Genomic DNA, 61,272 nt, shown 5'->3' with positions numbered 1-61,272 from the left:
AATGAATTCTTACTCAGAAGTTTAATATATAATAACAGATAGCAGTGGAGCTTCATTGGTCGAATTGGAGGTGAGGGAGGCCTGCTTGCTTGGCTTTTCTACAGTGATAACCTCTTCTCTCTAACTCCTAAGATCATGAAAATTATGACTTGAAAACCACTGCTTTCTATATCTTCATTCTAATAATGATAATTATTTATCAGATTATTAAGCTTACCAAAATAAAATAATTTGCATTGGTTTAGGTAAGCAAGTCTATTTTTGCCTTCTGGACAACCTTGCCGACAGAGCTGTTAAAACTTTCCATCTGCAAACTCTGTCACCCCTAGTTTCAAGACTACAGCTTATGAAGGAATAAGGTTTATGATTAGCCTGAGAGGCCAGCTGTTATAGTCTGGTATTAATCTTATTATTATAGATCAAAGACCTGATATACTTGGTTGTATGCCTTTGGAACCTGTATACTATTTGATTTGCATTGGTTTAACCTCTCTCTCTTCCTTGAGACCAACATCCTGCCCCAGTTGGTTCCCTCCATAATTGTTAGGCATCTGCCTCAGTTTACTGACTAGCACATTGTTTATGTACAGTTATGCTACTAGGAATGAACTCTGTGTTTGACTTCAACCTACCCAAGTGGGGACTTATTACCCTACTTAGCTCTTGCCAGATGGCATCTCTGGGGGATAACTTCTTATCTCTGTCCCCTAGCCAGCAGCTGTGATCTTTTTTAGATCACGTCAATAAAGATATTCCTACCTCAAAGAACAGTGCTGCCTTCCTTACCACTAGGCTGACTTGGACTTTCACCTGACTAGATTTCACTTTGTTGAAGGGGTATTTGTCTGATGGGGCTGATTTTCTTGTCCTTTTTAACCTCTCGGTTCTGGCTTCCTTTCCCTATCTTCATGAGGCCACACTGCTAAAGTTTTAGCATGTTTTAAATCTGAGCCTTAGAAGTTAGGACGAAACTGAACATTATGTAGAGCAGCAGTTCTTAAAGTCTAATCTGCAGATCTCTGCAGGTCTCAGAGAAGCTTTCAGAAAGTCTGTGAGGAGGAAACTATTTTTATGATAATATCCTCTTTATTTGCTTTTTTCACTGTGCTGACATTTGCACTGATGATGCAAAAGCAATGGTGGGTGCCTCAAGACAAATCAAAGCAGTGGCACCACACCATTTAGTAGTCGTTTAATTCCTCATCTATGCATTTGCGTTAAAAAAGTCAGTTTCACCTAAGTGCCCTTGATGAATTATTAATTAAATCTTGACCCTTGAGTCTTAACATTCTGTGTAATAGAAAGAGAAGTGTGCATACAGCACTCTGATACATTCTGAAATATGATGTCTATCTCCAGGAAAAAGCACTTATGCAATTGTTTAAGTTATAAACTGAACTAGTGGCTTTTCTCATGGAACACCATTTTTTACTGGAAAAAAATGACTCTTACACAAACTCTGGTTATTCTGATTCGGGTATTTGGCAGACATTTTCTGAAAAACGAATGAAGTCAGCCTGTCAATTCAAGGAAAGCAACTGACAGCATTTGTCGTCAATAATAAAATTAGAGCATTCAAGCAAAAATTAGAATGTAGAAAAACTTGTGTCTGCTACTCCAAGCTTGATAGCTTCCCAATACATAAAGGCTTTACTGCTGAGCAATGTGATCCTTTGATATTGTATAATATTATAGTGTCAACATTTGGAAAATCTTCATAACTCAGGAAACTAATGTTTTCTAAATGACCAATGCATGATGTTGCAGAATTATGAATGGTGAAAATGTATGTTCAAAGTGCAAGATAGATCAATCAATTTTAATGTAGTAGATTATAAATACAATTCCAGGTTCCATGCTGTAGCTAACATTTAAGAAACTACCACTTGCTGACTTTTGTTTTATTGTCAAAGATAAATATCTATGATTATCTGTAAAGGCTACTAAAACATGATTCCCTTTTCCAACTACATCTGAGTGAGGCTGTATTTCCTTCATAAACGTCAATCAAAATAACATATTTAAACAGATTAAATGTGGAAGCAGATATTAGAATCTAGCTGTCTTCTATCAAGCCAGGTTTTAAAGAGATTTGCAAAATACAAAACAATGCCACTTTTTTCATTAAAATTTCTTTGTTATGAAAATATAGATTTTTTCATAAATAGGTTATGTTAATATATGTTGGGTTTATTACTATTATTTTAAAATGAACAGTAAATAAATATTTTTAAAATATCTTAGTTTTAATTTCTAATATGGTAAATAGCAACAGACGTAACTCACATAAAGGAGAGTTTTTTTGGGGGGTCTTCAATAATTTTAAGAGTATTATGGGGGTTGAGAACCACTGATATTTAAAATAAGGGGAGAAGTGTTGCCATTTACTAGATGGCTAAAGTTTTAGTTTTAAAATATCATTCCAGATAATTTATATAATTTGTACCTTTTCTACATGCAATAAATAGCCAAGAGGTAATTTGTTTTGTGAAAAGTGCTACTCATTAGGGATAACCTCTTAAGAATAGGTTTAAATATTAATAGCAAATCACTACACAACAAAACAAATCAAGGCTAGAAAGGAAATAAGTAATCTTCTAAATTTAAAGAGAAAATGCCAAATAGACACAGAACGCCATTACCAAATTCCCAAAGGCAGAAACTTGGATTTAGATGATTATAAAAAGGAAGAAAATTCTAAGATGGAATGTGTCTTATATAAAAATGAGCCTCAATTCTTATCTAGTAGGAATCTGAGATCATTAACAAAAATGCTTTTACTGATCATAATTTTTGCAGTGAGGGAAATTGAGAAGGAATTAAACAATTTTTCATTATAGATATTCATCCTGTAGGGTATTGCAATCAGCTTGAATTTGTCAAACTATTCCCATTTGAAGTGTAAAACTCTGAAGTTGAAGTTGTAGAGTTATTAAAGTGAGTAGCACCTAGAATTGGAGCTCAAAAGAACCCTTTTCTGGATGGAGGAAGATCTACCAAGCAAATGGAAAACAAAAAAAAGCAGGGGTTGCAATCCTAGTCTCTGATAAAACAGACTTTAAACCAACAAAGATCAGAAGAGACAAAGAAGGCCATTACATAATGGTAAAGGCATCAATTCAACAAAAAGAGCTAACTATCCTAAATATATATGCACCCAATACAGGAGCACCCACATTCATAAAGCAAGTCCTTAGAGACCTACAAAGAGACTTAGACTCCCACACAATAATAATGGGAGACCTTAACACCCCACTGTCAACATTAGACAGATCAACGAGACAGAAAATTAACAAGGATATCCAGGAATTGAACTCAGCTCTGCACCAAGTGGACCTAATAGACATCTACAGAACTCTCCACCGCAAATCAACAGAATATGCATTCTTCTCAGCACCACATTGCACTTATTCCAAAATTGACCACATAGTTGGAAGTAAAGCACTCCTCAGCAAATGTAACAGAACAGAAATTATAACAAACTGTCTCTCAGACCACAGTGCAATCAAACTAGAACTCAGGATTAAGAAACTCACTCAAAACCGCTCAACTACATGGAAACTGAACAATCTGCTCCTGAATGACTACTGGGTATGTAATGAAATGAAGGCAGAAATAAAGATGTTCTTTGAAACCAACGAGAACAAAGACACAACATACCAGAATCTCTGGGACACATTTAAAGCGGTGTGTAGAGGGAAATTTATAGCACTAAATGCCCACAAGAGAAAGCAGCAAAGATCTAAAATTGACACCCTAACATCACAATTAGAAGAACTAGAGAAGCAAGAGCTAATACATTCAAAAGCTAGCAGAAGGCAAGAAATAACTAAGATCAGAGCAGAACTGAAGGAAATAGAGACACAAAACACCCTTCAAAGAATCAATGAATCCAGGAGCTGGTTTTTTGAAAAGATCAACAAAACTGATAGACCACTAAAAAGACTAATAAAGAAGAAAAGGGAGAAGAATCAAATAGACGCAATAAAAAATGATAAAGAGGATATCACCACTGATCCCACAGAGATACAAACTACCATCAGAGAATAGTATAATCACCTCTACGCAAATAAACTAGAAAAGCTAGAAGAAATGGATAAATTCCTGGGCACATACACCCTCCCAAGACTAAACCAGGAAGAAGTTGAATCCCTGAATAGATCAATAACAGGTTCTGAAATTGACACAATAAGTAAGAGCCTACCAACCAAAAAAAGTCAAGGACCAGGTGGATTCACAGCTGAATTCTACCAGAGGTACATAGAGGAGCTGGTACCATTTCTTCTGAAACTATTCCAATCAATAGAAAAAGAGGGAATCCTCCCTAACTCATTTTATGAGGCCAGTATCATCCTGATACCAAAGCCTGGCAGAGACACAACAAAAAAAGAGAATTTTAGACCAATATCCCTGATGAACATCGATGCAAAAATCCTCAATAAAATACTGGCAAACCGAATCCAGCAGCACATCAAAAAGCTTATCCACCATGATCAAGTGAGCTTCATCCCTGGGATGCAAGGCCGATTCAACATATGCAAATCAATAAAAGTAATCCAGCATATAAACAGAACCAAAGACAAAAACCACATGATTATCTCAATAGATGCAGAAAAGGCCTTCGACAAAATTCAACAGCCTTCATGCTAAAAACTCTCAATAAATTAGGTATTGATGGGACATATCTCAGAATAATAAGAGCTATTTATGAGAAACCCACAGCCAATATCAAACTGAATGGGCAAAAACTGGAAGCATTCCCTTTGAAAACTGGCACAAGACAAGGGTGCCCTCTCCCACCACTCCTATTCAACACAGTGTTGGAAGTTCTGGCCAGGGAAATCAGGCAGGAGAAAGAAATAAAGGGTATTCAATTAGGAAAAGAGGAAGTCAAATTGTCCCCGTTTGCAGATGACATGATTGTATATTTAGAAAACCCCATCGTCTCAGCCCAAAATCTCCTTAAGCTGATAAGCAACTTCAGCAAAGTCTCAGGATACAAAACCAATGTGCAAAAATCACAGGCATTCCTATACGCCAATAACAGACTAACAGAGAGCCAAATCATGAGTGAACTCCCATTCACAATTGCTTCAAAGAGAATAAAATACCTAGGAATCCAACTTACAAGGGAAGTGAAGGACCTCTTCAAGGAGAACTACAAACCAATGCTCAATGAAATAAATGAGGACAGAAACAAATGGATTAACATTCCATGCTCATGGATAGGAAGAATCAATATCGTGAAAATGGCCATACTGCCCAAGGTAATTTATAGATCAAATGCCATCCCCATCAAGCTACCACTGCCTTTCTTCACAGAATTGGAAAAAACTACTTTAAAGTTCATATGGAACCAAAAAAGAGCCCACATTGCCAAGACAATCCTAAGCCAAAAGAACAAAGCTGAAGGCATCATGCTACCTGACTTCAAACTATACTACAAGGCTACAGTAACCAAAACAGCCTGGTACTGGTACCAAAACAGAGATATAGACCAATTGAACATAACAGAGCCCTCAGAAATAGTACCACACATCTACAGCCATCTGATCTTTGACAAACCTGACAAAAACAAGAAATGGGGAAAGGATTCCCTATTTAATAAGTGGTGCTGGGAAAACTGGCTAGCCATGTGTAGAAAGCTGAAACCGGATCCTTTCCTTACGCCTTATACAAAAATTAATTCAAGATGGATAAAGACTTAAATGTTAGATCTAAAACCATAAAAACCCTAGAAGAAAACCTAGGCAATACCATTCAGGACATAGGCATGGGCAAGGACTTCATGTCTAAAACACCAAAAGCAATGGCAACAAAAGCCAAAATTGACAAATGGGATCTAATTAAACTAAAGAGCTTCTGCACAGCAAAAGAAACTACCATCAGAGTGAACAGGCAACCTACAGAATGGGAGAAAATTTTTGCAATCTATCCATCTGACAAAGGGCTAATATCCAGAATCTACAAAGAATTTAAACAAATTGACAAGAAAAAATCAAACAACCCCATTAAAAAGTGGGCAAAGGATATCAACAGAAACTTCTCAAAAGAAGACGTTTATGCAGCCAACAGACACATGAAAAAATGTTCATCATCACTGGCCATCAGAGAAATGTAAATCAAAACCACAATGAGATACCATCTCACACCAGTTAGGATGGTGATCATTAAAAAGTCAGAAAACAACAGGTGCTGCAGAGGATGTGGAGAAATAGGAACACTTTTACACTGTTGGTGGGACTGTAAACTAGTTTAACCATTGTGGAAGTCAGTGTGGTGATTCCTCAAGGATCTAGAACTAGAAATACCATTTGACCCAGCCATCCCATTACTGGGTATATACCCAAAGGATTATAAATGATGCTGCTATAAAGACACATGCACACGTATGTTTATTGTGGCACTATTCACAATAGCAAAGACTTGGAATCAACTCATGAAACACTTGAGCCAGAGCTTCCCACAAAAATCATGAGAGAATACAATTATTGTTACTGTTTTAAGTCACTAAATTTTGGGATGATTTAGTATGCAATAATAACTACTAATCACAACAAACATCTACTCATTTTTAAATTTTCAATTATTTGTTCCATCTTTTCCTTTGAGAAATCCAGCTCTTGGATCTTCTCCCCCTCCTTTAATTTTCACAGTGCCTACAGAAAGAGCTCTCTATATTGGGGAGACGTGGTGTCCAAATATAAGTTGTTCATTGACTTGACTTGCCATTTACTTATATGGACCAACTGATTGGCTTTCACTCCTGAGTGGAAGCTGACATGGTAATTTTCTGTTATTGTAAGAACAGAATCTAAAGCAGGGAGTTCCTGGGCTTAACCCTACACACAGCTATGTGTCAGTGTGGTGCCTGAGGTCAGACAACTCGACATATCTGTCTCATTGTTTTTAAGATAATGAAGAGATATTACAATTTCCTGGCATCTGAGGGCTCTTCTACAGGACAATCACTTGGTATTCACAATAGTCTTATGTATATAAAAATTGAATTTTGAAACAGATTCATTGGCAGAGATAGAAAAACCACATTCCTAAATGAAAACCAAACAAAGGGTTGGTTCCTTTAGGCACAATTAAGTCCAGGTAGGACCTTTTTTGAGCTCACAACATTGGGGTGGAGGAGCTTGGTAGTCACCATTGTGTGTATAAAAGGGCCCACAAGTTCTGAGTGGTTAGCTCATAGAGTGATGGATAGCAAACTTTTGATTAAATAATAATCATGGTGAGGGAGTCTTATTCCTATAACTTCCTGATGAAAACCAATCACTTCCTCCCCCTCAGCTTCTTTATAGAAGAGTCCATGTCTTCAGATGCTTCTCTAGAAGATTTAGGTTTGTCCTAGAATGCAGAGACAGCATGCAGGAACCTCCGAAAATTGTGTAACTAAAAGGAATTCTGAATTGTCATTTTTATTATTAGCAATCTCAGTCCTATGGTTACAGGAGATAAAAGTTTTCTTCAGGAAACACATAGGAGATTTCAGGTCATTTACGAGGTACTTGAGGAATTACAATTCCTGAGTGTCTCTTTTTTTGTGACCACTTTGTCCACAGACATTAGGAGCAACCAACCAACTTCATATATTTATTAGTTTTGCAAACATGTTTGAAAGTTTTACATACACAGTCACCTAACTCCTTGCTTTTTGTAAGTGGTCGATTAGGAGTATCCGATGGAGATATTTTGCAAATTTCTATTGCTAGATCATACCATGGATTATCAGTGTTCTCTTTACTCCTAGAAATAGAGTCATTGGCATTTTTGTTTTTATTTATTTATTAATAATAGTTACTATTCTTATTTCTTCCTAAAAACAGAGGTTTCTATTGCATTTGGTCCACAGTTGGTATTTCACATTATTTAAGGGTGCAGGGCTCTTGGCTGGGGCCCCTGAGCAGTACTTGGCAGGGCTTGTGGTGGGGGGAGACGGAGCCTTGCAGTTGGTTAGTCCCAGAAGGGGAGAAGGAGGGCTGGGGGCTCCTTAAAATCTGATGAGGGACACAAATGGGGGGGTTGGTGAGCATGGGGAGGGGTCAGGCTTAGCCCCAATTGACTCACTACCCCATTGTCTTGCATAAGCCTGTTTCCCCACCCGGCCCCTGTGCAGGTCTGAGGGTCCTAGGGAAATCCAGTCACTCATGAGCCTAAGATATTTTAGCATCCTGGCCTTGGCCTTCTCCCAGGGCACCCATTTCCCAGCACCCTCTCCACTGTCCCCGCCCCATTCCCTAGGAAAAAAGAAATATTTTTCTTTTGTTAATACTTCTGAAACTTCTGTAGGTACAGAAACCACAAACTGATAGGTGGACAAAAGGGAAAAGGAGAAGCAACCGGAAACCTCCTGCTGCCGGCTCCCCTCGCTGCCCAGACCTCTTCTCCCCTGCACCGCTCAGCCCACAGCCTGAATGTGCCCTGGCAACGACCCCCACTTCACATTCATCCAGATACAGCCTTGACCCCTTCCTCCCAAGCCCGGTGTCTCAGTCCTGTGAAGGAATTAAGGCAGGAGGGAAAAAAAAATTAAAACAAACAAACAAAAATAACCCTGCTGCTTGACCCCACGCAGCTACTCACAGACCCTCGGTTGGCAGCACTGAACAGGTTAAAAAAAAAAAAGAAAGACGAAAATACAGGAAAATCCCCCAAACCCAGACAGGGCGATGATGTAGGGAGCCAGCATGTTCGGGGGCCTCAGTAGTGGCCTCCTCCTGGGAGCAGGGGGGATCCTCGGGGGCCTCCCCTGGTCCTGGGCAGTTGCCGGCATCCAAGGGAGCCCCACTGGCTGCAGGCCTTGAGGGCAGTACTTGGGATAGTATATCTGCTGGCCCAGGCCAAAGCCCTGGACGCTGTGGTTGGCACTCTGCGTGTCACCCATATGCAGGGACATGGAGGAGTTGTCACACTTGTGGGCTCCCAGTTTGGTGTTGTAGATGTGCTGCGGGGTCCCGGGAGCCGTCATGCCCCCTGGCTGGAGCGTTTGTTTGCACCCATCTGGAGGCTGATGGTCGAGTGGTCCAGAGGGCAGGATACGGTTCTTGGGGTGGTAGAGATGCCTCATCGTGCCCTAAGTTGTCGCGCCCGACTGGCAGGCACATATGTTGGTGCCCATCTGCAGCTCAGTGAGGCACTGGCTGGCCTTCAAGGTGGCGTCGTCGAAGTTCCGCTCCTGCTTCTCCGAGTATTTGACCCCGACGTCCACCCCATTCTGCAGCAGCTTTGTCTTGACCTTCCCTGCCAGGGCTAGAAGAGACAGCTGCACCTGCGTCATGTTCCTACTCTCAAACAGGTCGTTGGCCTCGAACAGGTCCATGGGGTTCATGTCGTATCCAACCATGGCCTTGATGAAGTTGGAGAGATTTTCTAGCTGGTGCCAGTTCTGCATGAGCCGTTGATCTTGGGGACTGAGCCCAGCTTGTTCATGAGTGTGCATAAGACAATCCCTTCCTTCAGACTCTTCTGGAAGTCGGGGCTGAAAGAGAGGCGGGTGAGTCCCTCGATCCAGCTGCAGAGCGCCGCCTGCTTCTGAGGGTCGCATTTGAACAGGAGCTGGTTCTTGATCTCGGCAAAAAGCTGGTAAGAAGGCCCCTTGTTGAACTGCGTGGAACTCATGGCTGATGGGAAGGGACAGGGTAAGATGGACCCATTAGCATTTTAAAATCTAATTGAATTACAGCGCCAATTCCAGAAACTCTAGAACCAATTCAGAAAACATATTCTCAGAAAAAACATTCTTAAATTTCTTCCTCTGGAATCATTCTTAGTACCAAAATCTATACTGGTTTGAGTTCTCCAGAGAAATAGAACTAAAGGAAATATCTACATATCTATATATTTATTGATATATAAAGTTGTTTCTTTCATGGGCCTGGAGTACGTGGGTCCAATCATTAGATATATAGATGGAGGGAGGAAGAGAGAGAGAGAGAGATTATAAGTAATTGGCTCATGAAGTTATGGAGACTGAGAAGTCCCACAATCTGTAGCTAGTAAACTGGAGACCCAGAAGAACCTATGGTATAGTTCTAGTTTGAGTTTGAAGGCCAGAGCACCAGGAGTGCCAGTGGTGTTTCTAAGTTTTGGTCTGAGTCTGATGACAGGAGAACACCAATGTCCCAGCTCAAAGACAACCAGAGAGATGAGAGTAAATTCTCCCTTACTACACTTTTTTGTTCTATTTGGTCCTTCAGTGGATTGGATGAAGGTCATCCACACTGGGGGTGGGAGTGGAGGGCAGGCAATAGAATGTGGCAGAAGTGATGTTCTGGGACTTTCAAACCCAGACAACTGGCAGTATCAGTTTTTTTCTTTGGAGGAAGATAGCATATTATAAGGAAGATTGGACTATTGAATAATGAGAAACTATGTGGAGAAAGAGAGTGAGATAAATTATGTGGAGAAACACCAAGGAATCAGACATGTGAGTAAAACCTTCTTGGATATTCCAGCCCAGCTAGCCACCAGGTGAATGCAGCTGAGTTATCCCACCTGTTGCCATATGAAGAAAGAATGCTTCAGCTGAGGCCTGCCTGAATTCCTATCCTATAGACTTGTAAGAAATAATAAACCATGGTGGTTTAAGCTACTAAGTTTTGGGGGTGATTTGTTACACAGTATAGATAGTTAGAAGGATACAGCAATGGTCCCATAACAATTGAACATCCAACATCAAACAATTTGGGGTTCTTATGCCACTAAACCAACAAGCGGAGAAGAGGATTACTGTATTGGCTGGGGTGACTGCTCTCAGTTAACATTGGGAAATGGAGTTGCTGATACACAACAGAGATAGAGAAGACCGTGTCTGAAACTCAGGAAATTCACTGGACATTTTCTGAATGAAAAGCAAATCCTTGGGATGATTGTTGCAATTTGTATCACAAGAACATTTGGTAATCTTTATTGAATTTGCTTAAGAGAGGAATTAGAGTGATACTGATTATTTTTAGAATTTTGAATGTCTTTTTATAGAAATGAAGAAATATTAAATGTATATGATAAAATTATATATTGATTATAAACAGGAAAATATTCCAAGTATCTAGGTCCCTAAGATGCAGTTATTCTAACATAGACTTTTAGGTTATTTTGTTATTGTTGGGAAACTGTACGGAGTATTAATTTCGGGGCCAGATAGAAAATATATCAAATATATTAAAAGTTATATATAGTAATTACTGTATAAATCATAAGGAAGGGAAAACAGGCAGAGTTGTTAAGTAGGGAAATTTGATAGAAGCAGGCAAACGAGGGCAAGAAGTAGAGGAAGAAAAAAGAGAAAAAGCAAATGTTAGGTATGAGTAAGAACAAAACTAACAAGCCCCAAGTTCTCAAAGTTGGCTCAGTGTAGGAACCCTGCAGAACCTTTAGCTTGTTTCTCCCTGTGTCAGTTCATTCTTCTTTCTGCTGAAAGTTATTTTATCAAAATACTTCTGATTATGTCATCTCCCTGCCCCAAAGCTTCAGTGATGCGCTCTTGCCCTCACCACAATCTAACTTTTGAACCATTCTCTTCAAGCCTGGACTTCAGCCTCCCCTCCCAGCTTTTTCTCACCCACTCACCAGAGTGCACTGACTGAATTCCCAAAAGTAGGACCCGTTCTTTAATTGCCTTTGTGTTCACAAAGATGATGGATTCAAATCACAATTCTCATTAGGATGTGGATTGGATGTAAAATCTTGTCAATACTAGAAAAATTGTCACTTGCACAGTGGGGAATCCCTAGAGGCTAGATTTAAACTGTAGAGACATGGACTAGTTTTGTCTTGTTTTCTTCTATGATTCCAGTGTCTAGCACATAGTAGGTACTTGAATATATTCATTGAATGAATGGCTGAGACTTTTAGAAATATGCTTTTTTGACCTTAATTTTGTGTGAGACAGTAACGAGAAGGTAAAAAGAGGTCTTTCAGTTTGTGATCAGCTCTTGGGAATACTTACAGCTTCAAGAGGTTCAGTTTAGGCTATAAAATATCCCACTTGAAAAAAGAAAGCATGGGATCTTCTTCAATTAATTGGTTGATCAAATTAGGACTTCTGGGCCGGGCATGGTAGCTCATGTCTGTAATCCCAGCACTTTGGGAGGCTGAGGTGGGTGGATCACCTGAGGTCAGGAGTTCGAGACCAGCCTAGTCAACATGGCGAAACCCCGTCTCTACTAAAAATACAAAAAATTAGCCGGGTGTGGTGGTGATCACCTGTAATTCCAGCCACTCGGAAGCCTGAGGCAGGAGAATCACTTGAACCTGGGAGATGGAGGCTGCAGTGAGCTGAGATGTGCAACTACATTCCAGCCTGGGTGACAGTGAGACTTGGTCTCAAAAAAAAAAAAAAAGAAAAAAAAATTAGGACTTTCCACTTCTTCATAGAGCCAAATCTACATGAGATAAGGAGGCCAGTACTCCTTAGAAAATTCAGTAACAGAAGGCAGGCTGAGGTTGTATCATCATCACTGAGAGTTCCTGTACCTCATAAACAATGTCAACACATTCTGACTTTCATTTGGGATGTCCCTTGAAAGATTACCCTTATCACTTCCCTTCCTGAATAAATCCTGAATCCATTTCTACGTATTGTTCCCCATCCCCACATTAAAAACAACAAACCAACAAACATAATATTAAAAGAATCCATTCCTAAGCCTAACAAAACTCTTCTTAAATGTACCCTGGAGAATGGCATGATGAACACTTAAAAAAACCCAAAAACCAAAAAAACAAAAAATCAACCAAACAACAACAACAAAAAACCCAAAACAAAACTACTTCCCAAAAAGTGTTTGGGAATATTCTTCAATAATACATCAATGTAGGCTGGGTGTGTGGTGGCCCATGCCTGTAATCCTAGCACTTTGTGAGGCTGAGTGGGGAGGATTGCTTGAGCCCAGGAGTTCAAGACTGGCCTGGGCAACTGGTGAGACCCCATCTCTTAAAAAAATATCAATGTAGCTTGAAGAATCTTGTGAATTGTGAGTTGATTAATATAAGAAATGTCTAAATTGCATGTTATTTCATTGCTGCAGCCACATTAGTTTAATCTAGTGGTTGCCTACTTTCGTTCTTTAACCAATCTATACCACTTTTGGCCTATATTGTCGAGAATTATCCTATAAAAGTAATAAGGAAAAAAACAAAGAGAAGAAGAGCAGCACAGACACTTTTAAGCCAAAATGACATAGAGGAAGGGGCTTGGCCACTACTGAAGATGTAAATTCTCGTGGGTTTGACAATCCACTGCCCTACTTCAGGATGGCTTTCCTGGCTCCATCCCATTTTCCTGGTCCCTGCAAACAGTACTGATATGGGGAGCATGAACCAAAGACAACCTCTTTGTCCAGCTTGGGATCTGAAAAGAAAAGAGAGAACAGGTTGGGCTTCACTCCTATTGCAGAGGCAATTTCATCCATGTACTTCACATATGGCACTCTATGAGCAACTCATGGCCTTCTCAAGAATCTAGAATCAGAAGAAACAATTGCAAACCTCATGCCAGATTCTGTTCACTATCCTCATCTTCAGGTACTATTTCCCTTCCTTACACCACATGGAATGTGGTAGATGGAAAAGCTTACCTGAATTAAGTCTGCTTTTCATGCCTATTTGTGGCCTTTTATATGCCACAAATAGCTTCGTGTTTAGTCTCATGTATTGGTTTACAAGCACACCTTCTATTCTTCAGTAATTGCTGAAATTGTTAGATAGTCATAGGTGTGTTGTGTGAAGTTTTGGCTTTTTAATGAGTATTCTCCTTTTCTAGTGTATATATTTTTGGTCATTTAATTTTTTTTCCCAAAGCTGGTTGTTAACGTATGATATTAAGCCACTTTGGTCATTAAGTGTTAATACATGAATTAAGAAAAATACAGCTTTTGTGATAGAAATCCGACTTCTATATTGTACATAGCTCAGCACAAGAGTATAATTAGCTTGTTTCAAAATGCCTTTGAAATATATAATTTTTTTCCCTTCAATCAGAGTTATCATATGTTCCTAGAATTTGGGTTTTCAGAGTAGAGATAATTTGATATGTGTGAAGAATCTCAGTTCTACACTTGTTCTTAATTTTGATCTTTGAGAAAAATTTTCCACTAAGATTAATCTACCTGGAAGTTTCTCAACTCACTTAAATTTTTATGAATAATTTTTTTTACTAATTATTTATATTATTTTGCTTGAGTTTGGCCCTTCAAAGGAATACATTGATCCTTTATTACTTCATTGGTTTCCTAAGGCACCTCATTTATAAGACTAGAACTTGTTGGTAACCAGGCAAGCACCAAGCACACATTTTGTCACCCTTTTTGTTTTGCTTCTTTACACAGTCACTGGAGAACTGAGGTTATAGGCATCTCTCATCTATGTATTGCCACTGGCAATCTATAAATGGCTGTAATTATGGATGACATTAAGTGTAAACAGCCACTCTCTTTTGAAATCTTGGTTATGCTCTGATTTTTCAATGACAAAATATAAGGGCATGTAGTATTATCACTTGAAGAAATTGATCTGGTTTCATTGTGGTTAAATTTCTTACTGTTTTCTCCAGTTGATCCTGTTCTGTTTGATGTCAGCTTGTATGTCATGCACTGACAGTAATTTGTTCAGTTCTGGGAAAGAAAATCTAGAATTTGGAGATGATTCTTAAAGAGTCAAATCACAAAATAAGTTTAGGAAGAAACTGACGTGCATTACAGGTAACATCTGTGTGTGGAAACTTTCCTATTTACCAATCTTGTCATGGAACGTTTCCTAGAGACACGGTCACTTGAAGGACAAGTTTAGACAAATGAGTAGTAGGAGAGTTTTTTAGACTTCTGCTCTTTGTCAGAGCCATGAAATAAAAATTATCTTTTTAAAAAATATGAAACAGATTATTTGGATTTATTCTCAATTTTTCAAAATCTTATGTCTTGTGATGCTAAGCATTTAACCAGAGGCTTTTTGTTTGTATTGGTGTGCATTGTTTTAGAATCTTTTGAACATCTCAAAAATCCAGAGATCTTTTTGTGCTCACATATTTTTGTTATGTTCTCCTACTGGCTTCCGGGGATTCACATGTTCAAAATAACCTTCTTAAGTCTTGGAAATAAATGTGCGATCCCTCAATATCAGTTTTTTTTAATGGTACATACAATAATGGAAAATATTCTAATCCAACAATTCTTCTGATAAAAAAGAAGGAAATGGCAAAAAAAGAGGAGGAGTTATAGTGGATGGTGTATGGTGGAAAGAACAGCATTGTTGGAAAGAGCAATTTAAGAGATGCCAAACAGAACTAAGGATGTTGGACTTGTGTGATCTTCATCTTTCACTAGTTATGCAACCTTGGAGAAGTTAACCTCTGACACTTTGTTTCCTTATCTATAAAATGAGGATAATATCTATTTTACACACTGTGAGAATTTAATTAGATAACTTATGTAAATTTAGCACTTGCCACTTAGACTTCAGAAGGTTATTTTGAACATGTGAATCCCCTGAAGCCAGTAGGTGAACATAACAATATGTGAGCACAAACAGTTCTCTGGATTTTTGAGATTTTCAAAAATATTCTAAAACAATGCACACCAATATGCACAAAGAGGTCTAGTTGGGATCAACCTCTAGCCTTATATCCTACTGCTTGCTCATCTACACTTGTCCTTCAAGCGACCTTGTGTCTGGAAAACTTTCTGTGACACTCTATACCTCTCCCTTTCCTCCAAGTCAGAGGGAATGAGGGTTGCCTCTTTGATCCTTCCATCTTCCATAGTGACTGCAAACCTCTATCAGATGCCTGTCTTTATCATTGTTCATTTTAATTGGTTGCTTGCCTGTTGTTCCCAACTTGACTTTAGGGCAAGAAGGATTTATTTTATTTTATTTTATTATTATTTTTTGTGCTTAACACAGTTCACTGCACACACTGGGCAAATACAATATGTTAATATAGTATTTGGGCCAGGCACAGTGATTCACACCTGTAATCCTAGCACTTTGGGAGGCTGAGGTGGGTGGATGACTTGAGCCCAGGAGTTCAAGACCAGCCTGGGCAACATAGTGAGACCGTGTCTCTATAGAAAAAATCCAAAAATTAGCCAGGCATGGTGGTGCATTCCTGTAGTCCCAGCTACTCAGGAAGCTAAAGTGGGAGGTCAAGACCTGAGCCCATGGATGTCAAGGCTGCAGTGAGCCATGACTGTGCCACTGCACAGATGTGAGTGAGACAACAGAAGTGAGACCTTGTCTTGAAAATACAAAAAAAGTGGGGGTCGCTTCCAAGATGGCCTTTGCTCTCTGAGGTGGAGCCCTGCCAACACATAAAGTCTGGCTCTACTCTCCCAACAAGCAACTCCCAGAAGTTAGGCAATAAGGATGTTGGAGAGCCCAATCTTACAAACCCAATCTTGTCGTGCAAAGTTTTCTAGAGACAATGTAATTTGAAGCACAAGTTTAGACAAGTGAGTAGCAGGACATAAGGCTAGAGGTTGATTCTAGCCAGACGCTGTGGCAAGTGCTAAATTTACATAAGCTATCTATTTAATTCTCACAGTGTGTGAAATAGATATTATCATCCTTTCCTCTTATGGAAAATAATAGATATCATCATCATTTTCCTCTTATGGAAAGTGTTCATTTTACAAATGGATTCCTTACTTTTCAAAAATATGCACTGTGTGTTTCTTTTCATGGCAAGTTCCCATATTAAAATTTGACTCTTTTAAATAAATACTTAATTATAGTGTATATATAATGCTATGTATACAGCAGGCATTTAATTCATTATAGTTTGACATTTTTTTCAGATGGTTCTGTTATCTCCAAAAAAGTTTATCTGACCTGTCACCCAGTTATTTTTTGTCATCTTCCAACATACCTCTTACTCTACAACTTTTCTACTGTCATTCCTAATACAGGATAAAAAAATCACAGCTCAAGAACTCATTCTAAAAACACCTACATAATACATACTTGTGTGAATTTATGCTTGACCAGTTAGCCAAGCATGTCTGTAGTTATAAGTTGTAATTATATAGAATTGGAAGAATAATATGGGAATTTTTTCTAGAATTATTCTAGGTCTAAGAAATAACAGTCAACTTTGTATAACTTCATTTCGACCCTTTCATATGATCAGATTTTAATTTCAATGGGATTGTATTTGAATGTGGGATTGAGAAAAGGGTTGAGAGATGAGAATTTTTACTTTTGTCCAAACTGTTTACTAGAATAATAATAATTATTATTATTTTAGAGATGAGGGTCTTACTGTTGCCCAGGCTGGAGTGCAGTGGCACAATCATAGCTCATTGTAACCTCAAATTCTTGGGCCCAAGCAATACACTCCACCAGCCTTAGAAGTAGCAGAGATCACAGGTGCATAGCACCACATCTAGCTAATTTTCAAAATTTTGTAGAGATGGGATGTTGCTATGCTGCCCAGGCTGTTCTGGAACTCCTTGGTTCAAGCAATCCTCCTACTTTGGCCTCACAAAGCTCTCAGATAATAGGTGCAAGCCACTGTACCTGGGCTGAAAGAATTTTTAATTATGAGAAATACAGCTAACCAGGGAGGTGAAAGATCTCCACAATGAAAATTACAAAACATTGCACAAATAAATCAGAGAAGACACAAACAAATGGAAAAACATCCCATGCTCATGGATAGGAAGAATCAGCATAATGAAAATGGCTGTACTGCCCAGAGAAATTTACAGATTCAATGCTATTCTTATCAAACTACCAATGATGGAACCAAAAAAGAGCCCGAATAACCAAGGCAATCCTAAGCAGAAAGAACAAACCTGGAGGAATCATGTTACCCAACTTCAAACTATGTTACAAGGCTCCAGTGACCATAACAGCATGGTACTGGTACAAAAACAGGCATATAGACCAACGGAACAGAATAGAGAGCCCAGAATTAAGGCACCTACAACCATCTGATCTTTGACAAAGCTGACAAAAACAAGCAATGGGGAAAACACTTCCTATTTAATAAATGGTGCTGTGATAACTGGCTAGCCATATACAGAAGAATGAATCTGGACCCCTTCCTTACACCATGTACAAAAATCAACTCAAGATGAATTAAAGACTCAAATGTAAAACCCAAAACTATAAAAACACTGGAAGACAACCTAGGCAATACCATCCTGGACATAGGAACAGGCAAAGATTTCATCACAAAGACTCCAAAAGCAATTGCAACAAAAGCAAAAATTGACAAATCAGATCTAATTAAACATAAGAGCTTCTGTACAGCAAAATAAACTATCAACAGAGTAAACAGACAACCTACAGTATGGGAGAAAATATTTGCAAACTATGCATCTGAGAAAGTCTAATATCCAGCCTCTATAAGGAACTTAAACACATTTACAAGAACTTAAACAAATTTACAAGAGAAAAACAAACAATCCCATTAAAAAGTGGGCAAAGGGTATGAACAGACACTTCTCAAAAGAAGACATATGCAGCCAACAAGCATATGAAAAAAAGCTCAATATCACTGCTCATTAGAGAAATGCAAGTCAAAACCACAATGAGATACCATTTGACACCACTCAGAATGGCTATTAATAAAAAGTCAAAAAACAATAGATGCTGGCAAGATGGTGGAGAAAGGGAAAAGCTTATACACTGTTGATGGGAGTGTAAATTAGTTCAACCAGTGTGGAAAGTAGTACAGTGATTCCTCAAAGAGCTAAAAGCAGAACTACCATTTAACCCAGCAATCCCATTACTAGGTATATACCCAGAGGAATATAAAGCATTCTACCATAAAGACACATGTATGTGTATGTTCATTGCAGCACTGTTCACAACAGTAAAGACATGTAATCAACCTAAATGCCCATCAATGGCAGATTGGATAAAGAAAATGTGGTACCTATACACTGTGGAATATTATGCAGCCATAAAAAAGAACAAGATCGTGTCTTTTGAGGGAACATGAATGGAGCTGGAGGCTATCATCCTTAGCAAACTAACACAGGAATAGAAAACCAAATACCACATATTCTCACTTACAAGTGGGAGCTAAATGATAAGAACGTATGAACACAAAGAAGGGAACAGTAGATACTGGGGTCTACTTGAGCGGGGAGGGTGGGAGGAGGGAGAGGAGCAGAAAAGATAACTATTTGGTACAGGACTTAATACCTGGGTGAGGTAAAGATATGTACAACAAACCCCTGTGATAGGTGTTTATCTATCTAACAAAACTTTACATGTTTACATGTACCCCCAAACTTAAAATAAAAATTTTAAAAAGATATTTTCAATTATTCCATTAGTCCCTCAACTTTCTTTGTGGTGGAAGTCTCCCTTCACTACTTACAGACTTACCTTGTGTCTATTCCCACAGTGTTTAACTTTTACCAGTGGCTATATCTGGAAAGTATCGGATAATAAGCTCCACCAATCTGAAAATGATTTAACATATAAGCTCTTATAGAGGGATTGTATTTTACTGAGGGGCTAGTGAAGACTGATAAGTCTTTAAAACCCAAGAAAAATGGGGTTTGTTGCATTTCAGATATTGAATCTGGACTGACAGGAATATATATTGCATTCTGGTTTATCTGGGTGCCTCTCAAATTATACCATGTGGTCAGAAGTCCACTCTGCTATGATATTGAGTAGGGCAAGACATACTTTTAAATACAGGTACAGCCCATTGGTTCTGAAGTTTTAAAATGGGAATAGTGCCTCCTCCTGGCTGCAGTAAGCCAGTGAAAACAAGTGTTGCCTTCTCCAGCTAGGAGGGAACACAAAATTCAGCATGGAGCACTGGCTGTCCAGGATTGCTGAGCCATCCTCCAAGAAAAGAAAAGACAAGGTGTAGTCTGTGGTGAAGATAATAACATTAATGTTCTCTTCAGTGCCATCCGCAAAGATGGTCTATGTCCAGGTGAACTCCTTCACATTCAGTTTTACCGGCACTCTTCTAGAAATTATGTGGTTGGGCAGATCATCACTAACAGTAACCTGATGGGTGAGAAATCTGTAAGACAAAGTGAGATTCTAGGGAGTGAATGTAAATTTTATTTAGAAAGGAGCTAAGTAAATGTCTCTGGGAAGAATAACAATGCATCAAATTATATTCCTCCACAGGGAACTTTGGGTTAAAATATTTTAATAGAATACATAGATTTGCATCAGTCTATCCTTCCAGTGTTTGTGGTAACCTGTTGTGGACAGTGGGAAATTCCAAAGGATTAACCAGCTTTGGGTGAGTTTGTTCTCTGAGAAATATTGATATCTAGCAATTAAAAGTGACTTTGGGCCAGGCACAGTGATTCACACCTGTAATCCTAGCACTTTGGGAGGCTGAGGTGGGTGGATGACTTAAGCCCAGGAGTTCAAGACCAGCCTGGGCAACATAGTGAGACCGTGTCTCTATAGAAAAAATCCAAAAATTAGCCAGGTATGGTGGTGCATTCCTGTAGTCCCAGCTACTCAGGAAGCTAAAGTGGGAGGTCAAGACCTAAGCCCATGGATGTCAAGGCTGCAGTGAGCCATGACTGTGCCACTGCACAGATGTGAGTGAGACAACAGAAGTGAGACCTTGTCTTGAAAATACAAAAAAAAGGGGGGTCGCTTCCAAGATGGCCAAATAAGAACAGCTCTGGTCTACAGCTCCCAGCAAGATCGATGCAGAAGAGAGGTGATTTCTGCATTTCCAACTGAGGTACCTGGTTCATCTCACTGGGACTGGTTGGACAGTGGGTGCAGCCCACGGAGGGTGAGCCGAAGCAGGGCAGGGCATTATCTCACCTGGGAAGGGCAAGGCATTGGGGGATTTCCCTTTCCTAGCCAAGGGAAGCCATAAGTGACTGTACCTGGAGAAGCAGTACACTCTTGCCCAAATACTGCACTTTTCCCACTGTCTTCACAACTGGTAGACCAGGAGATATCCTCCTGTGCCTGGCTTGGTGGGTCCCACACCCACAGAGCCTTGCTCACTGCTAATGCAGCAGTCTGAGATCGACTTAGGATGCGGGAGCTTGGTGGGGGAAGGGGCATCTGCCGTTGCTGAGGCTTGAGTAGGCGGTTCTATGCTCACAGTGTAAACAAAGCAGCAGGGAAGCTCAAACTGGGTGGATCCCACTGCAGCTCAGCAAGGCCTACTGCCTCTATAGATTCCATGTCTTGGGGCAGGGCATATTTGAACAAAAGGCAGCAGACAGCTTCTCCAGACTTAAATGTCCCTGCCTGACTGCTCTGAAGAGAGCAGTGGTTCTCCCAGCATGGCATTTGAGCTCTGATAACGGACAGACTGCCTCCTCAAGTGGGTCCCTGACCCCCGTGTAACTTGACTGGGTGACACCTCCCAGTAGGAGCTGACAGACACCTCATACAGGCAGGTGCCCCTCTGGGACAAAGCTTCCAGAGGAAGGGTCAGGCAACAATATTTTCTGTTCTAAAACCTCTGCTAGTGATTCCCAGGCAAACAGGGTCTGGAGTGGACCTCCAGCAAACTCCAACAGACCTGCAGCTGAGGGGCTTGTCTGTTAGAAGGAAAACTAACAAACAGAAAGGAATAGCATCAACATCAACAAAAAGGACATCCACACCAAAACTCCATCTGTAGGTCACCAGCATCAAAGACCAAAGGTAGATAAAACCACAAAGATGGGGAGAAACCAGAGCAGAAAGGCTGAAAACTCCAAAAACCAGAATGTCTCTTCTCCTCCAAAGGAACACAACTCCTCACCAGCAAGGGAACAAAACTAGATGGAGAATGAGTTTGATGAGTTGACAGAAGTAGGCTTCGGAAGGTTGGTAAAACAAACTTCTCTGAGCTAAAGGAGTATGTTCTAACCCATTGCAAGAAAGCTAAAAACCTTGAAAAAAGGTTAGACGAATGGCTAACTAGAATAACCAGTGTAGAGAAGAGCTTAAATGACCTGATGGAGCTGAAAACCACAGCACAAGAACTTTGTGAAGCATACACAAGCTTCAATAGCTGATTCGATCAAGCAGAAGTGATTGAAGATCAAATTAATCAAATTAATGAAATAAAGTGAGAAGACAAGATTGGAGAAAAAAGAGTGACAAGAAACGAACAAAGCTTCCAAGAAATATGGGACTATGTGAAAAGTCCAAATCTATGTTTGATTGGTGTACCTGAAAGTGATGGGGAGAATGGAACCAAGTAAGAAAATGCTCTTCAGGGTATTATCCAGGTGAACCTCCCCAACCTAGCAAGGCAGGCCAACATTCAAATTCAGGAAATACAGAGAACACCACAAAGATACTCCCTAAGACACATAATTGTCAGATTCACTAAGGTTGAAACGAAGGAAAAAATGTTAAGGGCAGCAAGAGAGAAAGGTCGGGTTACCCACAAAGGGAAGCCCATCAGACTAACAGTGGATCTCTCTGCAGAAACCCTACAAGCCAGAAGAGAGTGGGGGCCAATATTCAACATTCTTAAAGAAAATAATTTTCAACCCAGAATTTCGTATCCAGCCAAACTAAGCTTCATAAGTGAAGGAGAAATAAAATCCTTTATAGACAAGCAAATGCTGAGAGATATTTGTCACCACCATGCCTGCATTATAAGAGCTCCTGAAGGACACTTGGGTGGCTGAGGCAGGAGAATCACTTGAACCCAAGAGGCAGAGGTTGCAGTGAGCCGAGATCATGCCACTGCACTCCAGCCTTGGTGACAGAGTGAGATTCCATCTCAAAAGAAAAGAAAAGAAAAGAAAACAAAAAACAAACAAAAGCAAAATCAAAACCAAAAACAAAAAACAAAACAAGAGCTCCTGAAGGAAGCACCAAACTAGATAGGAAGCATAGGAACAATCGGTACCAGCCACTGCAAAAACATGCCAAATTGTAAAGACCATCAATGCTATGAAGAAACTGCATCAATTAATGGGTGAAATAACCAGCTAGCATCATAATGACAGGATAAAATGCACACAGAACAATATTAACCTTAAATGTAAACGGGCTAAATGCCCCACTGAAAAGACACAGACGGGCAAATTGGATAAAGAGTCAAGACCCAGGCGGGGCGCAGTGGCTAACGCCTGTAATCCCAGCACATTGGGAGGCTGAGGCGGGCAGATCACAAGGTCAGGAGATAGAGACCATCCTGGCTAACATGGTGAAACCCTGTCTCTACTAAAAAAATACAAAAAAAAATTAGCCGGGCATGGTGGCAGGCGCCTGTAGTCCCAGCTACTCAGGAGGCTGAGGCAGGAGAATGGCGTGAACCCGGGAGGTGGAGCTTGCACTGAGCCAAGATTGTGCCACTGCACTCCACTCCAGCCTGGGTGACAGAGCGAGACTCTGTCTCAAAAAAAAAAAAAAAAAAAAAAAAAAAAAAAAGAGTCAAGACCCATCAGTGTGCTGTATTCAGGAGACCCATCTCATGTGCAAAGACACACATAGGCTCAAAATAAAGGGATGGAGGAAGATCTACCAAGTAAATGGAAAGCAAGAAAAAGCAGGGGTTGCAATCCTGGTCTCTGATAAAACAGACTTTAAACCAACAAAGATCAAAAGAGACAAAGAAGGTCATTACATAATGGTAAAGGGATCAATTCAACAAGAAGAGCTAACTATCCTAAATATATATGCACCCAATACAGGAGCACCCACATTCATAAAGCAAGTTCTTAGAGACCTACCAAGAGACTTAGACTCCCACACAATAATAATGGGAGATTTTAGCATCCCACTGTCAATATTAGACAGATAAACGAGACAGAAAATTAACAAGGATATCAAGGAATTGAACTCGGCTCTGGACGAAGTGGACCTAATAGACATCTAGAGAACTTTCCACCCCAAATCAACAGAATAGACATTCTTCGCAGCACCACATAGCACTTATTGTAAAATTGACCATATAATTGGAAGTAAAACACTCCTCAGCAAATGTAAAAGAACAGAAATCACAACAAACTGTCTCTCAGACCATAGTGCAATCAAATTAAAACTCAGGAATAAGAATCTCCTCAAACCACACAACTGCATGGAAACTGAACAACCTGCTCCTGAATGACTACTAGGTAAATAATGAAATGAAGGCAGAAATAAAGATGTTCTTTGAAACCAATGAGAACAAAGGCACAACATACCAGAATCTCTGGGACACATTTAAAGCAGTGTGTAGAGGGAAATTTATAGCACTAAATGCCCACAGTAGAAAGCAGGAGAGATCTAAAATCGACACCCTGACATCACAATTAAAAGAACTAGAGAAGCAAGAGCAAAGAAATTCAAAAGCTAGTAGAAGACAATAAATAACTAAGATCAGAGCAGAACTGAAGGAGACAGAAACACAAAAACACTTCAAAAAAATCAATGAATCCAGGAGCTGGCTTTTTGAAAAGATCAACAAAATAGATACACTGCTAGCAAGACTAACAAAGAAGAAAAGAGAGAAGAATGAAGTAGACACAATAAAAAAGATAAAGGGGATATCGCCACCAATCCCACAGAAATACAAACTACCATTAGAATACTATAAACACCTCTACACAAATAAACTAGAAAATCTAGAAGAAATGGATAAATTCCTGGACACATACACCCTCCCAAGACTAAACCAGGAAGATGTTGAATCTCTGAATAGACAAATAACTGGTTCTGAAATTGAGGCAATTATGAATAGCCTACCAACCAAAAAAAGTCCAGGACCAGATGGATTCACAGCCGAATTCTACCAGAAGTACAAAGAGGAGCTGGTACCATTCCTTCTGAAACTATTCCAATCAATAGAAAAAGAGGGAATCCTCCCTAACTCATTTTATGAGGCCAGCATCATCCTGATACCAAAGCCTGGCAGAGACACAAAAAAGAAAAAAAAGAAAAAAAAGAATTTTAGGCCAATATCCCTGATGAAGATCAATGCGAAAATCCTCAGTAAAATACTGGCACACCGATTCCAGCATCACAACAAAAAGCTTATCCACCGTGATCAAGTGGGCTTCATCCCTGGGATGCAAGGCTGGTACAACATATGCAAATCAATAAACGTAATCCATCACATAAACAGAACCAACGACAAAAACCACATGATTATCTCAATAGATGCAGAAAAGGCCTTCAACAAAATTCAACAGCCTTTCATGCTAAAAACTCTCAATAAACTAGGTATCAGTGGAACGTATCTCAAAATAATATGAGCTATTGATGACAAACCCACAGCCAATATCATACTGAATGGGCAAAAACTGGAAGCATTCCCTCTGAAAACCGGCACAAGACAAGAATGCCCTCTCTCATCACTACTATTCAACATAGTATTGGAAGTTCTGGCCGGGGCAATCAAGCAAGAGAAAGCAATAAAGTGTGTTCAAATAGGAAGAGAGGAAGTCAAATTTTCTCTGTTTGCAGATGACATGATTGCATATTTAGAAAACCCCATCATCTAAGCCCAAAATCTTCTTAAGCTGATAAGGAGATCAGCAAAGAGATCTGAGATCCTGAGAACTTCAGCAAAGTTTCAGGATTCAAAATCAATGTGCAAAAATCACAAGCATTCCTATACACCAATAACAGAAAAACAGAGAGCCAAATCGTGAGTGAGCTCCCATTTACAATTGCTACTAAGAGAATAAAATACCTAGGAATCCAACTTACAAGGGATGTGAAGGACCTTTTCAAGGAGAACTACAAACCACCGCTCAAGGAAATAAGAGAGGACACAAACAAATGAAAAAACATTCCATGCTCATGGATAGGAAGAATCAATATCGTGAAAATGGCCTTACTGCCTGAAGTAACTTGTAGATTCAATGTTATCCCCATCAAGCTACCACTGCCTTTCTTCACAGAATTGGAAAAAAACTACTTTAAACTTCATATGTAACCAAAAAGAGCCCACATAGCCAAGACAATCCTGGGCAAGAAAAACAAAGCTGGAGGCATCACGCTACCTGGCTTCAAACTTTACTACAAGGCTACAGTAACCAAAACAGCATGGGACTGGTGCCAAAACAGGTATATAAACCAATGGAACAGAACGGAGGCCTCAGAAATAACACCACACATCTACCACCATCTGATCTTTGACAAAACTGACACACACAAGCAGTGGGGAAAAGATTCCCTATTTAATAAATGGTGTTGGGAAAATTGGCTAGCCTTATACAGAAAACTGAAACTGGACCCCTTCCTTACACCTTATACAAAAATCAACTCAAGATGGATCAAAGACTTAAATGTAAGACCTAGAGCCATAAAAATCCTAGAAGAAAACCTGAGCAATACCATTCAGGACACAGGCATGGGCAAAGACTTCATGTCTAAAACACCAAAAGCAACGGCAACAAAAGCCATAATTGACAAATGGGATCTAATTAAACTAAAGAGCTTCTGCACAGCAAAAGAAACTACCATCAGAGTGAACAGGCAACCTACAGAATGGGAGAACATTTTTGCAATCCATCCATCTGACAAAGGGCTAATATCCAGAATCTACAAAGAACTTAAACAAATTTACAAGAAAAAAGCAAACAACCCCATCAAAAATGGGCAAAGGATATGAACAGACACTTCTCAAAAGAAGACATTTATGCAGCCAACAGACTTATGAAAAAATGCTCATCATCACTGGTCATTAGAGAAATGCAAATCAAAACCAAATGAGATACCATCTCATGCCAGTTAGAATGGTGATCATTAAAAAGTCAGGAAACAACAGATGCTGGAGAGGTTGTGGAAAAATAGGAACACTTTTACACTGTTGGTGGGAGTGTAAATTAGTTCAACCATTGTGGAAGACAGTATGGTGATCAAGGATCTAGAACTAGAAATACCATTTGACCCAGCAATCCCATTACTGGGCATATACCCAAAGGATTATAAATCATTCTACACTAAAGATACATGCACACATATGTTTATTGCAGCACTATTCACAATAGCAAAGACTTGGAAACAACCCAAATATCCATCAATGATAGACTGGATTAAGAAAATGTGGCACATATACACCATGGAATAGTATGCAGCCATAAAAAAGGATGAGTTCATGTCCTTTGTGGGGACATGGACGAAGCTTGAAACCATCATTCTCAGCAAACTATCACAAGATCAGAAAACCAAACACTGCATGTTCTCACTTATAAGTGGGGGTTGAACAATGAGAACACATGGACACAAGGAGGGGAACATCACACACTGGGGCCTGTGGGGGGTGGGGGGTTAGCGGAGGGAAAACATTAGGAGAAATACCTAATGTAGGTGACGGGTTGATGGGTGCAGCAAACCACCATGGCATGTGTATACCTATGTAACAATTCTGCATGTTCTGCACATGTAACCCAGAACTTAAAGTTTAATAATAATAAAAAAAGAAAAAACAAAAAAGTGACAGTATAAAGGTAAATGTTACTAATGTAGTCAAGTAGAAAGACCTATTACATTACAAAATGAGAGGACAAAAATGATCATATTAAGACTCGTGTGATTGCAACAGTGTCTGTGGGAGTGTATGGCTATCCTTCTTTATATTAACTAATTAAGAAAGAATTTACATTAAATTATATGAGTTTTTCTTTTTGAGATAGGATCTTATTCTGTCACCCAGGCTGAAGTGCAATGGCACGATCGTGGCTCACTGCACTCTCAGCCTCCCGGGCCCAAGTGGTTGTCCCATCTCAGCTTCCTGAGTAGCTGGGACCACAGGCATGTCAAATCATGCCTGGTTAATTTTTCTAAATTTATTTTTTTGTAGAGATTTTCTCCCTATGTTACCCAGGCTGGTCTCAAACTCTTGAGCTCAAGTGATTCTCTCCCCTTGGTTTTCCAAAGGGCTGGGATTACAGGCATAAGTCACTGCACCTGGCCAAATTATGTAAGTTTTTCTTGATGAATTATGTATTAGTCCATTTTCACACTGCTATAGAGAACCACCTGAGACTGGGTAATTTATAAAGAAAAGAAGTTTAATTGACTCACAGTTCCACATGGCTGGGAAGGCCTCAGGAAACTTACAATCTGGCAAAAGGCAAAGGGAAAGCAAGACGTGTCTTACATGGTGGCAGGAGAGAGAGAGAGAGGAAGGAACTACCAAACACTTTTAAACCATCAGATCTCATGAGAACTCACCCACTGTCGTGAGAATAGCATGGCAGAAACTGCCCACATGATCCAATCGCCTCCCACTACGTCCTTCCCTGGACACCTGCAGATTTGAGATGAGATTTGGGTGGGGACACAGAGCCAAACCATATCAAATTAGTTAAGTGAAAATTTACTGAGTGCTAAGTGCATGATAGGTGTTGAGGTTACGGAGGTGTTTATCTCTCGGAGTTACAATATAGTAATAAGTATCATGATGGGAGATATAAAGTTGTGTGTGCGTCCATCTTTTGTGCCAACAACCAAAAATAAATAATAGCCAAGGGGGAACAAAGGTAGTACAATGTACATAAAGTGGGAACAATCGAAGATGCTGTGACATTTTAGGGACTGAATTTCTCCCTCCTGTGCTTACTGAGTACCATCTCCCAGAGGTAAATAAGAAGAGGTGGTGCACATCTCCTCCACACAGTACTGATTTGATCAAGGTTCTTGTAATGCTTTTAAAACTGGAACTCTGTAAGGTACCCATCAGGCTTAAAATTTGCATTCTGGCCAGGTGACTTGGCTCATGCCTGTAATCCCAGCACTTTGGGAGGCCGAGGTGGGCAGATCACTTAAGGCCAGGAGTTCGAGACTAGCCTGACCAACATGACGAAACCCTGTCTCTACTAAAAATAAAAAAATTAGTTGGGCATGGTGGCTTATGCCTGTAATCCCAGATACTCGGGAGGCTGAGGCACAAGAATCATTTGAACCCAGAAGTCAGAGGTTGCAGTGAACCGAGATTACCCCGTTGCGCTCCAGCCTGGGAAGCGGAGGGAAACTCTGTCTCCCCCTACCAAAATAAATTTACATTCTATGTCTGGTTGTTTAACCTACCCCAATTGTGAAGTTTAAATTAAATCCTACACCATATCCATGCTGTGGTTTGCAGAATAAATAGCATAGTTAAATTTGGCATTTAATTTAATTTTCTGAGAAGTAGTTGATCAAGAAATGGGAAGGAAGTCAGACTACTCTTAAAGTGAGTGAAGACAGCAATATCTGTGGGTGACCTCTTATCTCAGATTCTGTTCCATATCCATGCACTCTACCTTGTGCTAAGGAACACCTGGAAAAGAGAAAAAAATACAAAACAATCATTTCACTTTGCTGATCTGTATTTTACTAGCTCAGAAATGTTTAATTGAGTAATGGATTATTTTATCTGTTTTTGTCATTTTTACCTCCTACATCCTCTCTAACACTTTAGAAATTTGCTTAAAATTCTCTTTTTTCTCTGTCTCTCTTTGCAGAAGTCTCAACTTAGAAGTATGCAAAATATTTACATTTCCTAATGTCTCGCCAAGCACCAAAGTAAATGGCTTTATTGGAGGCTAATTATCTTTAATAAAATAGGTTTGAAGTATTTAAATATGAATGGCCTAGTTGGATGAGGCCACTATTCCTTAGTAATGCCTAGAAGTCTAGGCTCTAAGTGAGCTGTGAATTGTGTAAAACATTGAAGGATTGTTTGCATCTAGGAACAGAATGTTTAAATTAATTAATGATTAATATTTCAGAGTACATATTCTGGGTCATACCCTGAACAGGTGTTATGAATGCAAAAGTGAATAAAAATTGTTCCTTATTGTACTCAGCTCATGGTCTAGGGGAAGAGGCATGGGTACCAAACCAGCTTAGTAATGTAGTACAGTTCACATGCAATATCTGCTCCGGAATTCCCAATGCTGAGTACAATTCTATTTAAAAACATTTGTACAAATTTATGGGGTACATGTGCAGTTTTGTTACATGCATGGATTGTGTAGTGGCCACATCAGGGATTTTACAGTATTCATCACTCAGTTAACGCACATGGTACCTATTAACTAATTATTAACTAATTTCTCAACAAATACACCCCTTCATGCCCTCACCCTTCCAAGTATGCATTGTCTATCATTCCAATCTCTACATCTATTTTTACACAGTTTTCAGCACCCAATTATGAGTGAGAACATGTGAAAGTTGACTTTCTGTGCTTGGTTTGTTTCACTTAAAATAATGACCTCCAGTTTCATCCATTTTGCTGCAAAATCATGATTTCATTCTTTTTAATGGCTGAATAGTATTCCATTGTACATCTATACCCGACTTTCTTTATGCATTCATCTGTTGATGGACACTTAGGTTGATTCCATGTCTTTGCTATTGTGAACAGTGCTGTGATAAACAAACCAGTGCAGATATGTTTTTGGTACATTGATTTCTTTTCCTTTTGGTAGACACCCAGTAGTGAGATTTCTGGACTGAATTGTTGTATCTTTAGTTCCTTGAGAAATTGTCACACTTTTTTCATAGGTGGTACTAATTTGCATTCCCACCAATAGTGTATAAGCATCCTCTTTTCTCTGCATCCTTGCCAACATGTTGTTTATTTATTTTTAATAATAGACATTCTGATTGGAGCAAGGTGATATTACATTGTGGTTTTAATTTGCATTTCTATGATGATTAGTGATGTCGAACATTTTTCATATACTTCTTGGCCATTGGTCTGTCTTCCTTTTAAAAATGTCTACTCATATACCTTACCCACTTTTACTTGGAATTGTTTCTGTTGTTGAGTTCCTTGTATATTGTGGATATTAGTTCCCTGTCAGATCAATAGTTTGTGAATATTTTCTTCCATTCTCAGGTTGGTTTTTTTACTCTGTTGATTATTTCTTTTGCTGCGCAGAAGCTTTTCAGTTTAATAAAATCTCATTTGTCTATTTTCGTTTTTTGCATATGCTTTTGAGGTCTTAGTCCTAAATTCTTTGCCTAGGCCAATGTCCAGAAAAGTTTTTCCTAGGATTTTTTTCTGATATTTTTCATAGTTGGAGTTTTTGTTTTGTTTTGCTTTGTTTTCTTGAGATAGTGTCTCTCTCTGTTACCCAGGCTGGAGTGCAGTGGGGGTGATCGTAACTCACTGCAACTTTGAATTCCTGGGCTCAAGTGGCCCTTTACCTCAGCCTCCCAAGTAACTAGGACTACAGGCATGCACTAACACACCTTGCTAGCTTTTTTTTTTTTTAGAAACAGGTCTATGTCGCCCAGGCTGGTCTCAAACTCCTGGCCTCAAGTGATCCTCTTGCCTTGGTCTCTCCAATGTCTGTCTTTAATCCATCTTGAGTTGATTTTGTATATGGTGAGAGATAGGGGCCCAGTTTTTTACTGTTTCATATGGCAATCTAATTGTTCGAGCACCTTTTATTGAAAAAGTTGGCCTTTCTCCAAAGTATGTTCTTGTTGGCTTGTCAAAGATCAGCTGGCTGTAAATGTGTGGCTTTATTTCTGAGTCCTTCATTCTGTTCCATTGATGTATGCATCCGTTTTTATACCAGTACCATGCTGTTTCAGTTACTATAGCTTTGTAATAGAATTTAAAGTCAGGTAACATGATGCTTCCAGCTTTGTTCTTTTTGTTTAAGATTGCATTGGCTATTTGTGCTCTTTTTGGTTCCACACGAATTTAAGAATTGTTTTTTTTTTTCTAGTTCCGTGAAAAATGATGTTGATATTTTGATAGGGATTGCATTAAATCTGTCAATTGCTTTGGGCAATATGGCCATTTTAATGATATTAATTCCTCTGATCTATAAGCATGGAATGTTTTTCCATTTGTTTTTGTTATCCACAATTTATTTCATCAGTGTTTTGTAGTTTTCTTTGTAGAGATCTTTCTTTCACCTTCTTGGTAAAATCTATTGGGTATTTTTTTGTAGTTATTTTAAATGGAATTGTCTTTTTGATTTCTTTCTTACATAGATAATTATTGGTGTATAGAAATACTACTAATTTTTGTACATTGATTTTGTATCTTGCAACTTTAATTCATGATCAAATCTTTTTGGTGGAGTCTTAGGTTTCTCTAGATATAAAGTCACATCATCAGCAAACAGGGATAATTTGACTTCCTCTTTACCAATTTGGATGCCTTTTATTTCCTTCTCTTGCCTAATTGCTCTGGCTAGAACTTCCAGTATAATGTTGACTAGAAGTGTAATGTGGGCATCCTTGTCTTGTTCCAGTCTTGGAGGAAAGGCTTAACTTTTCTGTATTCAGTATGATGCTAACTGTGGGTTTGTCATATATATTTTGAGATGCGGTTCTTCTATGTCTATTTTGATGCTAAGTTTTATCAAATGTTTTTTCTGCATCTATGAGAAGATCATATGGTTTATTGTCCTTGATTGTTTATGTGATATAACACATTTATTGACTTGCATATGTTGAACCATCCATGCATTGATTTTTAAAAATTTGCTGAGACTTGTTTTGTAGCCAAACATGTGGTCTATCTTGGAGAATGACTCATGAACTGATTGTTGAAAAGTATGCATATTCTGCAGTTGTTCAGTAGAATGTTTTGTAAATGCCTCTTAAATTCATTTGGTCTAAATTACAGTTTAAATTCAATGTTTTTGTTAATTTTCTGTCTAAATGACCTGCCTAATGTGAGTGGGGTATTGAAGTCCTCTACTATTATTGTGTTGCTCGCTATCTCTCTCTTTAGGTCTTATAAGATTTGTTTTATGAATCTGGGTTCTCCAATATTGGGTGCATATAATTTAGAATTGTTCCATACTCTTGATAGATTGATCCCTTTATCATTCTATAATCACCTTCTTTGTCTTTTTTTTCATTACTGTTTTTGACTTGAAGTCTGTTTTATCTGGTATAAACGTAGGTGCTCCTGCTCGCTTTTAGTTTCTGCATTCCTGATATGAAACCTACTTGATCATGATACATTATCTTTTTGATGTGCTTTTAATTTAGTTTGCGGCTATTTTGTTGAGGATTTTTGCATCTATGTTCATCAGAGACATTGGCCTGTGGTTTTCCTTTTTTGTTTTGTCCTTGTCTGGTTTTAGTATCAGGGAGATAATGGCATCATAGAATGAGTAAGGGAGAATTCCCTTCTCCTCAGTTTTGTGGAACAATTACCCAATGATTGGTATTAGTTCTTCTTTGTATGTTTGGAAGAATTTGGCTTTGAATCCATCTGGCCCTGGGCTTTTCTTTCTTGGTATTTTTTTTTATTATTACTAATTGAATCTCACTATTTGTTATTGATCTGTTCAGGTTTTCTATTTCTTCCTGGTTCAATCTTGGGAGGTTGTATGTTTCCAGAAATTTATCCATTTCCTCTTGGTTTTCCAGTTTGTTAACATATAGTTGTTCTTAATAGTCTCTGATGATCTTTTGTATTTCTGTGGTATCAGTTGTACTGTGTCATTTTTCATTTTTGATATTATTTATTTGGGTCTTCTCTCTTCTTGGTTAGTCTAGCTAGTGGCTTATCAATTTTGTTTATCTTTTTCAAAAGCCATTTTTTTCATTTCATTTATGCTTTGTGCTTTTAGTCTCCATTTAATTCTGCTCTGATCTTTATTTCTTTTCTTCTACTAAGTTAACATTTAGTTGACTCCTGCTCTTCTTGTTCCTTGAAGTACATTGTTAATTGTTAATTTGTAATATTTCTACATTTTTATTGTAAGCATTTAATGCTATGAACTTTCCTGTTAGCACTGCTTTTGCAGTATCTCACAGGTTTTGGTAATTTCATCATTGACCTAATGGTTGTTCAGCAGCATGTTGTTTAATTTTCATGCATCTATATAGTTTCCAAAGTTTCTCTTAGTATTAATTTCCAGCTTTATTTCCCTGTAGGCTTAGAAGACATTTCATACATTTTTGATTTTTAAAAATTTGTTGAGACTTATTTTGTAGCCAAATGTGGTCTATCTTGGAGAATGCCTCATGTACTGACTGTCAAAAGGTATGTATATTCTGCAGTTGTTCAGTAGAAAGTTCTGTAAATGCTTAAATTCATTTGGTCTAAATTACAATTTAAGTTCAATGTTTTTGTCAATTTTCTCTCTAAAAGACCCACCTAATGTTGTGAGTGGGGTATTGAAGTCCCCTACTATTATTGTATTGCTCTGTCTCTCTCTCTTTAGGTCTTGTAAGATTTGTTTTATGAACCTGGGTTCTCCAGTGTTGGGTGCATTTAATTTAGAATTGTTCTATACTCTTGATGGATTGATCCCTTTATCATTCTATAATCACCTCCTTTGTCTTCTTTTAAAATTACTGTTTTTGACTTAAAGTCTGTTTTATCTGATATAAATGTAGGTGCTCCTGCTTCCTTTTAGTTTCTGTTTGCATGGAATATCTTTTCCACTCCTTTACTTTCAGCCTGTGTCTTTACAGGTAAAGTGAGTTTCTTGTAAGCAGCATATAGTTGATCATTTAAAAAAAAACATTCAGCCAATCTGTATCTTTTAAGTGGAGCATTTAATCTATTTATATCCAAGGTTAATATTGACATGTGGGATTTTGTTCCTGTCATATGGTTAATGGTTTTCTAGCTGTTTCTTTCTTTTTCTCCAATTGTCGTTTTTATTTGGTGGAATTCTGTGATGGTGCCATTTGATTCCTTTGTCTTCCTCCATTGTGTGATTGCTTTATCAGTGAGTTTTCTACTTTTGTGTGTTTTCATGAGGTTAATGTCATCCTTTCACTTCCAAGTTTAGGACTCCCTTGAGTATTTCTTCAACAGCCTGTCTAGTCGTGATGAATTTGCTTGTCTGTGAAATACTTTATTTCTCCTTCATTTATGAAGGTTAATCTTGCTGAATATAGAATTCTTGGCTGCCCACTTTTTTTCTTTCAGCACTTGAAAATATTATCCCATTCTCTTCTAGCCTGTAGCTTCTCTGCTGAGAAGTCCACTTTTAGTCTGATGGAGTTTCCTTTACAGATGACGAGAATGTTTTCTCTTGCTGTTTTATAATTCACTTTTTCTCTTGACTATAGACAGCTTAGCAATGTACTGGGCAGGTGAGCTACCTCTGGAGCCCTTGGGCAGATGGATTGGCATGGGCAATGGCAGTAGCACTGTTGAGATGCTCTTCTGGTTCCCAAGGGCTGTGTGCTTATGTTGGCAGTGGGTACAATGAGTTGTGTAGGCCAGCCTTCAGGCCAGCAGGAGGTGTTTGCAGATAGGAGCCAGAGGAGGTGGTAGTAGGGTGTTTATGCCCAACCTCAGTGTCCCAGGAGGAGTGCTAGGGTGTCTCAGGTGGTGGATTGGGTTGTCTAATCCCCAGGACCCTGGATCCTACACTCTGTGTCAGAGGGGAGGGGGCCGAAGCCAGGCAGAGATGGACTGAGTAAGCTTGCACTGAGGTCTCCCAGTGGCAAGTGCATGCACTGGCCATGATGGGTAGGGGTGTGGTGATCATCAAGCTCCTGGCAGAATGCTTGGGTGAGGTGCAGTCCCTGCTGTGCTGAGGTCCTGCCATGAAGGGGAGGGAGGCTAGCTCTAAGGGCTGCAGGCTTGGCCAGTGGTTGGGGGACTTATGCCTCTCTCACACCACAGTCCCAGAGGGGCTAGCTACCCAGTCCTGCCTGTCACAGCCGATGCATAAGACCTGTGTTGGCAGTTTGTGCCTAGCCTGCAACTCAGCCCAGAGCTATATGAACCCCAAGCTGGCTCAACACCAAGCCTCTGTTGCAATTCTTGTCCTGCTCAAAACCTGAAGTCTGTGTTTGCTTCTAGCACTGGTAGCTGCAGTCCATGCCACACTGACTTCTCAGTTCTGGTAGCAGAAGCCTACCTCCTGCTCATGCCCTAGTTCTGCAAGCAGCAGCCTGAGTTTCCTTAATTCCCAGGACCGGCACCATTGGTTCCCAGGACAGTGCACAGTCTGTTTTAAGCTAGGATTGAGAATGGCATCTTACTGTATCTGCTTAGGTTACAGAAAAAGTGTGGGACTCAGAGTTCCCTCTGTGGAGCCATTTCTTCTCACGGTCTCTTGGCTGCTCTCTAAGTTAGATTCAGATCTTGGGAAGGTCATGGTGGTCTCCCATGGCCTGGATTGTATGATTCATCCAGTGGAAAATGGTTCAGTGAAAATGGACTGCAGAAAGACTCTCATCCACCCTCTCTTATACTGGGGATCACTCCTGGTTCCCAGCTGATTCCAGCCAAGCAGGCTGTCTGTTTTCTTTATCCTTTCTAGTTTTAGGTGTGTCTTGTAACTTTTTTTGTTGAACTTTCGTGTTCCCTTTTGAATAATATATTCAAAGTGAGATTGTCTACACACTCTTTGGAGTTTTCTAATGAATGAGGCATGATTGAGATGCTTCTAGTCAGCCATCTTGAAGAAACCCAATTATTTTCTCTACAAAATATTTGGGTGCTCTTTAGTCACAACTTGGAAATACAGACTGCTGAACTTTTTGATACTTGTGTGAAGAGAGAAGAATTGCTCATATTCAGGAATCTATAGGAATTGAAATAAAAGCATACAATAGCAAATATAAATAATGCTTACATATTGTAGGTATGGTAGGTCATAGGTACAGTAGGTACAGGCTTACTTAGAGTAACTCATTTAATCTTAACAACTAACTGTGATTTGCACACAATTATTTACATTGCAGGAGAGAAATCTTGTGTGGAAAATTTTTATAACTTATTTAGGGTTACCCAGCTAGTAAGGAGTGGACCAGCAGTTTGAACCCAGATAGCTGGGACTGGGGCATCCATGCTCTTACCTTCCATGCTTGAAGACTCCTTTGACAGTCATTGTGGAAAATTTTTCCTTAACTAAAAGTACATTTTATTTAAACATTTGGTTAAATGTCTCATAGCTCAAGCAGTAGGATGTGGAGGTATAAGCATAGCATCACCATGTCAAGGCCAAGGCTTAGCAATCTCATGGCTAAGTTCTAGTCGAGGCAAAGAAAAAGGAAAAAATCCTCTTTCTTTCTTTGAAAAACAAATTTTACCTTGAAAATCTGTCTTCCTAATACTATATTTAATGGTCAAAAACAGCAAAGCTCAAGGTTACTATTCCTGATCACCTTAGGGTGCTGGGGCCTATTTTTCAGTTTACCCTATGAGTTAGGTTTTGTAATTTTACAACTAAAGCAAATTCTTCAAACAGGAAGGTTTTCTATGGCTTTAATCACACCATTTCTTTCAAATCAGTTGAAAAAGAAGAAAAGATACTTCTTTCCACAAACATACACTTAGAGTACATTCAGGAATAATGTACCATGAATCTCCAGAAATAGTCTTTCAGATGACCTATTTTGGAAGAACTGCAGTAGCAAAAAGCAGTCAGTGTACTGCTTGCTGCACACCATAACCGCATCAAAGATGAGGGCTTCCTAGGCCAGGCTCAGTGGCTCACGCCAGTAATCCCAGCACTTTGGGAGGCTGAAGCAGGTGGATTACTTAAGGTCAGGAGTTTGAAGCCAGCTTGACCAACATGGTGAAGCCCTGTCTCTATTAAATACTATGAGTGGTGGTGCCTGCCTGTAATCCCAGCTACTTGGGAGGCAGAGGCAGGAGAATTGCTTGAATCTGGGAGGCGGAGGTTGCAGCAAGCCGAGATTGTGCCATTGCACTCCAGCCTGGTCAATAAGAGCGAAACTCTGTCTCAAAAAAAAAAAAAAAAGTTGAGGGCTTCCTGCCTCCCTCAGTCTCTACCACTACTGGTTGGTGAAAGATAAGTCATAATCTTTTTTCACAATACACACCTTCAACTGGGAACAAAGAGACAACCTTAATCTTTGACCACTATTTTTACACTTCCATCTTTTTTCCAGAATTTGAAGAACAGATGATTTATTCTTCTTACCTGGGGTAGGATCTAGTGCCTAATTTTCTATTAAAAGTCTTCAGGAATTTTCTCATGAGACTTTTAGTGCTGCCTGCTCTACTGAAAATAGGCTGTGGTTATGACTGTATAGGACAGCAAATGCACCTGATTTACTAAACTCCTAGACTTCTATACGTGTAACCAAGTGTAACTAAGAAACTCGAATTGAAAACCATGTCCACAGTGCTCTAAATGCATGATTCTGCCCTTTCTCCTAAGAGGCGCACGGTAAAACTAAACAATATCAACAATGTGTGAAAATTGTGGTGATCCCTGCAGTGAGAAAAAACATTGCTTTGATAGTCATGAACTCTACTGACTCTTCAGTGAACAGTGTCATTATGCTACACCCGATCTTTTCTTATCAGAAATTTGATGTATTTTTTAAGGTTGAAATGCCTGGCATACATCCTGACATACTTTATAACTTTAGAATTATGCAAATATTTGGGACAATGATCAGGAGCAGGATAGTCATTATAGTTTCTAATTTGCTTAGAGGCATTGCAGATGGCAGATTTGTACACACTTGGCTTTCAGCCTTCAGGATTCCCCTGCAGGGCATAAAGACACCTGAACTGAACAACACGAGGCTTCCAGGTGTAATAATTTGTTGAAAGTAGAAAGCAGTTGATTCTTCATTATCTGCAATAATGAAGAAGGCCAAATATTGAAGATAAATAATGTCTTCAATGAATTTAAGGCTTTGATCCTACTTTATCATGAAGAAGAACATACTTTGGGTTTCAGATGCTGAATCTGAGGAGGAACAAAGGCATCACAGGCAAAGATACATCTCTACTTTCTAAGCAATCTAAGAGATTGCTGGCAATCTCTTTACAAGAAGTGTGGGTCCTGTTATGGGTCGAATTTTGTTCCCTATAAATTCGTATGTTGAAGTCCAAGCCACAGTACCTCAGAATGTGACCTTATATGGAAACAGGGTCTTTACAGATGTATTAATACAATTAGTTAAGATGAGGTCATAATGGAGTAAGGTGAGCCTTGTCTAATATGACTGATGTCATTATAAAAAGGAGAAATGTGGTGATAGACACAAACACAGGGAAAACTCCATGTGAAGATTGGGACAGAGATAGGAGTGATGTTTCTACAAGCCAAGGAATACCAAAGACTGCCAGCAAACAAGCAGAAGATAAGAGAGAGGCATGGAACAGATTCTTCCTCACAAATTTCACATGGAACTAATCCTGTCAACACCTTAATCTTGGACTTCTAGCTTCCAGAACTGTGAGACAATAGATTTCTGCTGTTTAAACCACCCAGTTTGTGGTACTTTGTTATAGCAATCTTACAAAACTTATTACTATTAAAAAAGTCTATGCCACAAACTATTTTATTTGATCCTTACAACACATATAATACAGATATAATTATTATCTCCATTTTAATTTGAGAAACTGTGGTTTGGAAATGTTAAACCGGTAAGTCATATATCAATTAAGTAGGGAGTTAATGCTTGAACCTAGGTTTTCTATATCCAATGTCTAGATTTTTTTTCATGATATGATGGGGTCTAAAAGAAAAAAATACAAACATTTACATTTTATAAAGGGTAGAATAATTCCTTTAAAATAAGACCCATACAATAAATCACACAGCTATCAAAAATAAATCTTACAGCTATTAAAAATGTGATATTGAAGAGGAAAAAGTGGAGGATAGGCTAGTGAAAATTCCTTGGGTTTCCTTTGAGGGGAAGAAGGTGCAAAGATAAATTGAGAAATAAAAGCTAGAGTAGAAACAAATAACAATGGTGGAGAATCAAAAAACAATGCAACAATTACATTGTGAACCCACCAAGGTATAAAACATTTACCTTTGTGAACAATAAATTAATATGTAAAGAAGAAGACGTTATGATTTAACAAAAGTAGAATAACAAATAAACTTTTAACATTGTACATTATTATTTCCAAGTCTAGTCTCTCCTTTGAATAGAATTTATGGCTCATTGCACATTAAATGACACTGAAATGGCTTAGGAAATCTTTGAATGTGTGTGAGTTTTGCCTTACTACAAACAAGAGCAGACTTTCAGGGGTCTGTCTAGAAATATTTGTATGTGAAAAGATCCCTGTTGGTAGGGAGTGGTCACATAAACCCAAAGGCCTGAATATTCAAAGCCTAGGAAGCCCTATCCAGATCCCACCTCCCAGCAGAGCTGCTAAAATATTTCCATGGCTATAATATTGAGCCAGTTTCCTGGGCCTCGAATGTTGCCCATCAATCAAACTTTCTCTAGACCATTTTTATTCCACTCTGCAAATGGCTATTTCATACATTCTCTGTCTTCCAAACTCTGCATCTCCTTCCTCATGCTTACCTTTAGCTCACTACCTTGCTTCCTATGTTGCCAAAAATGGAAACAATCAGAAGAGAACTTCCAAAAGCTCTCGCCATCTCGTCTACTCAGCTAGCTGCATCTGTGCCCATATATTTCACTCTTCTGTTACTAAGGTTCCTAACCAAAGCCAATGTCTTCATCTGAGTCATAGATCACACTTTTTCTCACCTATTTAAGGACATCACATCGGCAATTCTATCCCCCTCCCCAACTTGCATTATCAACTTTCCCCTTTCTTTTTAAATTTAATTTAATTTTTAAAATTTCCAGCTTATCTTTCCCCTTTCAATGAGATCATTCTTATCAACATAAAAACATGCTGTCATTTTTCTCATCTTAGAAAAAACTCTTACCTCCACTTCTCCCTGAATCTTCAGCCTCTACCTACCTCATTTTACAGTAAAACTTCTTTAAAGGATTGTCTATACTTGCTGTCTCTATTTTCTCATCTCTCTTTATCTCTTGAATCTATTCTAATCAGGTTTTTACCCCACAACTTTATGAAATTGCTCTTTCTGAGGTCAGTGACCTCCAAGCTAGCTGCTGATCCTATGGGATTTTGTAAATCCTCGTCTTAATTGACATATCTGCAGTTTTCCCCTAGATGATGACTCCTTTCTTTTGGCTTCCAGGACACTCCACTTGCCTGGTTTTCCTTTTCTCTTTCTCATTGCACTTCCTGAGTTTCTTTATGGTTCGTCTTCATCTTGGAGACCTCTAAATGTTGCAGTTCTCCAGGACTCTTTCCTTGGTCTCTTCTAACTACACCCACTCCTTGGGCAATCTCATCTGCTTTTACAACTTTACATAACATTTATACTCTGACGTCTTTAAATTTTTATCTCTATCTGGGAGCTCCCCTTTGAACTCCATAAATATGTCTTCAATTGCCTACTTAAAATTTTCACTTGGTTTTATTTTGGTTCTCTCAGAAGCAGACCCTAAAACAAGGATTTAATGCCAATACCTATTCTTTTTTTTTTTTTTTCTTGGAAGATAGAAGATATCTCAGTAGGTGAGTGGGAGAGCAAGACAAGGAATGAAAGACCAAAGGAATGCATTATCAAATCAGCTACTTGGGGCTGACTGGGGCTTCATTCTGTGGGGAAACTCAAGGAAATGCTGTAGAACACAGACCTCAGAGTTAAACTCCTCAGGGAGGATGGAATAATCATATACGCCAAATCCTGTCGGTTGCTGTTTGAAGCTTGATCCCAGGCTCCCAGGCATTTTTGGTTTATTCCTGTGAGCAGAGTAGCTTTGAGGAAAGCCCACAGGCAAGTGATGCAAATTCTGGCAATTGGAAGTGGGCAGCACATGCTGAAGAGGTCCAGGCTAGAGAATAAGGGCAGGGTGCAGACAGAATCACCATGGCATCCCAAATTCCTCCTTCCTCTCGCCCTACCAAACAAACCAATTTCTCCTGCAGTCTTCTCTATCTTGCAGGATCTGTCCTTAGGATGTATCCACAATCCAGTCACTTCTCACCAGTCTACTACCACTAGCGAGATCCAAGCCACCATCATCTCTTGCCCAGGTTGTTGCAAACGCCTCCGAACTTATCTCCCCAGTTTTGCCTTTATCCATCGTCATATATTTTCAGCACAGCAGTCACAGAAATCCTTTTGAATTATGTCTCTGGTTTGCTCACAATGTTCCAGTGGCTTCCCATCTGGCTGTTTGCTCCTTCTCTGATATCATCTATTGTTTGCCCCACCATTTCCTCCTCTCCAGCTCCACTGACCTCTTTGCTGTCCCTCAAGCATACTAGCCATCCTTCTGTATGTTGTTCAAATTGCTTCAGTTCTCTCCCTGCAGACATCTGCATGCCCATTCCTTCCTCCTGGTTTTTACTGAAAAATCACCTTCTTGTGAGGCTTTTCTGGCTACCTAATCATTAAATCCTACACTGCACCACATTTTATATCCCTCTTGTGGACTTTATTTTTTCTTCCTAACAACTATCATCATCTAATATACAACACATTTTATGTATTAATATTTATCTTATCTTGTTTATTGCTTATCTCTTTTATGAGGGCAGATATTTTTGTCTGTTTTGTTTACAGTTATAACATATATGTTATATTACATACTTTGTTTACTGTAAACTCCTATATATATGTTACAATATGTTATATATATAAGTGCCTGACATAGGAGAAGATTGGTAAGCATTTGTTGAAAGCATGGTAGTAGCTTGTTTGAGAAATAAGAATGTCCAGTGCTGCTATTAGGGTAGAGTGGGTGAACCACAGGTGTGGCTTTCCCAGGTGAGAGATTTGGAAGTCACCCAAACTTACCTCATATATTCAGATTCCTCCAATGCTACTTTTTCTTCAAAGCAAATGGGCTGAAGTCTTTCCTCCAGACAGCGCTTAGTGGCAGCCAGTCCACTGACCCCAACTCCAATCTCTGCAATGCTTTTCACTTTCATGGTCTTTTGTTTCAGAAGATCAATTGCTCCTATGGGGATAAAAATCAGATTCCATTGTCAGGTAGCTTAGTTGGGACATCAGCATTTCCTAAGTGGTGGTAAGTTTTATTAACTTCAGCTTATATAAACTCTTCTCCTAACATCATCTTCTCAACGAACTGAAAGGGATAAAGATTTTGTACAGATCTATTGCAATCTTAGGAAGATGCTTAAATTTTACCTTGCTAAAAGAAAAATCTTGTAAGAATTTTCAATTTTTTTTTGTAGAAATGATTCAGATTTAGAAATTATTGTCAAGAATTGAATGTTTATAGAATGAATGAGTGGCATGGATGAATCTTACCTGTTGGTGCTAACTAGTTAGAAAATACATCCTCAGGACTTTATCAACTCATTGATGCTAGCTAGTTAGCATTAACAGTGCTGTCAGAAACTGGTTCACTTTGTTAACTCTGGGCCATTATAATGTCACAGTGAATGGATTGTTTTATTTCAGCCTACCATCAAAAGGCTCATCCCACTCTTTTCCTTAAACCTTTATACTCTATCTCATTTGGTACAATCTGTTTGATTTGGTTCTTATATCCTGATCCTCATATTCCTTGGAACGTTTTGTGTTTTACTATGGCTTGGCAGGAATGGATGCAGCACTTTCTATCCTTTATCATTACCCCATAGTCAGGCTCCATCAGATCTTTTTTTTTTTTCCTTTTTTTTCTCTTTTTTTATTATTATACTTTAAGTTCTAGGGTACTTGTGCACAACGTGCAGGTTTGTTACATATGTATACATGTGCCATGTTGGTGTGCTGCACCCACTGACCCATCATTTACATTATGTATTTCTCCTAATGCTATCCCTCCCCCCTCCCCCCACCCCATGACAGGCCCTGGTGTGTGATGTTCCCCACCCTGTGTCCAAGTGTTCTCATTGTTCAATTTCCACCTATGAGTGAGAACATGCGGTGTCTGGTTTTCTGTTCTTGCGATAGTTTGCTCAGAATGATGGTTTCCAGCTTCATCCATGTCCCTACAAAGGACATGAACTCATCCTTTTTATGCCTGCATAGTATTCCATGGTGTATATGTGCCACATTTTCTTAATCCCATCTATCATTGATGGACATTTGGGTTGGTTCCAATTCTTTGCTATTGTGAATAGTGCCGCAATAAACATACGTGTGCATGTGTCTTTATAGCAGCATGATTTATAATGCTTTGGGTACATACCCAGTAGTGAGATGGCTGGATCAAATGGTATTTCTGGTTCTAGACCCTTGAGGAATCGCCACACTGTCTTCCACAATGGTTGAACTAGTTTACAGTCCCACCAATAGTGTAAAAGTGTTCCTATTTCTCCACATCCTCTCCAGCACCTGTTGTTTCCTGTCTTTTTAATGATTGCCATTCTAATTGGTGTGAGATGGTATCTCATTGTGGTTTTGATTTGCATTTCTCTGATGGCCAGTGATGATGAGCATTTTTTCATGTGTCTGTTGGCTGCATAAATGTCTTTTTTGAGAAGTGTGTGTTCATCAAATCTTATAATACCTTATTACAAGGCATATCAAATCTAAGCTAGTATTAGTGTTCTTAGGAAAAGCTGGTCATTACTACTCGCTTTTTTTTTTCCTAAGAGCTATAGCTTTGCAGATGACACTATGGACCAACTGTCCATGTTCTCTGCTTCCTAGTGATCCTTCCTGACAGTGTTCTTGAGCTTTTTTGAGCTCCATGCATAAGGGGCTTTAGCCCCATCGTGGTCATCATACGGGACATAGCCATTTGCATATGTTTTAAGCAACTTGGGTGGGTTCACATCTAACCATTAGGACCTCCTGAGGATACCATTTCCCTTCAGGGTATCCCAAAATGACAATCTTCTTTCCAAACACAGGTTTTGTCCAAATTCATTTTAAATCTCGGGTTATTTTGTTCTTCCTATAGTGATGTTTAAAAAAATTTTTAGGCAATGAACTTTTTAAAAGCCTCTTATCTTGATCAGGCTCAGGTAATGTAAAAATACAAGGATGTTATTCCATTTGAAATTTTAAACAAGACATTTATTTAACATTCTTGTATGTTTTACAGAAATGTTAATTTGACATTTGGTTTTGTGTTCCATGTATTGTTACATAAATTGTGTATGTATTGTTTTTTAAAATAGACCATAAACTCCTAAGAACTATGTAAAAGGCCTCTGTTGAATTCCTGATTAGTCCAGGGTCTTGCACATAAAGGAAAACACAAATGTTTACTAGATTAAGAAAAGTAAATAGTTGTTGAACATAGTAAGCATTAAATAAATCATTGTCATTAAATAAGTCATTATAATACTTTATTAATGAATTTAAAAGAGCAGAATCTAATAGCTATTGCATTCTTTAAAAACTCAGGCTCATACTTCAAATCAATATTGGACCTGTTATGATAATAAATTATTATATCTTCCCTGCTCTAAGACATTCATAGCCATTAGGAGACTTGATTTAGAGTCTTGGCTTTGACACTCAGTAGGTGGGACACTTCGGCATGCAATAGAATTGTAAAATTTTACTGCTGTCCTTTTTTAAAAGCAGTAATTCTTGAACTTGTTTCTCTTTGCCCATGAATAACTTTGAAATGCTGGTAGAAGTCATGGAACTTCTAATTAGAAAATCGCATATACATTATGCACACAAGATTTTGCATACAAATCAGAGATTTGTGAACTCCCTGAAACCTGTTCATAGGTCCATGGACTGTCTCTAAGGTTGCCCAGTTGTGCTATCCATGAAACACAAAATTGTCCTACAATGAAGATGTTTACAGCTCCATATTGAGATCATTTGATTCTTTAATGACAAATTTTCTTAGATGGGAGATCATCCTGCCTCAGCAAATAATGTCAAGATCAAGCTCCACTGTATGGGCTACAGAAAAATATGACCATAAACTCATTGAAACTTCTGACATATTAAGAGACGAAATGCCATATATTTAAAATTGCCAGGTAGTAAATTGATTATCACTTTCCCTTTCTCTTGCCATACTCAAATTTCTCTCTTGGCTCTTTATAAACTACAGAAGAACATGCATCCTCAGGGCTTTATCAACTCATTAATTCCTTTCTTCCCCCACTCTGGCCTGTACTGTGAAAATAAAAAAACAACTTTGTATTATGTCTAAGTCAAGTGGAAACCCATAAGGAAAGAAATCATCACGTGGTAAGTAGAGCATTGGCCAGAGAGCCAGGGAACTTAGGTTTCCATCCTGGTGCTGCCTTCAACTGGCTCTGTATTTAATGCAAACCAGTTAGCCTCTTTGGTTCTGTGTCCTAATCTGTAACAAAAAGGACGGCCACTAAGGCCATATGTTGCTCCCAAATTTCATGGTATATGGAAAAACAAGCAAACAAGCAGGTAAGGGCTGGAATATTGGTAAGGTACAGTTCTATCCAGATTATTTTGCTTGGAAATATTTAAAGATGCTAACAAGCATTCACTGTAACTATTGAGAAGTACAAGTACCTGAATAGTCACCCTCTAATCTCCCTCTAATCTGCACTGGTTCTGTAGATAAAAAGCATTTATAATAATACAATGTAATAGAAACTCCCTTAATTAGTGAAACCTTATGCCATCAGCAGCAGAATGACACTTTTTTAATGGAGAAGAACCTCATCACAAAAGCAATAGATAAAGTTAAAAATATAAAAACAAACATAAAACGATCCAAAAGCACAGAATTCTTTGATATTCTCTAGTTTTACAAAAAAAAAAAAAATGTAAACTCAGCATTCCATTGTTGTAGGCCTCTAATTTGGTGCTTTCTTTTAGCATATTTCTGTTCTGTGCATTGGAAGCTGTAGGTGGTAGACAACGTCACAGATTTATTCAATTTACTGATATTTTCAAATCATGTTTTTCTTGTTCCTGTGAAACTGCCTTTATTTTCTTGTATTCTCAGATATGTTTTTGATGGACCATATCTAAGTCTATCTTTTAAGCTCATATACAGGTAACAGGATCTCTATTACTATGTTTCTGGGGGAGGAGGAAAGGGTACTATTTAAATGGCAGATCACTTCTCACATCTGCACTTCTCTTTTATAAGTAGGTATGGAATAAAAGGAGATAGCTATATAATTGTAACTGAGATCATATCATTCCTAAAGCATTCACAAAACTTTTGTTTTGAATGTATGAAACACAATAAAACTAACCTTAAGTAAGAAGAAAAGTCAAATGTGACTCTGATGTCCTGTGTCACAGAAAAAAGCACTTCTATATTCCTGGAACTGGAAGAGTGAATGTGCTGTCTCTTGTGCTGTCTCCTGGATAAAGTTTACCTTTTTGTGATGGTTCATATATAAAGACTCCTCCTTGTTTTTCTTTCTTCTAGGCTTGGCTTTCATAAATTGGCTACAGTTATAGAAATTAGCATGCTATCAACATTTTTTTTTTTTTTTGAGACGGCGTCTCGCTCTGTCGCCCAGGCTGGAGTGCAATGGTACTTCTCAGCTCACTGCAACCTCTGCCTCCTGTGTTCAAGTGATTCTCCTGCCTCAGCCTCCTGAGTAGCTGGGAATACAGGTGTGCACCTCCATGCCTGGCTAATTTCTTTTTATATTTTTAGTAGAGATGGGTTTTCACCATGTTGGCCAGGCTGGTCTTGGATTGATTTCAGGTGATTCACCCACCTCGGCCTCCCACAGTGCTGGGATTACAGGCATGAGCCACCATGCCCATCCCCAACATTTAAAAAATTGAGTCATTTTCATTAATTTCACATAGCAAGAGTGAGTTAAAGGTTCATATTAGGTAAAATAATATGCTATAAAGTAAGCATTTAATTTTACCGGGAGTTTTCAAAGAAATATTAAGTTTGATAGCTCAGATTTGTTTGAGAACTGTTGACATGCATACTGTGTTATCCTGATTTCTTCTCTCTGGCCCCAGTTCACCACCACCACCACCACCACTTGTGCCTCCTCATTTAGGAAAATTTTCTCTTCAATCACCCACTCAGCACTTTCTTCTGTGCTACCACTCTATCTGAGGTACATTTTATTTCACTATGTTTAAAATTTTCCCTGTATTTCAATTTTTTTTTACATGTCCATCTCTCCTTGTAAGATGAGATTCTTACATTGAGTCCATGTCACTCATCTATATTATCAAGATGGAATAAATGAGACTAGAGAAAAAGGATTGCAAGGAATGATAATACGAGATGGCTTCTGATGTCTAAAAAGAGTGAGTCAGTATTTAGTGCTTCCAAAACAAAGTAGTTAGTAGGCTTTCTAGTCAAATTTCCCCACACTAGTACTATGATTTACCACTTTATGTTACTGCATGGGAAATAAACCTTATTTAACAGGCCTGTTAAAAATGCATTAAAGCAGTCAGTTCTTGAAAAAAACTCCAAACCCCCAAAACAGAATTGCCACATGAGCCAGCAATTCTACTCCTGAGTATGTACCCAAAATAATGGAAAGCATGATCTCAAACAAATACATGTACATAACAGCATTATTCGCAATAGCCAAAACATAAAAGCAACCCAAGTGTCCATCAATGGATGAATGAATAAACAAAATGTGGTATATACATATAATGGAATATTATTCAGCCTTAAAAAGGAAGAAAATTCTGGCTCATTCTACAACATGGATAAACCTTGAAGACATTATGGTAAATGACATAAGCCAGTCACAAAAGAACAGCTATGCATGATTTCACTCTAGTCAAATTCATGGACACAGAAAGTAGAATAATGGTTGCCAGGGCTGGGCGGGGAGGAAGGAATGGGGCATTATTATTTAATCCGTACAGAGTTTTAGTTGGGGAAGATAAGAAAGTTCTGGAGATGGATGGTGATTATGGTTGCATAATGTAAATGTACTTAATGTCACAGAACTGTGCACATGAAAATCGTTAAAGTAGTAGATTTTATGTTTTGTATATTTTACTACAATTTAAAAAATGCAATCAAAAAAGCAAAGCCAGCTCCAAGTTTTTGCATCCAGAGCTCAGGCATTTCGTACTTGTCCCTACCACTAGAACACATCCCCTAGGTCCCACTCTGGCTTCTTCATCTGTGGCCCCCTGCACTGTCACACACATTACCACAGCAACTTGCTTCCACACAGACTCAGTTCAGCTCAAACTCACTCCACTGCTTCCGCCGTGAAGGCTTTGAGGAGCACAAACCACACAGCTCTAGCTTTATCCTGCTTAGGAAGAAATTTTACTATCATCCACTTCTGTCCAACCTATTTTGTTGGGAATCTTCTGCTGAGAACTCTGAGAAACATATCTTCTTGTCTGGTTAGCTTTTTACTAGCTCAAACATAGAGAAAAGTGTAAAAAATACTATAAAGCAGGGCTTCCCAACTGTGTACAGAAGGTCACTGAGGACTGACAAATAGGTGATTGGTGTGCTGAGATATTATGAATTCCTCAGTCCATGGTGGTGGCAAGAAGTGTCCTTGGGACTGCTGACTTGCTGGCCAGTCGCATTAAACTTTCAGCAGCTTCATATGTTGACTCATTGTGTCATAAACATTTTATTACATTTAATGATGTGCTACAAAGTAAAAATGATTGGGAAGCATTGATATGAGACATTTGTGTACAGCAGCTAGATTTAACATATACTGTCATTTTGCTGTGTTTGCTTTAACATTCTTGAAGGCATAGAGCATTACAAGCACAGCTAATGCTCCGTCTCCTCCATCTCACTCCCTTCTTGTTTGCCCCAAAGTTGACTGCTCTCCTGGAAGTGGTGTGTATTCTTCCTGTGCATGTGTACATATGGTTTTCTGTTCCTGCATTAGTATGCTAAGGGCAATGGTCTCTAGCTCCATCCATGTTCCTGAAAAAGACATGATCCTGTTCTTTATGGCTGCATAGTATTCCATGGTGTACATGTACCACATTTTCTTTATCCACTCTTTCCCTGCTGGGCATTTAGGTTGATTCCATGTCTTTGCTATTGTGAATAGTGCTGCAATGAACATTTGTGTGCATGTATCTTTATGGTAAAATGATTTATATTCCTCTGGATATTTACCCAATAATGGGATTGCCATGTAAAACAGTAGTTCTGCTTTTAGCTTTTTGAGGAATCACCATACAATTTTCCACAATGGTTGAACTAATTTAAACTCCCACCAACAGTGCTTAAGTGTTCCCTTTACTTTGCAACCTTGCCAGCATCTGTTGTTTTTTTTAACTTTTTAGTAATAGCCATTCTGACTGGTGTAAAATGGTATCTCATTGTGGTTTTGATTTGCATTTTTCTTTCTTTCTTTCTTTCTTTCTTTTTTTTTTTTTTTTTTGAGATGGGAGTTTCACTGTTATTGCCCAGGCTGGAGTGCAATGGCGTGATCTCGGCTCACTGCAACTTCCGCCTCCCGGGTTCAAGTGATTCTCCTTCTTCAGCTTCCCGAGTAGCTGGGATTACAGGCATGTGCCACCATGCCTGGCCAACTTTTTTTTGTATTTTTAGTAGAGAAGGGGTTTCTTCATGTTGGTCAGGCTGGTCTTGAACTTCTGACCTCAGGTGATCTGCCTGCCTTGGCCTCCCAAAGTGCTGGGATTACAGGTGTGAACCATCACACCCAGCCTGATTTGCATTTTTCTAATGATCAGTGATATCGAGCTGTTTTTCATATGCTTTTTGACCACATGCATGTTTTCTTTTGAAAAGGGTCTGTTCATATCCTTTGCCTACTTTTTAATGGGGTTGTTTTTCTCTTGTAAACTTATGTTCCTTATAGATGCTGGATTTTAGACCTTTGTCATTTACATACTTTGAAAACATTTTGTCACATTCTGTAGGCTGTGTGTTTACTCTATAGATAGTTTCTTTTGCTGTGCAGAAGCTCTTAAGTTTAATTAATTGTCAATTTTTGCTTTTGTTGCAATTGCTTTTGGTGTCTTTGTCACAAAATCTTTGCCTGTCCTTATGTGTAGATGGTATTGCCTAGATTGTCTTCCAGGGTTTTTATAGTTTTGTATTTTACGTTGAAGTCTTTAATCCATCTTGAGTTGATTTTTGTATATGATGCAAGGAAGGTATCCAGCTTCATTTTTCTGTATGTGGCTAGCCAGTTATCCCAGCACCATTTATTAAATAGGGATTTTTTTCCCCATTGCTTGTTTTTGTCAGCTTTGTTGTAGATAAGATGGTCATAGGTGTGCAGCCTTATTTCTGGGCTCCCCATTCTGTTCCATTGGTCTGTGTGTCTGCTTTTGTACCAGTACTACGCTATTTTGGTTACTATAGCCCTGTAGTATAGTTTGAAGTTGGGTAACATGATGTGTTCAGCTTTGTTCTTTTTGCTTAGGATTGTCTTGGCTATTTGGGCTCTATTTTGGTTCCATATGAATTTTAAAATAGTTTTTTTAGTTCTGTGAAGAAAGTTGTTGGTAGTTTCATAGGAATAGCATTGAATCTGTAAATTGCTTTGGACAATATGGCCATTTTAATGATATCAGTTCTTCCTATTCATGATCATGGGATGTTTTTCCATTTGTTTGTGTCTTCTCTGATTTATTTGAGCAGTGTTTTGTAATTTGCATTGTAAAGATCTTTCACCTCCCTGGTTATCTGTATTCCTAGGTATTTTATTCTTTTTGAGGCAATTGTGAATGTGATTATCTTTCTGATTTGGCTCTTGGCTTGGCTGTTTTTGGTGTATAGGAAAGCCAGTGATTTTTGTACATTGATTTTGTATCCTAAAACTTTGTTGAAGTTGTTTATCAGGTGAAGAAGTTTTTGGGGTGATACTATGGTTTTCTAGATATAGAATCATGTTGTCTTGCAAGCAAAGATGGTTTGACTTCCTGTCTTCCTATTTGGATTCCCTTTATTTATTTCTCTTGCCTGATTGCTCTGGCGAAGACTTCCAATACTCTGTTGAATAGGAGTGGAGAGAGGGTATCCTTGTCTTGTGCCAGATTTTCAAGGAGAATGCTTCCAGCTTTTGCCCATTCAGTATAATGTTGGCGGTGGGTTTGTCATAGATGGCTCTTATTATTTTGAGGCATCTTCCTTCAATACCTAGTTTATTGGGAGTTTTTAACATGAAGCGGTGTTGAATTTTATTGAAAGCTTTTTCTGTGTCCATTGAGATAATCACATGGTATTTACCTTTAGTTCTGTTTATGTGATGAATCACATTTATTGATTTGAATATGTTGAACTAACCTGTGTCCTGAGGATGAAGCCTACTCAATTGTGGTAGATTAGCTTTTTGATGTGCTGCTGGATTCAGTTTGCAAGTATTTGTTGAAGACTTTTACATCGATATTCATCAAGGATATTGACTTGAAGTTTTCTTTTATTGTTGTGTCTCTGCTAGGTTTTGGTATCAGTATGATGCAGAATGAGTTGGGTTAGAATCTCTTCTCCTCAGTTTTTGGGAATAGTTTCAATAGGAGTGGTACCAGCTCTTCTTTGTATATCTGGTAGAATTTGGGTGTGAATCAGTCAGGTCCTCAACTTTTTTGGTTCATGGGCTATTTATTACTGTTACATTTTCAGAGCTCATTATAGGGGTCTGTTCAGGGAATTAGTTTCTTCCTAGTTCAGTTTTGAAAGGGTGGATATGTCCAGGAATGTAGCCATCACTGCTAGGTTTTCTATTTTGTGTGCATAGAAGTATTTGTATTTATTTCTCTTGGTTATTTTTATTTCTGTGGGGTCAATGGTAACACTCCCTTTGTCATTTCTAATTGTGATTTTTTGGATCTTCTCTCTTTTCTTCTTCAGTAGGCTAGCTAGCAGCTTATTATTTTTTTCAAAAAAAAAACTGGATTCGTTGATCTTTTGAATGGTTTTTCGCGTCTCAATCTCCTTCATTCAGTTTAGCCCTGATTTTGTTTATTTCTTTTCTTTTGCTAGCTCTGGAGTTGATTGGTTCTTGATTTTCCAATGCTTTCAGTTGTGATGTTAGGTTGTTAGTTGGAGATCTTTCTAACTTTTCGATATGGGCATTTAGTGCTATGAATTTCCCTCTCAACACTGCCTTATCTGTGTTCCAGATATTCTGGTATGTTTTATCTTTGTTCTCATTAGTTTCAAAGAACTTCTTGACTTCTGCCTTAATTTCATTATTTACCCAAAAGTCGTGCATGAGCATGTTGTTTATATTTCCATGTAATTGTATGGTTTTGAGCAATTTTCTTAGCCTTCACTTCTATTTTTATTGTGCTGTGGTCTGAGAGTGTGTTTGGTATGATTCCAGTTCTTTTGTATTTGCTGAGGATTGTTTTATGTCCAATTATGTGATCAATTTTAGAGTATGTGCCATGTGGTGATGAGAATAATGTATATTCTATTGTTTTCGGATGGAGAGTTATGTAGAGGTCTATTAGATCTGTTTGGTCCTATGTTGAGTTCAGGTCCTGAATATCTTTGTTAATTTTCTGCCTCAGTGATCTGTCTAATACTGTCAGTGGAGTGTTGAATTCTCCCACTATTACTGCATGGGAGTCATTGTCTCTTTGTATGTCTCTAAGAAGTTGCTTTATGAATCTGGGTGTTCCTATGTTGGGGGCATATGTATTTAGGATAGTTGGTCTTCTTGTTGAGTTGAATCTTTTACCATTATGTAATGCCCTTCTTTGTCTTTGTTGATATTTGTTGGTTCGAAGTCTGTTTTTTCTGAAATTAGGATTGCTAACCCTGGTTTTTTCTGTTTTCCATTTGCTTGGTAGCTTTTCCTCCATCCCTTTATTCTGAGCCTATATGTGTTATTGCATGTGAGATGAGTCTCTTGAAGACAGCATACCATTGGGTCTTGCTTTTTTTTTATCCAGCTTGCCACTCTGTGCCTTTTAAGTGAGGGCATTTAGTCTATTTATGTTCAAGATTAGTATTGATATGTGTGGATTTGATCCTGTCATTGTGTTGTTAGCTGGTTATTATGTTGGCTTGTTTGCGTCGTTGCTTTATAGTGACACTGGTGTGTGTATTTAAATGCTAACATCTTATAAAAAGTATTTTTCATCATTTTATCTCTATTTGTTTCATTCTGTATAATCTCCACTGATGTATCTTCCAGTCCTCTATATCTTTTTTCAGCTACATTTAGTCTAATTTTTATGACTATCTTTTTCATATATGGAAATTCTTTTTTTCACAGTCATTTCCTTATGACTTAGGTTTCTTCTATATCTTTAATAATTTAAAACTTTATATATTCTTTGAGATTGCTCTTTTTATTCCATTTTCTTGCATTAGAGATTGGTCTGTTAACCCAATATGTGGAGAGCTATTCATCAGGTTTTTTTTTTGTGTGTGACTGCTGATACTGTCTCATTTTGTATCATTTTCATGTATATGATTTGTAATTTTTTGTTATGATCTCATCTTCAGTAATTATTTTTTCCTTACCTGTGGGAGTCTATACTGCAACCTGAAGTATAGAAGAGCAGTTTTACATCTGCTTTTGCTAGGTACTCTAGCATGTTTATGGTCTTTTAAGTTTTTGTTTTAGGAATTTATTCAACATGCGCATGGTATAAATTTGAACTCCAAACCCATGTGTGCCATATGCCTGGTGTTTCTGTCTTTCATGGAAGCCTATCACTCAGAGTCCTAAGAAAACATAGGCCTCCTCTGATGCTTCTTTAGGGCTCAGGGCAAAATTATTCTAGTCGCTTTTTTACTCAGAGGTTAGCTTTCTTAATACTCTGGATTTATGCAGGGGTTATACTCTGACATCTTTATCTCATGTGGTACTTGCATCTAGCTTGGTGTAAAGCTCCAACCCATGGTCTATAGGATCTGTTCAGCCCAATATCTCCTCTGGTCTTCTTGACATTGGGTCTTGAATGGGCTGCTCTGGCTTTAAGTTCCCTCTTCATTTCTGGACCAGAAATTTCTCATCTTTATTTGAATTCACTTTTTATTCTCATTTTTTTTGAAGGGAGTGAATGATTACTCATCTTAGCTCAGTCTACAAGTTGTTAGAAAAACAAATCTCTAGATCCTATTAATTTTTATAACCCAGAGCCTTTTATTAATCTCTACAGATCCTCTTTCACTTATGCATTAGAAATTAAGATATACTTAACCATAATGTGTGTATTTATACACACATTATGAGCATTATATATGTATATTTGTGTGTGAGTGTGTGTGTGTGTGTGTGTGTGTGTGTGTGTGTGTGTGTTCAATTATGTTGATCTTTCCCCTTTCTGAAAAGCCACTGGTTGAGGCTTTCAGTCATTGGGTTTGTACAGACCTAGAAAAGCACACAAATGAGGGCAGCTCCTGCACTGTGCAGGCCAACTGTTCCTGCACCAGCCAGCTGGAGCCCAGAAACATATAGAAGCCATAGGGACAATCCATTACCTTGAGTAGTATAAACGTCAGGACCCTTATGAGCCTTTGATGTATAAAAAACGTCTACCCAATGATATTTAGCAAACTAAATGGCTGGGATGCAGGCAGACACTGAAGACAGGCTCTGATGTCTGCTGGCTGCTACAACACTCTAATAGAGCAAGGACACATATGAATAGTTTGTTCTTAGTGCCCCCTTCTTGTATCCCTCTTTCTTTAATAATAATTCCTTCTAGTACACCATATGGTCATATTATTCTTTATGCTAACATGTAAATGATAGATCACTTTTTTAATTATTATTATTATACTTTAAGTTTTAGGGTACATGTGCACAATGTGCAGGTTAGTTACGTATGTGTACATGCGCCATGCTGGTGTGCTGCACCCATTAACTCGTCATTTAGCATTAGGTATATCTCCTAATGCTATCCCTCCCCCCTCCCCCCATCCCACAACAGTCCCCAGAGTGTGATGTTCCCCTTCCTGTGTCCATGTGTTCTCATTGTTCAATTCCCACCTATGAGTGAGAACATGCGGTGTTTGGTTTTTTGTCCTTGCGATAGTTTACTGAGAATGATGATTTCCAATTTCATCCATGTCCCTACAAAGGACATGAACTCAACATTTTTTATGGCTGCATAGTATTCCATGGTGTATATGTGACACATTTTCTTAATCCAGTCTATCATTGTTGGACATTTGGCTTGGTTCCAAGTCTTTGCTATTGTGAATAGTGCCGCAATAAACATATGTGTGCATGTGTCTTTATAGCAGCATGATTTATAATCCTTTGGGTATATACCCTGTAATGGGATGGCTGGGTCCCATGGTATCTCTAGTTCTAGATCCCTGAGGAATCACCACAGTGACTTCCACAGTGGTTGAACTAGTTTACAGTCCCACCAACAGTGTAAAAGTGTTCCTATTTCTCCACATCCTCTCCAGCACCTGTTGTTTCCTGACTTTTTAATGATTGCCATTCTAACTGATGTGAGATGGTATCTCATTGTGGTTTTGATTTGCATTTCTCTGATGGCCAGTGATGATGAGCATTTTTTCATGTGTCTTTTGGCTGCATAAATGTCTTCTTTTGAGAAGTGTCTGTTCATGTCATTTGCCCACTTTTTGAAGGGGTTGTTTGTTTTTTTCTTGTAAATTTGTTTGAGTTCATTGTAGATTCTGGATCTTAGCCCTTTGTCAGATGAGTAGGTTGTGAAAATTTCTTTGTATTCAAGCTGAGGTCTTAACAAAGAAAGTAAAGTATTATTATTGCACTTCTAAGTATACCAGACACTATGGTAACTGCTAGGCTTTCCATTTAGTTAAAGGTCATTTGTTGATTCCCACAGTATGTTCATGGTATATAATATTTTTGATGTGCCATTGGATTCAGCTTGCTAGTATTTTGTTGAGGATGTTTCATCTATGTTCATCAGGGATATTGACCTGTGTTTTCTTTCTGTGTTTTTATCTGGTTTTAGTATCAGAATAACGCGGGCCTGGAACAATGAATTTAGAAGAATTCCCTGCTTTTCAAGTTTTTGGAATAGTCTGAGAAGAATTAGTGTTAGTTCTTTAAAATTTTGATGGACATCATCAGTGAAGTAATCAGGTCTTGGGCTTTTATTTGTTTGGAGGCTTTTTATTACTGATTCAATCTTATTGTTTGTTATTGGTCTGTTCAGGTTTTCTATTTCTTCCTAATTCAATTTTGGTAGGTTACACATGCCCAGGAATTTATCCATTTCCTCTAGCTTTTCCAATTTGTTGGCATATAGTTATTTGTAATAATCTCTAATAATTCTTTATATTTCTGTGGTATCAGCTGTAATGTATCCTTTTTCACTTTTGATTTTATTTATTTTGGTCTTGTATCTTTTTTCTTCATCAATGTAGTTAATGGTTTGTCAATTTCGTTTATCTTTGAAAAAAACCCTTCATTTTGTTGATTGCATATTTTTAGTCTCTATATTGTTTATTTCTGGCTTGATATTTATACTTTATTTCCTTCTGCTAATTTTTGATTCTGTCTGTTTTTGCATTTCTGGATCCTTGAGATACATAGTTAGATTGTTTATTTGAAATATATATTTTTCATGTAGGTGTTTACTGCTATAAACTTCCCTCTTAGAATAACTGCTTTTGCTGTATCCCATATGTTTTAGTATATTGTGTTTCTATTTTCACTTGTTTCAATACATTTTTGGATTTTCTTTTTAATTTATTTACCTACCTTTTTTTTTCTCACTGCCTCTTTGATCAGGTCTTTATTCAAAAGAAGCTGTCCAAAATGATTTGACCTTTATGGAATAATCAAATTTAAGAGTTTATGCAGCAGGCTTCTTTTCCTCTGTAGTAGGTTTCTTTTCTGCTGGCTTCTTTCCAGGGGCTGGTTTCTTGGTAGCTGCTGCCCCTTTTTTCTACCAGAAGCTTCTTCTGCTTCTTAACACCAACAGCAGCCTTCTTTCCTTTCTTACCTACCACAGGCTTCTTGCCTGCAACCCCCTTCTCATCCGATTTGGCTTCTAGTGCTGCAGCTGTTGCTGCTGCCTTATCCACTCAGAGCTTGTGATTCCTGGCCTGGTGAAGAATGGTGTTCTGACGCGTGCATGGTCTTTGCATATGGGTTTAGCTTCAACATGATTCTCAGGTTTTTCAGTGGGTTCTTCTTTAGGACTCTGCAATGAATCTTTTTGCATGGTGCTCAAAGGGCTCTTTGGATCTCTGGGCTTTTCAAGATTCTGCTAAAGATCTGTATTGAACATCTTGTGCATGGGAAGATTGTAGTTACTCTTGAGGGAAGCAGCTTTATGCCAAGTGCTATACAATTCATCTAACTTCTGGAAAGCACTTTTGGTCCAAATGCAGAAATGTCCCACATGCCCACCAGGAGCAAGCTTCAAAATGTTCAGTTTGCTTACATTAAGCAGAGTAATTCCAGGGATGTTTCTGAAGGCCTTGATGATACCGTTATCCTCATTATAGATGATGCAGGGGCCCCTGCACTGGATACAGTGACGATTTCTCATTTTGCTGTTGCCAGCTCTCATTTGCTGAGAGGCATAGACCTTTTTGATATCATTCCAGCCTTTAAGTTTCTTAAGAAGCGAAACAGCCTCCTTGATCTTGTAGCCTTCAACTTTATCTTCAACTACCAAAGAAAGTTCAGGAACTTCCTCAATATGATGATCTTTAGACATGACCAGCGCTGGTAAGGCTGAGGCAGCCAGGGCAGAACAGATGGCATATCGTTTTTGGGTTGTGTTCACTCTGTGATGCCAATGGCACCAGGTTTTGGTTGGTGCAAACATTTAGCCTCCATGACACATGTTTCCAAAAGCACCCTGGCCAGAACGGTGAGTCCCACCACCTCGAACTCTGGGAATGTGAGCCACAGCTCTGCCAGTACCCCAAGACTCAGCACTGGTCTGACGACCTGCTAATTCACTGACAACGTAGGGCTGTCTGTTGTTTTTGTGCAAGTTGGTGTGAACAAAGTTCACAATATCCAGTCAAATAGGAGCCTTGAATACAGCAGACATAGTAACATTTTTGCCAGATGACTCCCCCTTTTGGGAGTACACCTATATCAGTGGGTGAGCACATGCCATGGTGGAGAGAGGAGACAGCCATGTTCCTCTCAGCCCAGCTGCTGCCACAGGAAAAGTACTACCTGTTGTTAAAGTCTATGTTGTTTAATTTCTATGTATTTGTACAGTTTCCAAAATTACTCTTGTTATTGATTTCTAGTTTTATACTAATGTTGTCAGAAAACATACTTGATATGATTTTGATTAAAAAAAATTTTTGACACTTGCTTTGTGGTCTAACACATGGATTTTCATGAAGAATGTACCTTGTATTGATGAGAGGAATGTGTGTTCTGCAGGTATTGGATAAAATGTTTTGTAAATGTCTATTTGGTTCATTTGGTCTATAGGGCAGTTTAAATCTGATATTGCTTTGTTGACTTTCTATCTAGATGATTTGTCCAGTGCTAACAGTGGAATGTCAAAATCTCCAAGTATTATTGTATTGAAGTTTATTTCTCCATTTAGAACTAATAATATTTGCTTTACATATCTGTGTGCTTCAGTGTGGATGGATACAAACTTATAATTGTTATATCCTCCTGCTGAATAAATCCTTTTATCATTATGTAATAACATCTTTGTCTCTTTTTTCAGTTTTTTACTTAAAGTCTATTTTATCTGATATAAGTAAAGCTACCCCTGCTCATTTTTGATTTTTGTTTGGGTGGAATATCTTTTTCCATTCCTCCATTTTTGGTCTGTGTATATCTTTTTAGATGAAGTGAGTTTCTTCTAGGCAGCATATATTTGGGTCTTTCTTTTTTATCTATTCAGCCAGTTTATATCTTTTAATTAGGGAATTTAATCAGTTTTCATTGATGGTTATTGATACATGAGAACTTACTCCTGTCATTTTCTTAGTTGTTTTCAGGTTATCTTGCATATCCTTTGTTTCTTCCTCTTTTATTGTTTATTTTTATAGCTTGGCGGTATGTTTGCAGTGACAAAAGTTGACTCCTTTTTTTTTCTTCAAATTTCTGTATATGCCTGCTACTGAGTTTTATACTTTTGCATGTTTTATGATGGTAGTCATCATCCTTTTACTTCTAGATGTAGGACTCCCTTAAGCATTTCTTGTGGGGCCAGTCTAGTGGTGACAAATTTCCTGTTTTTCTTGTCTAGCAAAGACAATCTTTGCTGGGTATAGTATTCTTCGCTGCTGTTTCTCTTTTAGCACTTTGAAAATATCATCTCATTCTCTCCTCATCTTTAAGATTTCTGCTGAAAAATCTGATGTTAGTCTAATAATGATTCCCTCATATGGGACTTGACATCTTTCCCTTGTGATAAATTTTAGAATTCCCTTGTTGTCTTTGACTTTTGACTGTTTGACTGTAATATTTCTTGGAAAGGATATTTTTTGGGTTGAATCTATTTGGGACCTTTAAGCTTCCTGAATCTGGATGTCTATACCTTTCCCAAAACTTAAAAAGTCATCACTTATTAATTCATTAAATAGGTTTTCTATGCCTTTTTTTCATTTCTTCTTTTTCTAGAATTCTTATAATGAAAATATTTGTTCACTTAATTGTGTTCCATTAGTCTCATAAACTCCCTTCATTCTTTTTTATCCTTTATTTTTTGTCTGACTGGCTTATTTCAGAAGACCTGTCTTCACATTCAAAATCTTTCTTCTGCTTGACTTAGTCTGTTGTTGCGCTCAATTGTATTTTTTATTTTATTCATTGAATTCTTCAACTCCACACTTTTTGTTTGGTTCTTTTTATGATATCTAGTTCTTTGCTGAATTTGTCATTAAAATCACAAATTGTTTTCCTGATTTCATTGAATTATTTACCTTTATTCTCTTGTGTCTTGCTTAGTTTTCCTAAGATTACTATTTTGAATTCCTTTTCAGGCATTTCATAGATTTTCTTTGCTTTGAAGTCTGTTACTGGAGAATTATTGTGTTCCTTTGGCGATGTCACGTTCCCTTGCTTTTTCATGTTTTATGGGTCCCTACATTGAAATCCGGGTATCTGCTGAAACAGTTACCTCTTCCAATTTTATCTAGTAGATTTCATAAGGAAAGACTTTTTTTTCTGTAAGTGCATCCTATTGTGTCAGTTGGGTAAAGTACTTTGGCTTTGGTTGTGGGTGAGCACAGTGCTGTAATCATGTAAATCTTTTTTTGACTGTAATCAATGCCAGCAGTATCTGTGAGTGCCTCAGTGGCCAAGACCGTAGGTGTTTGTGGAGGCAGTGGCATGGCTTTACTGCAGATGGGAGCCACTGGAAAGGCTATTTCTCAAGCCCTGCAGGGAGTGGGTGCTGCTAGATGTAGCAGCTCCTCAAGTCAAGGTTGTGGGTTCATTGGTGGTGGCAGGAGCTGGGCAGTCTGGTCCCTGGTTTCTGGGGCACATGCAGTACACCGTGGCTCTGGTGGTGAAGGGGACAATGTTGCTAACAGTGGTGGGCACTAGGCAGGTGGGTTTCAGGTCCTGGGGAGTGTATGCATTGGCTCCCCTAGTCTTGGGGACATCATCCCCACTGTGCTGGACTGGCTGTTGCATGAAGTTTAGGACACCATGTGAGTTTAGGTGCTAGTGTCACATCTGTACTGCTAGGTCAAGCTGGGGTCATGGCATTGCATCTTTTTATATGAGTGTGGTAGGATGACAGCAGATCCCATGATGTGGAGGTGCAGGAGGTTTGAGCACCAGGGCAGGGGGCACTCCAGCAATGGCTCTGTTTTCAAAATTGCACCATGGCACAGCAGCACTGGTCTGAAAGGGATACAGTGTGAGTTCCTTCACTGAAACAATATAGCTGT

General features: G+C 38.6%; 3 pseudogenes, besides 1 other annotated feature; all 3 read right to left on the bottom strand.

The window, feature by feature from the left end:
* CNN2P10 (calponin 2 pseudogene 10) lies at positions 8,558-9,651 on the bottom strand (annotated as a pseudogene).
* Positions 13,129-38,326, bottom strand: FMO11P (flavin containing dimethylaniline monoxygenase 11, pseudogene; annotated as a pseudogene).
* Positions 13,378-13,578: a silencer, noted in NCBI's record as "peak440 fragment used in MPRA reporter construct". NCBI's record gives its function as "represses an SCP1 promoter by STARR-seq MPRAs in K562 erythroleukemia cells {active_cell/tissue: K562}" and the evidence as "EXISTENCE:reporter gene assay evidence [ECO:0000049][PMID:32103011]".
* On the bottom strand, positions 57,147-58,573 carry RPL4P2 (ribosomal protein L4 pseudogene 2; annotated as a pseudogene).

Source organism: Homo sapiens, chromosome 1, assembly GCF_000001405.40.
Source record: "Homo sapiens chromosome 1, GRCh38.p14 Primary Assembly".
NCBI lineage: Eukaryota > Metazoa > Chordata > Mammalia > Primates > Hominidae > Homo > Homo sapiens.
The sequence above is the reverse complement of the archived record's forward strand: the minus strand, read 5'-3'. Positions and strand labels throughout refer to the sequence as shown.